We start from the raw sequence: 72,089 nt of genomic DNA on the forward strand, positions 1-72,089 counted from the left end.
CACTCCATCTGTTCGGTAACCCAAGTATAGGTCATGGTTCAGCTGACCCACAGATTCCAAAAGGTGGTCTGGCTTGAAAGATTTGTAAAGGTGCGTATCATCTGCATACAAATGTATTTGGGAAAATTGTACGCGTTTTGCCATTTGGGGTGTGTAAAGTATGAACAGCAAAAGCCCCAAAATTGATCCCTAGGAACGCCAAAAGATAGTTGCTGAGAATCAGAAATCTTGCCATTAACTTTAATCTTTTGACTTCTACCAAGAAGCGTGTGAATTATTTTATCAAATGCTATTGAGTAGTTAAGGAAGATTAGAATAGTTAATTCATTATTATTTGTAGAATTGAATATATCATCTGTTACTTTTAAAAGCGCAGTTGAACAACTATATCTTGGTTGAAACCCAGATTGTACTGTCGGTAAGAAATTATACGGTCGAACACGTTCCCTTATTTGATAATTGCGGATTCGTTCTAATATTTTTGATAACGTTGGGAGAGCACTAACTGGTCGTAAGCTCAAGTGGATTATTTACCTTCGGAAGAGGGATTACATGGGAAAATCTCCAATTGTCAGGGAAACATGATGTTTCTATAAAAAAATATATATCATTATCTCCGATGGCCTTGGATTTTATTAGAAATAATGCATCTTCAACTTCCTCTATAGTAGCCAATCTAAAATGAAACATACAAAAAATTAATTTGGAAAAAAATTATTTGAGTAAAAATTCAACAAATCTTCGAGTCTGGAGCAACTTGCGGAATGCTTACAAAATATTTGTTTATATCCTCTGCGGACCAGCGACCAAGACTTGGGAATAATGAGATTAGATAGAGAAGTTTCTAGTTTTTTTCAGATCCATTTAACCAAAAGTGACTTTCAAGAAACCCTTTCTGTTCTCGCTTGGTTGTTGCAGTAACCTAATTTCTAAGCTGTTTATAAGCTTTCCAGTCTTGAGCAGATTTACTGTTTTTATACTTAGTTTAGGCTTTGTTTCTAAGTGACATAAAATATTTAATAAATTATTTTACATTTATTATTACATAAATATTTTAAATAAGATGTAATCCAAGATCTTTTGAAAGCATGTATATTAAAAATTGCAATTAAAAAGTAAGTGAATGCTTCCAGTTTTGTATTCATATCTGGTAAGTAAAAAACTTCATTAAATGGAATAGTTTAAAAAAATTTCAAGAAAACGAAGCCTATTTAAATGCTTAGAATCTCTATATATATATGAAGAAAAAGCTTAGGTTTCATCATATTAAGGGCCAGTTCACATGTGAAAAACAGTGATCTTAAAATCAGTGAAGATAAAATTCTGATCAACAGTTAAAGAACATATAAGATTATCGTGTGAACATATAAACAAATCTAAAAGTGTATTAGGTAACAACACTAGCAGGTGCTAGTCCCTGGTGGGTAGGTTCATCCACCATTTGCTTTAAGCTATAAGACTCCAAAATAGGTGAGAAGCGCTCAACATCACTGAATTGCAATTTTACCCTATTGACGTTAAAGTCTCCAACATAAATGAAATTGTCAAATTCGGTTAGCAAAGTTGAAACGTTTACCTCAAATCCGTCAAAAAATGTTTTAAGACTAGCAGTAGGAGGTCTATACAACAGTCCAATAATATTGCCTATCAAGAAGAATAGTGACACAATTAAAAAATATACATTTTCCAGAAAACGCAAGTTCAATTTTCAGTTTTTAAAAACATGCCAAAAATATAATTTTGGACTTCAGATCCAATGGTCTCTGGTTCGATCCCTGTGTTTTTTGATTTTTTTTTTTAATATATTTTTTCCTTTCATAATTGTACTTGTTTTCATTCTTTATAAAATAATATGTAAAAAATTTACTGGATGTGATATTTGGCCTTTTAAAATTCATATTTTAGTCAATAACGATACACGCGATGGTGTAAACTTATTTTATTTTATTTTTATTTATGTTAGTGTGAGTCAGTGTGCAGTTTTTTGTTTTTTGTATTTAGATAGGTATGTCTTTTCTGTTAATTAGCGTTCTGTTCCGTGTTATTTAATTTTGTTAATTTTACTTAGGTCTGATGGTGCCCTAATGCGGCGAAACGCGTAACTTTTAAATAGACGCTTGATTTATGAGACTTGGACTTTGAGTTTCCTTTCTCCCCCCATTTGTTCATATACTTAAGTCTCTTTGAGAATAATGGATGATTATTTTGAATTGTCCTCGGTGTCTTTTGTAAAATTACCTATAGCATTACTCAAATTCTTAAAATCAAAACAGCTCTCATGTGAGAGATCATTAACATTATACGGCTTGCCACGTACTTTAGCTGTTCTTATTAACATAGCATGTTGTTAAGGAATGTATATTGGGCCACCTTTTTTGTCTTTTTTAATTTCTCTTTCGATTACAGAGTATACACTGTCTCCTTCATTCTGTGTATGCCCAACAATAGGGAACTTATGTGTTTTTGAAGGTGGTAGACAATGGTACAGTGAAAAAATCTTGTCGGACTTGCATTGTCTTATTTATTTAATGTAACACGACGTTTCGGTTGATAAGTATCTCCACTTCCGAAGGACTTCCGATGGGTTCATCTCTTTCCCCAGTAATAGCAAACATCTTCATGGAATGGTTCGAGGAACATGCAATAGATGCCTCTCATTGCAAACCCAAGCTCTGGCTTCGATATGTGGACGACACCTTCATCATCTGGGACAAAGAGGAAAAAGCACTTCAGGAGTTTCTGCTTTACCTCAACAACTTCAGTCCAACAATCAAGTTCTCGATGGAGACAGAGAAGGACTCAGCTCTACCTTTCCTAGAAGTCCTCGTTAAAAAGGTCGGGGGAAATCTACGAACTTCAGTTTATAGAAAACCAAGACACACGGGCCAGTATCTTCACTATGAGTCCAACCATCCTGCAACCACCAAAGTAGGTATCATAAGATCCCTCTACAATAGAGCTCGAACCATCTGTAGAAGCGACGAGGATCTCAAGACTGAAGTGGATACCATCTACAAAGACCTACAACAGAATGGATATCCAAAGAAGCTAATAAGTAGGACCATCCAAAGGACGCGTCCAAATCAAATCAGAGACGAGGCCACCACGACAACCAGACTTCTACCCATACCTTACATTAGGGGTACATCGGAACAAATCCGACGCATTGCCAGCAAGTACAATATTAGAACTGCCTTTAGGTCTAGCACCACTATCAGAAGCGTGGTATCAAAGACTAAACCAGATGGCCTGTTGGAAATTGTAAAATTGTATGCATTTATTTTTGATTTATAATAAAACAGTGAAACTTCTCCAGTAGGACTTGACAAAATAGCTTGCAGATCAAATGTTGCAACGATGTAGTTATCACAAATAAGGCTTTTATCATTTTTTTTTTAATTGGCGGCTTAACACCTTTTCTTTGTTATATTCTTCCAATTTTCTTTTTAGCTATTTAACATTTGGGGCATTTTTAAACTGTTCACATAAATTGCATACATCTTTTTTGGGGAAAATAAGAAAAAATTAAATTCATTCGTGAAAATTCGGCTATACATTATCAAATTGGTTATTTTTGTCTTTCTGACATTTATTTCCTAAAATGTACTGTAGAGTAAATTCTTTACGCCTATAATGGCTCTCCATTCTAGGAATTGAATTTATATGCTTACGTACTGAGTTCTTAATAGCATTATCCACTTTTTTGTGGTTGTTATGTTTTCCTCGTTTGTCCTCGACTGGAATGCCGTTTATTTCTTTATCTAAAACAGTGCGAATTGGTCTATCATTAATGCCTAAGGTGGCTTTAAAAAACCATTTGCGAACTCTTATTTTGGTATCTTCATTATAAAGATAAAACACATTATAAATGTGCGCTGTAGTTCAATATTACCTAGTTTCCAATATGTTTTAAAAATTTCCTTGCGTTTGTCATCGATAAATTTTTCATGGCATTTTCATCTGCGCTTCACTTTTTTTTATTTGGGTGCCACATACTCCATATCCAAATTTCCTAATCTCTTTGCTTTTACTTTATTCCTAACTTCGACCTTACGTAGTCTTTTTTAGCACGGATTTCGTTATCAGAAATTGTGATTTGCTCTAACGAGTCTTTATTTTTTGAACTACTAGATGAAGAACTTGCTTTATACTCCGAGTCAGCATCGCAATCGTAATTAGCTGAAATATTCGTATATTTATTTTCCTTTAATGAGCTAAAACCACCCAAAGAAGAACTTATTCTTAAGGAACTCGAAGAAGAACTTGTTTCTGAGAAACTCCAAGATGAACTAGAAGATGACCTTGTAGATAAACGCCTTGACGTTGTTTGCTGCAAACCTGAAGTAGACAGTTTAAGTAAAAGAGCTTCTGGTAATATGGTAGATAGAGATGGTATCCAAAAATTCAGTCACCGTGAAATTAATTTCTTCCTTCTCAGCATTAGAAACAATTTGGGATTCCAATAACGCATTAGTATTTAAAAATGTTGAAAGTAAATTATCCTCTCTTCGTGAAGGCACCTCATCATAGTAGAAACTAAAGATGTAAGGTCGTCATTTTGTTTCATTTGCAGCTGTGCAACTTCTTACCATGAGACATCTTAAAAAAAACTTAAACGATAATGAATTTTAAAGAGTCATTACATAGTTTGAAATATCACGGTTTTTTAAAACTGTTAGTAATATAAATTAATTTACCTTAGGCAAGAATATTGGGACAATTATAAATGTGACACTATTTCTGAGTAACACAGATAGTAAACGTTTTACTTTGAATGACACAACGACAGTTTTAACGCATAGAGATCGACTTTCTGCGTTCGATGGTGGATTAAGACTGAGATATGACGTTGTTCTTTCTCAGATGTATGTTAAAATCGGCAACGGCGTAGTGTCACTTTATGCGCTCTGGTGAATTTTTTTTTGGATAATATTTGTGACGTTATTCAGGCTTAAAATGGGCTGTTTTTTATATATGTTAGTACATAAATCATAAAAATGTAAAATCTAGAGTTGTATCATTATTCTTTCCGATAGGCGATATGTATATTACTACCAATCTTAACTTGTATACACAATTGTTCCCAATTACTATTATTTATACAATTAATTACATGAACATCAATATATTCCTTAACATAAAACATAACTCTCCCGCTCCACCCAGTAGTGTGATCCTGCCTGACCAAGTTATAACCTGGTATTTGAAGAATCTCATCACCAATATAGCCAGTAAGCTAAGTTTCGGATAAGCCAATATTGTTAACCAAAATATATGTTTATTGATAGCGCGCCTATTTTTCTTTTAGGGTGTCGATAAATTTATATACAAAATCAAATACAACATTGAAACATCGAATTATTTGAAGTTGTTTTGAATATCTCTGCAACTTGTGCCGAGGTATTTTCGATAGACATTCGTAAGGCAATCCAATTCTTTTCGCTTCTGGCAGTAGGTCTTAGAATCCACCTTGAATGCTGCCTTTAAATCTTAAATAATCCTAAGATATAAATATTTTAGAACTAATTTTAATTGCCTAGACAAAAAAAATTGAGTTTTTAAATTTCCAGTTTTACACGTAGGGTCCAAAATATCTATTTTTTCTCAAACAATTTAATTCTACCTAAATAAATAAATATTTTCAAAATAATTTTTACTGTCTAGAAAAAGGGTTAATTTTTTAATTTTACAGGTTGGGTGTCGAAACGTCTCTCTATAAGCGGTCAGGCCTTAGACCTAAAGGCAGAGAGTCAGCGTCAAAATATGCAGAAAGGCAAGGGCCCAAACAATGTACGGAATGGCAATCAGAGCTTTCGAAGGTTTTTTACATATTTAATTGAAGAAGTTCGTTTTGGAACTAAATGGAATGGTTATTAAGGAAGATGCTTTGTTCATAAAATAAAATGCCTATCTTTTTTTAAGATTTTAATGAGATCATGGGACTTAACACTTAATTCTGCTGATTAAAAATAATATTATTTTATAAGATACATATATCAGATAAAGATCACCTTTTTTTATAACCTATTCTAAGACAGATTAATTTGCAGGGCCCAAACAATGTACGGAATGTCAATCAGTACCTGCGAAGATTTACCATATAGATTAATAATCATTTTGAAGTCAAGACAATAGAGTTCTTATTCCAGGAGTGCCTGTAAGAAGTACACTTTGTCTATTATTGAGTAATGAATATCTTGGGTTCTCGTAGTCAAAATTTAAAAATTATTGATAAAAGTTTAAAACTAAGGGTGTTCTAAGCACCATAGGTGTTTTCTATAGGCCCCCGGGTCTTACTAATATAAATGATTTTATGACTGAGTTTGAAACTAACATTTGTAGATATCTTTTGTCGTGTGACAATCTCCTCTGTCTTGGCGATTTTAATATAAACGTAAATAACTTGGAATCTATCCATACGCAAAGGTTTCTTTCTCTACTTCAGGTATACAGCTTAAGTCAAATTATCAATGAGTTCACTCGGCCTGGCTTAGCTGGAAACGGTTCCCTCTTAGATTTGATTATATGCTCAAACTTAAATTTTGTACAGAATAGTAGTGTTGATTCAAATTTTCAGGTATCAGATCACTTTGTCGCTTTTTGTAAAGTACGTCTTATGATTTTCAAACCTCCACCCTTCCTATTAACTTACAGGGATTTTAAACATTTAATACATGCTTATTTTTACCAAGATTTATTAAATTCTCGATTAGATGACATATTTTATATGGAAGATATTAATGCTAAAGTTGATAGGTTTAATGATTGTATACTTAATCTTTTTAATATACATGCGCTATTTAAAACGGCCAGAATTACTAAAGGAAAGAGTCCTTGGATCACAGATAATATCAAACATCTTATTTATCTTAGAAATGGGGCCTTGTCCAAGTACAAAAGACAAAAAACTGAATTAAATTGGGAAGACTATCGCCAACTTCGGAACCAAGTGACAACGGCTGTTGAAATAGAGAAGAAGTGCTATCTCAATAACACCTTACAAAAGGGTGACTCCAAAAATAACTGGAAGGTACTACGTCAGCTGAACATACATTGTAAGCCTAAAAACACCATTCCTGACCACTTGGGTGACCCTGAAATCATAAATACTTTTTTTATAAATGCTGCATCTTCCAACGCGCCTAATCCAGAAACGTTGTCTTATTATCTACTAAATATTAAGGAAGGGGTAGGAAACTTCGAGTTTCAGCTAGCAACGCTTGAAGAAGTTAAATCTACTTTATTCTCAATGGAATCCGAGGCCCTTGGGACAGATGGTATAGGCTTGTCGATGCTGCTCCACTGCTGTCCATATATTCTTCCATTTCTAGTGCATCTTGTTAATTGTTGTATTGGATTTTCAACTTTTCCCGATTCTTGAAAGTCCCTTCTCCAACTGAATTATCCGACCTTAGGCCTATTAGCATTCTCCCTGTCATCTCAAAAGTTTTAGAGAGGGTATTGGAAAGCCAAATCAGAACATACGTAAACAGATTTGATATCTTGCCGGTTATTCAGTCCGGGTTTCGAAAAGACTTCAGCTGCTCTACTGTTCTTCTAAAAGTATCTGACGATATTATACAGTCAGCTGATTGTAATGAATTAAAAATCTTGACTCTACTTAATTACTCCAAGGCCATTGATAAATTAAATCACCTATATAGAGTAGGAACTCAGATACTAGATTCGGCGCGGGATGGCGTACGAGTAAAATAGTAGTGATAGTCGCTCCGTGAATTTTGCTTCTAAAGTGCAGTTTTTAAAGTACCTAAGTGTTTATTGGGAAAAACTGTGTTGGCCTAAGCATTCCTTGTTCAGTGATCCAAGTTTTAGTTGGTAAACTATAGTACTGCAACTCCAGTGCTATTTTTTTATTATCTCTTGCCAAAATGGTTCTTTCGTCGACAGATCTACGTGAAATTAGATCAGTTGTTGCTGCTGTTTTTACTGAAAAATTCCTCTCTGATATAGCAGAAAAGTTCTTACAATGGTTGAACAACATTTTGATGATAGATTGAAAACTCAAAAGGCCGAAATTCAGAAAATTAGAGGTGGTCTGATAAAGTTACAAAATGAAAATGCCACTCTTCGACAAGAAATAGATCAACAAGAGCAAAGTGTGCGCAATGACAACATCCGTATTTTTGTTTTACAACCTGAGGAATCCGAAAATCTGCCCAATAAAGTATTTGATTTATTTAACACTAAACTTAAATTAAAAATTGGACACAATGACCTGAAAAAATGCCACAGAATTGCTTCTAAAATTCCTAGCGACTCACCGCCGGCAGTTATGGTGCGGTTCTCGTCGGAGGCCGCTCGTATAGCCGTGCTTAAAAATCGAAAATATCTAAAAAATACGGGTGTGCAAATTAAGGAGGACCTAACTAAATCTCGGTTAGTGCTATTCAAAAATGCTTCTAGTTCATTTTCACATAAAAATACATGGATTTTGAATGGTGATGTGTATGTTAGAGCGGAAAATGGTACAGTGCACTGCATTAACTCAGAGATGGATATTCATTCAATTAAAAATTGACGTGATTAACAGATACATTTAAAAATTAAAATTGGTCATTTGGTTTACTGTACTTTTATATAAGTATATGGCTACATATATTATTTATAATTTCATGCGCGTTTACGCTTTTTGTTTATAACAAAAATAATTTATAATTATAGTATTTTTTTCGTTTTGTTTTTATAATTGTTTCTTTGGTAAAAACTTGTCTAAGGTATTAAAAATGGGAGTGAGAGCGACTCATTCATCATTCATCTGTGGTTCTTAACCTCTAACCATTTACTATTTTTATGTTAAATAATTTTTATTTGTATATTATTTTTATATATTAATTTTTTATTTTTTATTAATTTTTCTCTTTTTGGTATAAAAAGGTATATTATAGTGTTTGTTATAGTGAGGTGTTATATATTTTATAGGTAAATGTGAATTGCACATTTAAACGTAAGATCATTGCATACAAGGTTCAATGAATTTAGATTCCTAGTAAAACATCAAAATGTAGACATTATCTTTTTATCTGAAACATGGCTCTCCAATACCGATGACTCATTGTTGTTTCAAATTCCGGGATACCAATTTTTTAAGAAGAATCGTCAGGGTAGAGGCGGTGTATAAGAGACAAATATAAAGTTAATATTGTTTCATTTGACTTTAATATTAACGCTCAATTGGAACTTCTTTTCTTAAAAATAAAAATCAAAAATAAAAATTATGCTTTTGGTGGTTTTTATAAGCCCCCTACTCTTAACTTTAATAGCCTAATTTCTGATTTTGATAATATATTTTCTTTTATATACCCGTGTGTTGACGAAGTTTTCTGTTTAGGAGATTTTAATATTAATCTTTTAAATTTTAATAATCCCCTTACATCATTATTTGAAAATTATAATCTCACTCAAATAATTGAAGACCCAACCAGAGTCTCAGCTACTTGCAGCACTCTTCTTGATGCAATATTTGTGTCTAGTGTGTCTCTGATACATAATAAAGGGGACATTTGCGCAGACAACGTCTCAGATCACAACTTGGTTTTCTGTGAACTAAATTTAAACAGGGTATCCATAGTTCCTAAACTAATTGAGTACAGGTGCTTTAAAAATTTTAATAACCAACTTTTTTTGCAGGATTTATATTTCCTACCATGGGATAGCATATTATATCAAAATAATATCGATAGTAAGCTAGTAATTTTTAATAATTTAATTCAAACACTTTTTAATAAACATGCTCCTTTTAAAAAAGCAAGAATTACTAAACCTAAAGCTTCTTGGCTAACATCTGAGGTACTTCTTTTCCAAAAACAACGCAATGAGGCATTAAGGAAATTCAAGGCAACAAGGGATATACAAGATTGGGAGAATTATAAATTTCTGAGAAATCATACTCTGGCTACAATTAGAAGAGAAAAAAAGAAACAAAAATAAGTTAACCATGCCGGTCCATAGGAGTGCTATGTTTCAGCGATCGTTTTCTTACAATGCTGTTCAGTGCTACAATAAAATACCTGCAGAATTTGTTAACCTTCGTGCAGATAAATTTAGGAGGAAATATAAAATTGTTCTTATGAATATTCAAAACAATTCTCTTACTATTTAATATGTATTAAATTTGCTGTTTTTTATAGAAGAAGAAAACTTTTTTTGTGTTATATTATTATTGGGAATATTTCTTTACATATAACATGTTGTTATAATGTTACTTCAAATACACCCTAATCTGGTTTAGTGGAGTAGCTATATAAAGCTAGACTGCGCCAGGTTCAGGTACTTTGTTTTTTTTTGTATCAAGTTTGTAATGAATTTCAATAATAAAAGACATTTATTATTATTATTATTATTATTATTATTATTATTATTACTGGCTATACTAAAATTCTTAGGTTTTGGGGAGAGTGTTTGCTCTCTAGTTCGGCAATATTTGACCGGTCGAACTCAGATAGTGAAGCTCAATGGGAAGCAATCCTCGGCTATGGATCTCTCTTGCGGAGTACCACAAGGGTCTATTCTTGGTCCTCTATTCTTTCCCCGGTATACGTCTCAATTGTGTAAGAGTCTCAAATATGCAAAAGTCCATCTATATGCCGACGATACACAGGTTTATTTCTCTTTTCCTCCTAACAAAATCTTAGAAGCTAATGATAAGGTATCTTATGACCTTAACATGCTAGCAAAGGCATCGGAAAATCATTGTTTGAGTTTAAACCCAAGTAAATGTAAGGTTCTTCTTTTTGGTAGGTTGCATTCCAGAGACACATATGAGAAATTTGTTCAGATTAAATTGAATAGTCAACTAATAAATTGTAGTAATGTGGCTAGGAATCTTGGAGTTTTATTAGATGTTAAGTTGAGGTTCACTGAGCACATTGATCAATGTATTAAAAAAGCTTTTATTAACCTTAAGCTACTTTATAGTCAGAGGCAGCTCCTTAATAAGGAACTAAAAAAAGTTTTATGTGACAGTCTTGTATTGTCCCATTTCACTTACTGTGATGTTTTTTATGGCCCCTGCCTTTTGATAAGTGATATAAAAAGAATACAGTACATTCAAAATTGTTGTGTAAGGCTAATTAATGGAATGAGAAAATTTGATAGAGGTGTGAGTAGTGAGTTACGCTTGATGAGATGGCTAAATATGAGTGAAAGGAGGTTACTACATAGTCTTGTTCTCTTTAATAAAATTGTCTTTAAAAAATGTCCTAATTACCTTTATCAGAAAATTAAGTTTAGATATGACGCTCATGTTTTGGACTTAAGAAATAAGCATTTTATTACACCTCCTCTTCATAAAACTGTTTTATTTGAGAGGAGCTTCAGTTACTGTATTCATCTGCAATATAATAAAATTCCTCCTGAGTTAAAATATATTTCACCTTCTATATTTAGACGAAAGATAAGCAGTTATATTACTGATCTCTGTTAGCCTAGAGTGTTGGTAAATATCTATTCTTTAACTTATTGTAAATTTCATAAGTCTGTGTAGTTATCAAATGTTGTAATGTTAATCGGTTGTGCATATAGGCAGTTAGAACTTAATATTTTGTAACTATGCAATTATTTAAGATACATTTTGAAATTTTTTGTAGTATCTAACCTCAAGCTGATTTGTATGGTTAAGCTAGGAAGTAAAGCTTCAACTTCGCCATTTAGAATTTACCAATTGTAAATTTTAATCAAGATATTATTATTATTATTATTATTATTATTATTATTATTATTATTATTATTATTATTATTATTATTATTATTATTATTATTATTATTATTATTATTATTATTATTATTATTATTATTGTTATTATTCATGGACTAGTCTGAAGACTTGACAAAAAAGCTGAATTTTTTAAAATTTCTAGTCTTACATGTTGGGCGCCAAAATCTATTTATCTCCTGTATAATAAAAAAAAACAGAGTAGAGTAAGAGTAAAACTATGCCGTGATCTCATCAATGTCCATGTCACTCTTAACTATTTTACACCTTTCTTAATAGGTCCTACGAACCAGAATCCTACCATTCTTATGCCAAATATATTTGCAAATTCCTTTTAACTGACTCTTGGCCTTTTATAAAGTAAATAACTCTCTGTGGTGAGTTCCTTGTCTATATATATGGGTGTGTCGAATCCCCTATTCTTTCCAGAAATATGAGCTGTAATTTTTCCTTTTTTTGCTTTGGATTGATTTCAATGAAATTATGGATTTGATCCCACCTTTTATAGTAATGTGCTGTATTTTATCAACGTCAGTTTCTTTTCTGTAATTTTTGGACATATACTTTGAAACAGTTTTATTAAGCAAGTTTCTTTGTTTTCTTTTTTAATAGAAGATATTGTTACCTGTCTGCCAAACCCACGAATGTGGATTTTTTTGAATTTTTCACGGGAGCCATTTCAAAAGTAATAGGAAATTCATATTTTGATTTAGATTGGTTTTCATTGGAACATTTTGTTAAAAGCTTTGATGAAAAAAAAAATTTATGTTAAAAAACTTATTCATGATTTTGGCAGATCAAATGTTTAAAAAAAAACTAATTCGTGATATGAAAAAAAACTTTATTTTTTGCTTATACAAAAATATAATAAAAAAACTGAGCTCTTCTTACTCATATTCAGACTCCTCATTAAAGTTGGGTTCTGGTAACCGATCTTTCATTTTATTATCAGTCTTTAAACTTCGATAAAAGGGATGATAAATAGCAGGAATGGTGCCGTCTTTGCACATTTTTTCTTAGTCTGCATATTTTCATTTTGTAATTATTGGTAAATTACCTTGGTAAGCTTTTTCTAGCAGTAGTTCTTTTTATGGATAACGTTCCTTGCTTCTTTTAGTAGCTTCCTCCAACAAAAGGACTCTTTGAATCTGATTTTATAGAAAATCTTCTGAGGCTCTTTTTTCTCATAATAAAGCCAGCAAATACTTCGCCGACGAATTTTTGACTTTGTTTTAAAAGCGAATATGACTTAAAATCAAAAAATCCTTAAACTTGAAGTTTATTACATTAAAGGGCCTTGGATTTATTCGTGTGTCTTTTATGAGCTGTGCCCAACCTTCAGGCACATAAACAGGTACAAATTTTGATTTTTTTTCAATTTTAGAATGGATTGAATCGCATTTCATCTCCGAGTGTCCTGTCTCAAAAAATTTGTGATCTAGTGTTTGAAAGGTTTGATGTTTTAACACATGTAAATATAAATAGCGTTAAATCGCGAATATTAAAAATCGAAAGGACCGGAAACGCCAAAATCACGAATGTGTCACATTCGCGATTTTGCGTATCAAGAAGTAACATGTTTTGACATTAGCAAAAATATGATGCTGCGTTGCCGGTTTATTTACTATGCAAGCACATTCGTGATTTCAGCAGATTAAAATTGTTCTGTTGGTTTAATACTTTTATTATCTAGTTGCAATTTGGTTTTATTCATATGTTTAGTTAGTATTAGATTTAGTTATTAGACGTGGCAACGTTGGATCGGCTGTAAATGACGGGCAGTAACAGAACCAACACGGTGTGTCAACAGGCCTTGATTTCGCTCTTCAATAAATGGTATATTTTAAAAAGTAAAAACGAGTTACAGCGACCAATGTAGCTTTCATTTCAAGAACCCAATGATCAAACATGGTGGCAGCGGTGTAGTTTCATCGTGCAGGGACGTAAAAAAAAAGCAAATTATTCTTTTTACAGTAGAGGGTCATCGTGGGTTCTAACCTAACGTATAAATGTATTTTTAAGGCTCACAACACAACACAAGCTAGAAACGGGGATACGTATCGAGATCAGCGAATGCGCAATTACCAGTTCCAGTAGTGTAGAGTTTTATTAAACCCAATCCCTTGTTGAAATCATACAAGGTAATTTTTTTAGCTAGATTAAAAAATCAGCATGCCCGGACAAAAAAATCAAGAAGGTGCAGAGGAAGGTGCAAATACATCCGGACAGTTTCAAGGCCCCCAAGTGGTTAATGTTACAACTCCCGTTAGTGTAAGCCCGCCAGACAAATTTCCTTTTTCTCCTCTAGGTGCATGGACTTCTTGGTTTGAAAGATATATGTCAGTATCCGGATAACTAAGTAAACCAGGAGAGGAGAAAATTAACATTTTGGTTTACATACTGGGAGAAGAATCAGAGGAAATTATGTTACAGTTTCCAAGGCAGCCAGAATCTTATGTAAAAGCATTAGAGTGTTTTGAAAAATATTTCATTCCTCGTGGAAATATAATTTTTGAAAGATTTAAATTTAATTCTACAGTTCAAAAACCAAGTGAGCCGATAGAATCCTTTATAACAAATTTGCATTCACTAGCTGAACATTGCAACTATGGCACTCTAAAAGAAAAAAACTTATCCGAGATAGAATTGTAGTTGGGATGCTGGATTCTAAGACTTCTGAGCGTCTGCAGCTAAAAGAACACTTGGATGTAAAAGAGTGCATTCTGATGGCTAAGCAAGCAGATTTACAAGCATCCCAGTCAATGGAATTATCTAGTAGTCAAGCAAGTCGAGTGCAGTCTACTTAAAGTGAAAACTCAAAGGTTCCAGGTATTTCCAACCAAGGTAGGAAAAAAAAAAACTTTTGAAGTGAAAATATTGGAAGTAGAGACAAGTGTGGCTTCCGTGGTCTACGACCCCACTCTAAGGATCAATGCCCAGCGGCAAAATCTACATGTAGGAAGTGTCAAAAGCCAGGACATTGGGCAATAGTATGCAGGAGTACAAATAAGGTCAGACTTATCCACACTAATAATAATGTAAATCAAGAGTGAGATTTAGAACAACATGAGTAAGAGTACAATTCCGTAAATAATTTCGGGGATTCTAAAGAGGTCAATTCTTTTTTGGGGTCAATTCAGATAAACCACATAGACACTAAAGGATGGGTACCTTTAATTTTTGTCTCTATGATTAACAAAAATATAGAACTTTTAATTGATTCGGAGGCTGAAATTACATGTGTACCATCTCATTTATTTAAACAGTTTAAAAATAATTTAAAATTTTCTGATAAAGTTATTACCGGTCCGTCTGGAATTAAACTAAATCTTTTATGTACATTATCAGTGAGATTGAGTTTTCATCATCAGCACTTCGATGCAGGCATTTACATTATAGATATATTGACCAAACCTATACTTGGTAGAACAACTATAATAAAATTAAATTTATTTTCTCACATAAAATATCAAGAGAAGATTTCCAGGAATCTTTAAGGATGTTGGTACCTTCAAAACTGAAATGCGCATTTAACTTACAGAGGGTATTCAGCCATATGTACAGTCTGTGCTTCGTGTTGTACCCATTCCATTATTAAATCCTCTAAAAAAAGAGCTACAAAGACTTGAACAGCTTGGTACAGAGAGTCGAACAGACTGGGTTAGTCCTATTGTAGTGGTTGAAAAAAATTCTAAAATCAGACTATGGGTTGATTATGCTAAATTGAATACAGCAGTTCAACGTTCACACTTCCCAATAGGAAAAGTAGAAACTATTCTGGGACAATTAAAGGGATCTAAGTATTTTACTAAATTAGATACTAATTCAGGTTTTCATCAAATTAAACTTAGTCGTGAGTCTCAAATTTTGACTACTTTTGGGAGGTACTTCTTTAAAAGAGTACCTTTCGGAATTAATTGTGCTCCAGAATATTTTTCCATACTATTAAATAAAATATTGTCCGGCGTAAAAGGGGTCATAAGTCATATCGATGATAACAAAATCTTAGAGGAAGTGTTAAAACGTATCGAGGCGTAGGGGCTAACCTTAAATGAGCAAAAATGTGTTTTTGCAATACAGTCTTTAACATTTTTAGGTCATCAAATTTCAAGCAAAGGTGTCACAGTAGATTCAGATGGAATTATCGCGATTAAAAGTTTTCCTTAGCCTAAAAATAGAAACAAAATTTTAAAGTTTTTAGGTATGATTAATTTTTCTTGTAGATTTATTCCCAATCGGTAACAAATCAAATTTGTTTGGGATGCGGCTCAAATCTAATCTTTTGAAAAAATTAAAACATTGTTGCAGAATAGCCCAACTTTGGCGTATTTTGATCCGACTAAATCTATACTGATTTCGGCGGATGCTTTTTCTTATGGTTTAGGTGCATGTCTAATTCAATCTCAGGATAGGAAAAATGAGATGTCGCCTATGCTTCGCCTGATACTGAACGAAGATACGAGGTGTGACAATTAAGTAATGAGACTGATTTTCTTGCCACGCTTGTGGTAAACCTGCGACCTTAACATTCCTTTCCCCTTCTCCGGCATCCCTTCCCTCTCCATTAATACATCGATCTAGCTTGTTTAGTTCGCCTGCTGTGTCGTATTGAGTGGACGTGTGTTGGTGGTGCTTGTCACGAAAATGCAAAAACGAAATCTAGAGCAACGCGTTGCAATAAAATTTTGCACCAGATTGGTCGAAACAGCTTCGGAAACGTACACTAAAATTGTAAAAGTGCATAAGGTGCAAAGGTGATAGTGCTCTTAGTTGTGCCCAGGTGTTTTGATGGCATAAAGAGTTTATAGAGGGGCAAGAAAGCGTGAAAGACGACGGAGACTGGTCGAGGTGCGAACTGACGTGCGTGCGCAGCGTGTACACGCCCTAATCCTTGAAAATCGGCGTTTAACAGTCCGAATGTTAGCCTCCGAACTAGGTATGAACCGTGAGACAGTAAGACAAATTTTAACCGACGATTTTGGGATGACAACGGGCCGTGCCATATTGCCCTTAGCGTGTCCCAGTATTTGGCCTCGAAAGGGATCGTCGTTTTGCAGCAACCACCTTATTCGCCCGATATGTCACCCTGTGACTTTTTTTTGTTCCCAAGAACAAAATCGGTGGTCAAAGGTACCCATTTTGAATCGATTAGATATCCAAGCGGCTGTGATGGGGGTACTCCCAGTCGAAGCATTCCAGAACAGTTACGAAGCGTGGAAAATACGCTGGAATCGTTGTATAGCTGCCCAAGGGGACTACTTTGAAGGAAATGGCAGAGTTGTAGAATATATTTTGAATAAACGATTTTTATGGAATTAGTCTCATTTGTCAATTGTCAATTGTCACACCTCGTATGCGCAAACTGAGCGAGAAGCACTCGCACTCGTCTAGGCGGCTAATAAGTTTTCGGAATATATCACAGGAATACCTATTTTGTTTCAAACCGATCATCAACCATTAATTCAGGTTTTTCAAACTAAACCAATTGACGAATTAACACCTCGCTTACAACGTTTTAGAATTCGCTTGACGAGGTACAATTATAAAATCTATTATTCGCCGGGTAAAGATTAAGTCGTTGCTGATGCCTTATCGAGAAATTTTTCAGAAAATCCAGAAAAACCCATTGAAGATGAACTGGCAAGTGAAGTTGAAGTTAGACTGTAGACGAATGTTAGACTCATAGTCGGTTCAATAGAAGTAAAACTCTATTTCCTGGACGAAATACGGACAGAGCAAGCAAAAGATGAGACGTTATTGAAAATCAAAGAGTTTTCAGAGATAGGGTGGCCTCAAAAAAATTCTTTGAACGATAATCTTTTGCAATATTATACTTATAGGGATGAAAAGTCATTTCCAGAAAGCTTTTTATTACGAAATCTGAGAATTAATATTCCTCCATCTTTACAATTAAAATGCTTAAATTAAAACGTGGGGGTAGTTAAATGTCGACAGAGAGCTAAATCTTCTGTTTGGTGAATTGGGTTTTCTACTCAAATAGAAAATTTGGTTAGGAATTCCCCTCAGTGTATTGAAAATATAATAAATATTAAAGAACCGTTATTAAAAGATTCATTTCCAAATCGTCCTTGGCAGAAAATTGCGTTGGATTTATTTAACCCTGGAATGCTAAACTTATTTCCGACTCTGCATTTGCTACACAGGGATACAACCGTACCCCAAATAAAACACGTCGTATTTTAGAAAAACGAAAAATTTATTCACTTATAGAAAAATAGTAACTTAAACCGAGTCTCTAAGAACACTTTTAACGAACATCCATAATAAAATGTTCATGCGGCACACACTGAGCATATTTTTTTTTGATGTTGCAAACACACGAACTTTTTGCATACAGCACAGCTTACTCTCGATTTTCGATTCTCTCTTCTGGGACAAAGTACACACCTACCCACTGTTGTTGTAAGCCTAGTAGGTACTTCTTCTGAAGTGGTTATCTTGAGGACCCTACATATAGTTTCACGGAGTTCAAGCCTCAAAGTTGGAGCTTCCAAACGACTCATCATGTGCGGTCTGACCAGGTCAAGGGCAAGCTTCTTGGGGTATTCTCTCCTGTGCTTTACAATTTCTTTATTCACTTCACCTATAATTATAGAAGAGACATTATGGCCAGCGACGTGTTTTTCTACCAGTAGAATAAGTGTGGCACAACTGGTCTAAAGTATCCACTCCTCCTTTTGTAGAATTATAAAATTGAATAATTTCTGGTAACTTGGTCGTAAATGGCTCATCACTTTTTTCGTGCATTGTCGAAAGCATAATTACTGCTTTTTTAGCAGTCTTGGGTGGACAGTATGATAACAGTGTCAGATGTCCACTGCAGCAAAACATGGTAGAATTTTGATTCCTTTCTTTGAGTTCCAAAAACGACTCAGGAATTTCTTTTTTATTTCTTCTCACAGTACCCACAATGGTAATTTTCCTCTCCAAAAGATGTTTCGCGGTCTCAATAGAAGTAAACCAGTTATCCATGGTCAAGTTCCTATTTGTTCCTTGGACAGAACTGATTAGCTTATTACAGTAATACTGAGCTACAGGATCATCAGTTGGTGTGGAACCTTTTCCTATATAAATTTCAGCATCGAGTGCAAAAGCTGTTTTGGCATCACAGGAAAACACAATTTTGATTCCGTATTTATTGGGCTTTGAAGGGATGTATCGCCCTCTAAAACCAACCAATTGTTCATCAATTGGAATATATTCTGAAGGAGTATATAGATTTTTCATTTTACCGATTGACCTCTCAAATACCTCTCGAAAAGCTGCAAGCTTATCAGTTTCTTTTCTTTCAGCTCTGGACTGCTTATCATCAAAGCGAAGACAGTTTATCAAAAACCTGAAACGTGCCTCGGACATGGTAGCACGGAATATTGAAATTCCTGTGTCTTTATTAAATAGTTCCTTGGTCAAAACTCCGGCCATTTTCATAACACCGGCATAATAAAATAGCCCGAAAAGTGCTTGGAGTTCAATGCTGTTTGTATTCTTAGTCCAAGAGGGTCTCTTACCTACTGGCGTAATAACAGGTGCATCAGTATCTTGGTCATCGTTCTCATTTGAATATTTCAATCGTTGAACTTGGATCTCGTTATTAGTATATTGGGTAATTTTATCGAGATTTTCTTGAGTGAAACATAATTTCCAAGCTTTAGTTCCCGGTGTTATATGTTTTGCTTCGTTTTTGTTTCCAGGTAAATGCAAAACAAGATTTCGTTTTGGTGTACGATGAATTGCGCCTTTCTTATCTGACCACATAAACCCATTTTTACCACTTAATTTGGTAGGCACTGGTAAAATTTCCACCATATCTCTGTTGATTGCCTGTATTTCTGCCAATGGTATATCTTTCGAATCTGTATCAGATGGAAAGGTATCCTGAGTCTGTTCTGGTGCAATAAAATAATTAAGATTGATTTGATTGCCGCGTATTTCATGCTCTTCTGACTCCTCTCTAAAATCAGGTATAACGGCATCTTCCTCCTCGCTGTCATCCGAAAAACTGTCTGAATCAGATTCATAGAGAATGCGATGAATTTCTCCGACATCTTCAGGCTTTGTTAGGTCGAAGAACTTTTTCTGCCCAGCCATTATTCGTGCAGCCTAACAAAGAAAATCAATAATAACTTAAAAATCAAAGAAAAATATAATAACTTAAAAAAAAACTAAAATTGTCTCAAAGTATTATAGACATATTTAAGAAATATTTTTCAAAAAAAAGATACTTAGTCATATAATAATCACCAAAATCTACTGAGAAGCGAAATAATCATAGAGTATATTTAACCTAAACTGCTACACTAGGGTACGCGCTAACCCCAAATATCACAAATCTCAAAAAGAAAAAACCGTGTGCCGATGTCAATTGTCGCACGCGAACTGACTTGCCGCGTCTTGAAACTAATAAGACGTCGGCGTTCGTTCCCCCGCCCACTTCCATTTAACTTGAGATATGATTAATGATGGGGTACAAAATATGTACCCCAAGTAGCATTCCAGGGTTAAATGCGATTCATGGTACTCAATAGTTACCGACTATTATTCGAGATTCTTTGAAATCTTTAGATTGACAAACTATACGGTCTGTTAACGGCCCTCAATTCTAGACAGAATTTAAAAAATTTGCTTGTGAATATAATTTTGTCATATGACTAGTAGCCCTTATTTAGCACACTAGCAGCACAATCAAATAGCTGTATCAAAGCTGCTATTAAGATAGCAAAAAATTTCATTAAAAAAAATAAAGACATTCATTTGGCTCTCTTATCGCACTTACCCTCTTGAATGTGGATTTTTTCCAAGTAAGTTGTTATATGGTAGAAAAATGCGAACTCCACTACCGGTGTTGCCAAGCCTGTTAAATGATAAAGTAAATACTGACCGCAATTCTATTTGTAAAAAGGAGGCTATTGCGAAGGACAAGACAGCTCAACAGTTTAATAAAAGACATCGGAGTCGAAACTTTGAAACGTGCTTTTGCAGTTGGAGACTATGTCTGGATTTACGTACGTATGGGAAAATTATTAAGATATTGGGCGAACCTCGTTCATATTTAACCTTCGTCTTCCCACGTTAGAAAAGTTACGTAAACTCCCAAGTGGGGTACATTTGTACCCCATCATGAAAATGATACTACTGATACATTTACATGTTTTTAATTATACAAATACATAAAATAAACTTGTAACTAATCAAATTATAAAAAAACATAGTTTTCTTTGCACTTAACACACTTCACTTCTTTTACATGATGTTCCGCGCATACGAAATTTTGACACAAAGTTGTCTAGATTTGCGATCTCTATTTCGATCACAGAGATAACAACTTCCACTTTTAAGTCTTTTATTTTGGTTTTCAACTGGAGGAGACGCCAAGTCTGGAACAACATCGCGCATTTTTTTCCGGTGTAACTTAACGTGACCTTGTATAGCTACCATTGACTTTTTCGATATTTATTAAACTTTTAATATTGAACATAATTGCTGTGCGTGCTTTCTAGTTAAAAAACATTTCCCGCTAACTATTTAGTTCCTGTGTAACTCTGTCTGTTGAACTATTTTTAAGTTTTCCTGTATAAACATCTACCGTCCACTTGAGAATAATGGCTGAATTCAAGTGCGATTCCTGCCAAAAAATCGTCTCGGATAAGGAGAAATACAAACTTCGTTGCAGTGGAGAATGCCGCCGTAATTTCTGTATGGGCTGTAAAGTTTCGCAGCTGCAAAACTCTCAGATATCTCTAGAAAATGTCAATGCTCTGGGAACCTGTCTAAAGAAGAATAACGACCTTCTTCCAGTGTTTTCAGAGATGTACGACATTTTAAATTCTCACGACTCCAAATGGAAGAACCTCTATGACAAATTTGATGACATTCATCGCCTCCATACTGTCTCTGAAAATGGACAAGAATCTCTTTTCCATTCAATCAGAGATATGAAACAGGAAATTTTCAACCTGTCATCAATTCTTATGGATAACTATAGTGAGACGGTAAAGGTACAGGTCCATGATTCTTTCAATGAAGAGTTAAAAAGTGAAGTAGTGAATCTGAGGAAAGATATTAAACAAATGGCTTGCACCATAGAACAATTAGCTAAAGAAAAATCTAATGTTAAAAGTTACCAACCTGTAACTAAAAAGACGATAGCCTGCCAGACTGATCATACAAAAAAACAGACCCGGAGGTTCCGACGTCACCGAAGGACAATACAATGAACAAAGATGAATGGCGTGGTTGTATCAAATATCCCACTTCCGTATACCGGAAATCAGCTTGCACACTTCATCAAAGAAAAACTGGGAATGACGGACTTTATCTGATGTTTCCCAATGCTAAAAACCAAGGACATTGCACATTCCGACTTCAAAATTGGTGTGCAGAACTTAAATCACTTAAAGCGGCTGAAGGATATTAGTATGTGGCCACTGGGCACTCTCATAAATTCATGTTTGGAAACCTCTAAAGCGCCAGTCCAAATAAATAGTACCACCTCGCCCAAATCTAAGCCTTCCCAGTCTAAGTCTAAGCCTCACTCTCCAGACAGCCATAACCTGCCACATCGCTCAGTTTCATCAACATCTGCTACAATATCCAGAGAGGTTCAATCTTTGAAAATTAGTTCTGATAGGGAGGCCATTGCTGCCTCTAAGTCCCTTGCAACAGAATTATTAGAGGTTGATTTTGTCATCGATAATAATTCAGTAGCGAATAAAGCAGCAAATAATATGGACCCGTTGACTCCACCAATAGTGCGGCTATCAAGAGACTCAGATACGTCTGATGGTCGCTATTTATTGGCCAGACTAAGAGACCCTCTCATCTTAAAACCTCTTAGGCTATTCCTTGCCTATCTGCATGATCAACCCTCCAGTGTGTGTTTTGAAGGACATACCAACACCAGCATCCGATTGGCACTTGCATCAGAGGGACTTCCTGGTGACGTGGACTCTTTGCGGAGGCTCTACTTTCGCTACCATGATACCTATGGTATTGGTCCAACTGAAGTTGAAGCAGATCTGTCAGGCTTTAGGCCCTTCTTCTCATCAGAAAAGCTGCTACGCCTTCAAAAAATCAGAGAGAGTCATAGCAATTAATATTCTGGTGGATCTCCCGCCAGGAATAAAAATTTATAAATGACATGACGAGAACAGAGGATCAAGCACCCTCTGAAATACTGGCAAGCTTAGTATTTTCTCTCTAAATATTCAGTCCTTAAGACATAAAACTAATGATTTATTTCTTTTACTAGAAAAGCTTCATTTTCCAGAAATCGTTGCCATAACTGAACATTGGTTGCATGTTGGTGAGCCTGTGATGGTGTATAATTACACTACAGTTGCCAGATTTGATAGAACAAATCCAACTCATGGAGGTACTGTGATATTATCTACTAGCAACGACTTTTCAATGGTAACCAGGTTCGATAATTTAGTTTCTGAAAAAATATTTGAATTTTCCATTGTCTACAATAATAATTTTGATCTTTACGTTGTTTGTATTTACAGAACACCTGATGCTGACGTAAATGTTTTTTTCCAAAAATTACTAAGCTTGCTTGAGTCTCTGCCGTTAAAAAGCAAACTCATTTTATGTGGCGACCTAAACATTGATTTTTCCAGTGTGTGTGCTGCTCAAGAATCTCTCTAGTCCATTTTCGACTCTTTTGGCTTAATCATGCACATTAAATCAACTACCAGAATAACTAAAATCAGCTCTAGTACAATAGAATAAGTCGTATCTTCCTTTGAGCCAGATTTCGTCGATTGTACTGTCTTAAGCCCAGGTTTCTCAGACCATGAAGCAATGTTAACAAAGTTTTCCATAACTAAATCTAAAAGTAAAAATGTTCCACGCAAATTAGGCCGTATTTTCTCGGATAAAAATTTTTTACATTTTAGGCACCTTTGTCAATCAACTGACTGGAATATTCTCTCTGACAACGTTGATTCAGAATTCTCTAGATTTGTAAAAACGCTATCTAGTCTTTCTCACAAGTCCTTTCCTTTGACACCTCTTAAAAAGAAGCAACATAACCCCTGGTCTACCCAAGGCTTGCGTACATCTGCTAAGAACATGCGCTTATTATCTCATCTTAAGAAATTTTCAGACAGCGCTTTTTTTCATGAGTACGTAAGACTTTACAAATAGATTTATCAGAGAACTTTAAAAGCCGCCAAGGATATTTACTATAATAGGCTAAATCTAAAAATGTGGCTATTGTTAATGCTTTGAGAAATAAGCCTTCTTTGTCGAATACTATGTCCACTTCATCTGAGAACCTTAATGATTATTTTGTAAATGTGGCAAATAATTTAATGAGTACCATAATTCCTTCCCATGATCCATTTTCATATCTTCCCATTGCAAATGAGAATTTCCACAGCTTCTTCTTTACGCCCGTAGTGTTACCAGAGCTTTGCAGTTCAATTAGGGAAATCAAAAACAAAGGCTCTTCTGGAATTGATAGACTTACTCTCAAAATGTTTTCAAATCTGCCCGAATGTACATTATGTCATCTTATTACTCTAATTAATCAGTCTTTTCAAAAAGGTGTTTTTCCTAACTGCCTTAAATTTCCTGAGTTAACATATCAATAACTCAATAATAATCTCTATAATAACTCAGACAAGCGTCCTGAGTTATTATATCTTCGTACAATATATTCTTTTACCAAAGATTCTTCTAACTGAAGCAAAATATATCGTCGGTCGTCCTTAGATTTTTTGATTATTGGATACTTGATGTCCCATAAAATAAAAGAGTTTAGTGCCGCAATATCTAATAATTGGCCAAAAATTGCTTTACCATTTTATCTGTGGTGTCTACAGAACCCTTTGTATCATTATAGTGAAGTATAATAAAATATGAGGTTTATTCTTATATTTTTCATTTGCAACAGTATCATCATGATGTTCCGTAGACAATAAAATAACTGTTTTGCCTTTGCTAGGTGTATAAGACACAATAGTATGTACTTTTGTGAATGCAAACATACTAGAAAATTCAGGCCTAAATAATTTGGGTTTCAACTCGCTTGGAATGTATGACTTATTTTTTCTGAGGGTTCCACACAGGGTAATTTTTTTTCAGCAAGCTTATCTGCCAGTGGTAGACTTGTAAAAAAATTATCAGTGGTTACTCCATATCCAGTGCCAAGGGGTTCAACAAGATCCAGAACCACTCTCTCACCCTGATTTTTTTCTGGTTTGTTATTTATTTTACCAAGATAAACCTGTAAATTTGCACTGTACGAATTTTTACTATCCGCCATTGCCCAAATTTTAAGGCCATATTTATCGGGCTTACTTTTCATGTAAACTCGAAAAGGATATCTCCCTCTGAAGGAAACAAGTTGCTCATCTATAGTAACATGTGACCCAGGTGAATAGGCCATGATACAATTCTGAACAAATAAATCAAAAACTTCTCTAATTAGCGCCAATTTATCGTTTATCTTACGCTGAGGTCTAGTAGAATAGTCGTCAAATCGAATAAATGCTGTAAGCAACTAAAATCGATTACGTAACATACTTGCCGGAATAATAGGCCTGACATATTTCTTATCTGTACACCATAACATTTTTTGGGGCTCCTTGGTTGCTTGAGGCGCTCCTTGGATTAGCAGAATTCCTAAGTACGCCTTGATTTCCGTAGAATCGGTAAGCTGCCAAGTTCGTTGCAATTTATGTGGATATTTTTCATTCCATTGTCTTATTACCTATAACAAAATAATTCTTAATAAGTAACAGTCAAATAAAGAAAACTAATAATACTAATAAATAATATCAAATAAAATTTTAAATAAGGTCAATGAAAAAGGAAACTTACCTCTTCAGCTTTCCTATTCGTTTGAACTACTAATATATTCAATATATTGTCTGACATGAACTGTAAAAAAGCTTCAATTTCAGTGGTAAAATTTGAACTATACGGAGTAAGACCTTGTTTATTCTTTATTATATCTTTAGCTCCTCTACGTGTCTAAGGATAGTGAACTTTTGACCACTGGGTACTATCTTTAGATTTATAAAATAGATTTCCACCGTCCATAGACTCTTGCTGTTCCTGCTCCACAGATGTGCCCTGACTGTCACTATCGCATTCAATAAGATCCGACTCCTCGTCATTTATTTCCGGTTCCCCGTCACTTTCCTTATCGTCAGACAAAATTACGTCAAATTCCCCTATTTCATCATCGGAGTCTGCATATAATAGCCGTTCTAATTCGGTATTACTAAGGCCTTTCGATAAAATTTAAAAAAAGCGAAATACCACAAAACTCGCAAAACTAACTGCTAAAACAAAACACTTCAATGACTTTGAAATAAATAAAACAGTAAATAAGTCTGCGCACACTGCAACGATCACTCTAATTAACTAATGGTCTATTTTTAGAAGCAGCGCGCGCCGGATCGAAGTACAAAGCACCGCCAAGCCAGTAGGCGTGCATTCCCACGTGGGGTATAAATGTACCCCAGGCTATTCAAACAACTTTATTTTTGAAAAACCGTGAAAAAAATGTGGTTTAAAAGGCAGTAAATTTGTCCAAACTTTTATTAACAGAAAATAAAATTCTTCAAAAAAAAGAAGCTTTTTTTGGGCAAATATGTAAGAAAAGAGATGTATGAGGTACATTTGTACCCCACCCGGGAAGACGAAGGTATTAATATAGACTAATAATTCAGGTGTGTATCGTCGAAATAGGTTTCATTTAATTCCTGCACCTTACTATACTGAACCCATATTTACTCCGACATGGGCAAATCCCACTAACCATAATATTAAGGATCAATGTCAAATTAGTAATAGATCTGTACCTTCGGATAACAGTGAACTACAAATAAGTGTAGAAGTGAAAAATTCAGACTCTAAATTGAATCTAAGTTCTAACAGTGGTGATAAAAGTCTTTGTAGTGAAACCTTGAATGAGACGCAGGTTCCAAATTCCTCTCTTAATAGACCTTCTTACATTCCCCCTAGTGATTCCCCACCCCGAGCTAAGAGACTTGTAAAAAAACCGGCGTACCTTAATGATTACTTTCTTGATTAATAATCTTAAAGCTTGAAGGGGAAGATGTTCTGTTAGTTAGTTTAATATTTTTATTATCTAGTTGGAATTTGGTTTTATTCACATGAGTGATGGAATTATTATTGAACATCTAGTTTTTAAAAAAAGGAATAAATTTAATTCAAAATAAATTCTACACAAATTTGACCATCGATTAACTGCAACTTTATTCGTCGAAAATTAATAGATGAGTGATTTTATATAATGCAATTTTTATGGAGCCTAATAATATTAAAATGCTTATTTTGTTAATTCAGGAATATTTGTAATAATAATAATTATGTATGGGGTCAACTGAGGTTCTTGGCCTGGATGCATCACATAACTCCTCCCTCCTTAAGTTCGGAAAATAAGGGCTGCAATGGCTGCTCGTTTTTTCGACTCTCTTGTGAAGGGCCGTCGAAGGGGTCGTTCTCGTAGTGGTGGCTTCTATGGGATGAAACAGGCTTTTTCCATTTTTTCCATCCAATATACAGCAGGATTCCGCATATGAGGGCGGCAATGGATGAGATTGGAGCGATCCACGGGTACGTGGAATTTTCGGGCGCCTCTAGAGGGTGTAACTGGATTGTCGACAATATTTTCTGCGCTGTCTTCAGTTCATCCAAGTTTATTTCCTCGAGGGTTAATTTGGAATTGTTGTTGCTGCTTTGGACATACGAAAACTTTGGTAATTCTAACACATATTGGAATTCCGTTTTTCTTTCGCCTTCGTATGTTTTGTTATCTATCTCAACGGGGCACATAGATAGGGTAACAATACTTGGTTTAGAGATCTTGTAGAGTCCTTGTTGACATTTGTCTTGGGCGATTGTCATCTGCACAGGAATGACCAAAATTTCGTTACCATTTAGGCGTTGAATGGTACTTTTTTGGTAATTAACATTGGTTAACGGGCATATATTGGTTGACGTTGTTAGCAGTTTGAAGAGGCAATATTATGTAAAAAAGTATTACAATATTAAGTATAAAATGCTTATTTTGTTAATTCAGGAATATTTGTAATAATAATAATTATGTATGGGGTCAACTGAGGTTCTTGGCCTGGTTGCATCACATAACTCATGTTTAGTTGATATTAGTTTTAGTTATTAGACGTGGCACCGTTGGATCGGCTGTAAATGACGGGCAGTGACAGAACCAAGACGGTGTGTCAACAGGCCTTGATTTCGCTTTTCAATAAATGGGATAATTTAGAAAGTAAAGACGAGTTACAGCGACCAAAGTAGCTTTTATTTCAAGAATCCAATGATCAAACAAAAATATATTTGTTATGAAAAACGAGAAATCGAGAAAATTTCACATTCGTGGTTCTGGCAGACAGGTGACAATATGAGAGACCCGTGATACAAATATTATTTTTAATTTTAGCTGATTAATTAAAATTTAAGATGGTTTTTAGTTTTTGAATCTTAGTTTTAAGTTCCTGGTTGTCTTTTGAAATCTCGGATACCATGTCTGATAAATCTTTGGAGCGCTTCAACTCGTCCTCGTACTTTTCATTTGAAAAATCCATTGATTTTTTCATTTCTTTAATTTAATTTTGCAGTTCACGAATAAGCGTGTTTAATTCTGAATCCCGTGTGTTTGCCTGCGTTATCAATAAGGATGACGATCCGTTTTGTTCCACAGAATGCCCTTCTCTCTGAGGAGGCGTTGTATTTGTTCGCAATAAATGCTTTGAAGACCTACGGCTTATCGAAAGAATAGCATATTCATTTTTCTTTATGAGCAATATTGCTATTAATTATTTTTGTTAATTTGTGACAAGAGATTTTGTATTAAAAATGGTATTTACTGGGTGTATTGGTCAATTTTTAAAGAAAACTATTTATTTCTTGACAACGTTTCTAGAGCCCTGAAGATGAATTAAATATAATTCGAAACGTTGGCGAGAAACAAATAGTAAAAACTGACCAATACGATTATACGATACCATTTCTAATGCTATTAATGTTAGTTATTGTAAAACACTACGGTCTCGAATTTATTTTTAAAATAAATTAAAGCAAATATGGGCTTTGCAAGAGTATATTTTGCACGTATTCTAAACCTAAATCAATATTACAAATTTCAGGTTCAATATATTTCAAAATTTGGTATAATTAACATGTTTAGGTGACAATTTATAATTTAAACAAAATATGAAAATTTATTATCTACTTCATTGAATGTTTACTGTATGGGTTACATTTATTATTACGTGCTTGTGGCAAATAATATTCTGCTTGCATAGGGAGATAACCAAAATGATAACAATATTTTAATATAAAATATTCGGGTTAAATAATAATCCAGGTCAATATTCCAGTTTTTCTATATTAGGAGAAATATTTTCTTAACCAAATATGTATGTGTGTTACTAACTGGTACAAGTTAAATCTGGACGCAGATTCTGTGTACTGTCGCTTTCGACATATGGAATTCTAGGGTTGATTTCCATATCGAATGTCAAGACGTCGTTAAATCGGTATTCCGCGTACATCTTGATATCGTTCGGTCAAAGTCGGGCTTTGTCAACATGCGGCGTTCAACGTTAGAACCAATTTTAGGGTATTTCTATTTTCCCCTAGATGTTTTAGGGATATTTTTTTTCTTTTGCTGATTTTTTTGTTTTTGTTTGAAACTTTGTTTACTTTATGATGTAGGTATGTTGTAATTATAATTATTTTTGTGATAAATGAATATTGCTGTTAAATTAAATTCAGAATTTGTTAAATATAATATCAATCTGTGATTTGGCCGTGCCGGGTTGTGCCTAAATAATATATACATATATGCCTATATAGATATATACATATCAGTTATGGAATATTAAATATTTATGTACATTAAGTAAAAATTAGTACTATTTAAATATAGAGATATACCCATAATAACATAATCTGCAATGAGGGTGACTTCGCAACACTGGGAAGTTTTCATTGCAATTTGCGAGACACACCCCAATCTCGTAACAAATAGGTTTAATGGGGCCCAGGGCAAGGCAGAAGGAAATGCTTTGTGGGCAAATGTTGCCAACAAATTAAATGGACTAGGCTTAGGGGAAAAGTCCATTGTGGAATGGAGAAGGGTAAGTACGTACTATGAGTACTTGCTAAAATATAAACTAAGCATTCAGATGGGGTGTCGTATACTAATTCACATTCTATTATTTTAAACTCTTTTTGCTACTCTGTAAAATTTAAAGTATGCTTGAATTTGCTCTTTGGGGTGTTCCTACTACCTAGATTTTATTAGAACTAGCATTATATAATATATTTTTAGGCTGTTACCGATTGGAAATGCAAAGTTAAAAGTAAAGCGTCTAAACTAAGGCAATCTGCATTACAAACTGGTGGTGGCTCCTCCAATATTCCTCCTTTAACACATATAGAAGAGAAGTTGATAGCAATAATGGGAAGAAAAGGCTTTGAGGGGGATAATGGTATCAAGGAATTAGGTATTCCAACAATAAAAACATCTGAACCAGTTGAAGTGACTGAAAATGTAAGTATGTTTACATTTTTTCCTTAAAATAAATAAATAAAATCTTTTGTGCATTAAAATAAATTATAATATGTGATTCTTTAATGCAGCGATGTAATTTAATTAAAGCAATATTTAAGAGCAAAAATCTATCTTAATATTTGGGCCCTTATTTAATTTTACTACTTGGATTTTTAACAATATGGTTTTTCAGGTAATTGAAGAATTTGACTTTGATGATGGTATACCTACACTAATAAATTCAGATATTGACAGCTTTACAATGCCGGTAGCATCTTCAACAATACCTATTACCACTTCTACATCTCATGCTAATAGCAATGAATTTCTAAAAAAAGTACCTGTAAGTACCTACAATAGTATAATTCAAAGCCTATGAAAATAAATGTGATACACTTAATGTATCACACGAAAATATGCAACACTTAATAATCATAGAATTTCACTGACATAAAATAAACAGAGTACATTAAAAAAACAAATTGTTGTTGAAGTGTGTGTGAAAAAGCTATTCACTCTGTATAGTGTATATTCTTTTTAGAATATACACTTATATTTTTATAAGACTGCATATACATACCTTCATGTTATAATAATATGTACTTTCGTTTATTTACAGAAACGTAAACATGACAGACTATCAACAGCCATAAAATTTGGAGAAGAGCACGATTATTGCGATGAAAATAATTCGCCCGTCCGAGGCAAAAGAACCAAAATACAAAATATTCCAAGGATATCACAAAACATCGAAAATATGACTTCTGAATCACTAACTATATTAAAAAATATAGATCAAAACACTGCGAGGATTGCAGATAGCTTTGAAAAACTAGTCAATCATTTAATTCAGAAACCAAATAATTAATTACGTACTGTGATTTTGTTTCTAACAATTAATTATTATTAGAATTTATAAAAATGTTAATTTTTGAGTTTTCAATTATTTATTAGAATAAATTTTTTTTGTTACTGTGATTTAAGGCTGTAATGTTATTTTTTTATAAAGAATAGACTGTTAATTTGTTTTGTATTATTTGTTTCATTTTGGGTAATAATTGTTAGACCTATTTTTTCTACCTAAGTTTAAAAAAATATATTTTGATTTTTAAAGTAAATAATAGCAAATAAACAAATACGGACAACAATATAAAGAACAAAATATCTTAAATATTTATTTTAATTAAAGAAAATATACATACATACATCAAATGAAAATACATAAATGCATTATTAATTCTAAGAATTTGTGTGTGCAGCTATTGAGTTATTTTTTTTACAAATTCATATAAAAGGTAAGTAGTAAAAAAAATGAACTCTAAGAAATTTAAAACCAAATGCCAGAACTAAAATTAATATCTTTCAGTTTGTAGGCAATAATATGTAGACACTTTTAAAACTGTTTTTTATTGACTAGAGAAGATGCTTTGTTTTATAAGGTTATTTGAGTGTTAATTTAATAGGATAAAAAAAAATAAATTTCTTACTTTAGATCTGCCATTTGATTCTAAATTGATATTATTTTTATAATGTAATTTTAATTATTTCTAAAGTAATTATTTACAATACGCCTCCTGGTGGCTTCGCCTTGCCTGAAAATATTATCTTGAGCATCATTTTGAAAACGTTCATTATTTATTTCTTCCTCATTGACTATGTTCTCATCTAACTCTAAATTTGCAGCAATGCAGATATTGTGCAAAATGGAACAAGCATTTACTATTTTGCCAACTTTCTCTGGCGAATATCTTAAAACTCTTTCCCTCAATAGGCATCTAAACCTTGATTTTAAAACACCATTGCACCTTTCAATACAATTTCTGGCTCGAGCATGGATATCATTAAACCTTCCTTCAGGAGTGTTTATGGCTGGATTATGAAAAGGGGTCATTAACCATGGCTGTAGAGGGTATCCAGAATCCCCAATCAGCCATGTATTGTGATCTCCTACAAAATAAAATAAATAGGACTAAAATAAAACACATTACAATACATTTACCCCTGTATATGGGCACGCATATATAAAAAATTACCCTGTATTATAGTACATATTTTTTCAATTGGCACAAATTGGTTATGTAATATACCTATGTATTAATATCAGGATTATATGTATACTATGTACCTTGATTGTATGATCTTTCCAAATGTTGTTTTACAAAAGAATTCCTCCAAATAAATGCATCATGGGTAGCTCCAGGGAATTGCGCGTTCACATTTAAAATCCGCAGATCATAGTCACAAATCTAAAAAAAAATTGTGTAAATATATAAATACAAAAATACCAAAACACCCAAGGTACCTAAGTATTACCTTATTTTAGCATTTAGGCATATTTATAACATTTATGCAAAAAAATTATTGTTTTAATAGGACTACATTTATTCTTTTTCTTTTCTGTGAGTGGAAAAAAATTGAGGTTTTAGCTCTAAAATACCTAGGCACTTTTTATTGAAATCAATTTTTTTACATTGCCCTGGGCAGCAGAAGGCTCGAGCTAAAATCCACAACTTTTTTCCCTTATATTGTCTAATAAATAACTATTTTTGTAACACCTTGCCCATTGCATATTTATTTAAAGAGAATAATAGAGACCACCAATTAATTACATCTACGAATAGCTACTTACCAATTGAACATTTTTTGAGTGGAAATTTTTCCTGTTCAAATAATTGTGTTCTTCTTCATTAGGCGCCAATATAGCCACATGTGTACAGTCTATGGCACCCAGAATTCCAGGGAAACCTGTTGCCTCCATGAATCTTCCCTTAATTTCCATTTTGTCAGCAACTGTTGTTGGAAACTTTACCCATAAGTGACCCAATCTTTCTTCAATGGCATTGGTTACTGTGTGTATTGCTCGAGATGCAACTGGTTGAGATAAACTCAAATTAAAATTTTGCCCCAGGGAATATTGATATGACCCCGTAGCGTAGAAGTGAAGAGTAGCAAAAAACTTTAAAATAGGAGGAACTGCAACAATATTATCTGTTGTATCTATATTCTCAGCCACTGAGTTATATACATATCGGGCCATTTCCTTATTCAATCTAAATGACTTTTTAAATATGTCAGTTCGTAAATCAAAAGGGTTGGATCCATCCCTCATCCTCCGTCTAGCAATATTGTATTGACGAATTTCTTCCAAGTGTTCCTCCCTTTGCAGCACAACAATATTGTTGATATTTACAGGGAACATCTATAAGGCAAAAAAAACATACAAAAGACTTTAAAGCAAGCTGTAAAGTATGTATAAAAAAGACATATTATGCTATTTTTTTTATTTACAGGTATGTAGGTAGGTATAGCGTTGTCTGAATGTTAAATAGTTATAAATTATAGGATAAATATCTGTTATCTATCTACAAAAGGTACATAAACCACATGTTAACAAAAAAAATTTTTAAATCACAAAATCAGTTTTTATTTTGCAAACAATAACATAACCTTTAAACTATAAATGTATAAATCTTGCATCTTGCATTTTATAGGTAAAAAACAAAATCACGGGGCCGCGTATTTTCAACTTAACTTAATGTTTTTAATTTATGATTTAGATTCTCTAGGAAGAAGAGACAGTATCTGTACCAAAAATATCACTGTAAATATAAAAATAGCAGAAAATCGTTTTCTAAACAATTACCTTAGGTACTTCCTTTTTAGTTTTAGTTGTCCACTAAACCCAAATTTGCAACATAAAACTCCAAAAACCATATAACACAAACAATTAGCATAAAACTATTTATTAAAAAACGTGAAAATAGATAAAAATTCAATAACACTCACAATTGTCACCCAACAAAGTCATATTGACTAGACAAATCAACACCACCCGACGTGCTGCCTTTAAAAGTCGCCACGGGGCTAAAAGTCGTGTAGAAAACGGTGCGCGGAATACAAAATATCAAACGCGACATGTCGTTTTAGAAATCAAGGGTACACGGAATCCGGCTCCTGTATTGTTATGACGAATTTAATTTTTTTTTCTAAATTAATCATTTTTATTATAAAAGTGACGTTATATCCAACAAAATAAGTAACTTACTGGTATACGTCATAATTTGAAAGCAGCATTCTAAAACGAAAATAAAGTTGAAAAGATGATATACACGTGGGCCCTAAAATACTCAGTTTTTAAGGTTATGAAAATGTTTCCCTTTAAGATAAAGAATTTTGTTTAATATTGGACGCGAAGGGTAGAAAACATGGTGCGGGAAGACAATATCCAGATATTGAGTTGACCAATGAATTCTTTAAATATAAATCCTCTTAAAGATGAATAGGATTATCTTATTTGAATAGCAACTTACAACATTATTTGCCACCTTATTATAATCAAATAAAGAATAGAATGCAATATATTTAAATATTTTAATTTGTTTTTTTTTTTAATATTTTGGAGAGCACTTTTTGAAGATTTATTTATTTGTTTTTGCTTACCTATAGGCTTTGAGGTAAAGATGCACACAGTAAAGTTTGGTCGTATGTTTTATGTGAGCTTTTCACGGAACTATCAGGTAATTGTATGTGTCAGTGTCAAATGTTTATTTTAATCTTTTTGAAATTCCAAGCAAAAACGCTCGAGTTAGCGATGTTTTACTTACAGCAATGTGGCTGTTGCGGTCAGCAAATAAGGCATACTTGTTTAGGAACTAAATTTATTACCCTTAAATAACCTAATTGCACTTAAAAACTATCTTATATTATTAAAAAGAACACGAGTAATGTCCGACACGCGTCGTCGGTCGGAATGCGCGGGAGAACCTGCCGTCTACGTCACTTGTCATCCGTCTACCTCTGACAAGACAGATAACAGCTGGTTGTTGCCGCACTTCTGAATCAGATTTGGGGCGAATTAACCTGTTATGTATATTCGCCACAGGGCTCCCCCCCCCAGTGAGGAATCCGCTGGTTGCGAGCGATTCTGTTGACATGCATTGAGCTGCATTCGGTTAGCGTATGAATGTTCTTCCAAGAGACGATGAGCTGCTGGAACATATGCGGGTTTTAGGCGGTCCATGGACACTCGTTGGGGAACACTCTGGACATCAAGTGTTAGGAACTTGTCGTGTCGCTCCAATACTTTGTACGGACCACTGTATGGAGCTGTTAGCAGTGGCTTCACTTTGTCGTTGCGAATAAATGCATGTGTCGCTGACTGCAACGCCGGATGAACATAGGCGATGCGAGTTGAGTGGTTATAATCTCGCGGAGCCGCTGGACAAATCGGTGTTCATCAGGAGCGGCGGCACTAGGGGCCAACAGCTGGCCGGGGAGGCGAACTGGTATACCATACGCCAACTCAGAGGCTGTGCATGAGATGTATGGCTTAAAGCTGTTGAGTAAGCTAAGCATGACCAGAGGCAAAGCTTCGGTCCAGGACACAACGTCGACTGCAATAAGAGCAGCCTTTAGAGTCCGATGGAAACGTTCAATACACCCATTCGACTGCGGGTGATTGAACCCGCAAGGGGGTCGTCTTGATGTGTTGTACCCCCAGCATTGTATTGAGCTGGCGGAATAACTGGCACTCAAATTGTCTTCCTCGGTTGGTAGTTATGGTACCTGGAACGCCAAAGCGAGATATCTATCCTATAAGAATTTTTACTGCCACAGGCTCAGCAGTTATCTCAGAGATAGGTATAGCTTCAGGCCACCTTGTGAATCGGTCAATGATGGTCAAGAGGTACCGGAATCCTTGGCTAGGCGGAAGTGGTCCTACAATGTCAACATGAATATGGGCGAATCATTCGTTTGGCATACGTGCCGCCCAACCTTGGCGCGTTGGCATTGGAGGCACTCTCTAGACCATTGTTTGACTTGGTGGTTCATGTTATGCCACACAATCGATGTTATACCGATTATATAAGATTCGATAATAAAATACTGTAATTTAAAAACAATTAAATCTACTTATGATTAAATACAAAATGAGGCTCACCGCGCCGCTTAGAAAAAAAGAAAAAAATGCTAAAACCAATTGTCGAAGGTTCGGACCGTAACCATTTCAATGAGGCTCAAAATCTATCTGCCTCCCCTTTTTCCCATCTTTTAGGTTCCTTATTCCCACAAATATTGTTGGCACCCGCTGACAGTTAAATGTAACAACTATATACTACAGTATAAGTGTTATAATAAATTAACAATTTATTTGTACAGTATTAGAGTTGTCCACACGTCGGCTGTTTTGGATGTCGGGTTTCATTGCTTGGTTCCCAAGAAATGACACTGGAGTAAGTACTCTTAATTCTGATAAGCGTAACCTGACATTAATTCGCCCTCGAATTAACTACTTTCTGAAACGATAAAAAAAACAGTAGCAGAAACTTATTTTTTCTTATCATCAATGCTTTAGAGTTGTGAGCCGAATGTAAGTGATGCAAAACATAACCAATTAAAAATATGTGTTATTCCTTATTCGTACGTTTACAGCTTAATCGACGTCATGTCAACTTAAAATGAATATCATGTCAAATATAAACGTATTATATCCTCGTAGAAATGAATGAACACTGTCGTAGACCTACTTAAACGTATTATGTCATCGTAGAATTAGAAATAAATTATTGTAGACTTTAACATCTTTTTCGTAGATTTCAACATATTATAACAATTATTCACAAAATTAAACAAATAAATGTCGCTATGGGTCGTTTACATTTAACTCACATGTTTAATAATAATATGTTTGAATAGCAATATTCACCTAAAAACAAACTATTCTATTCTAAACTATTGGAAAACTCTCAAGGCCATACATAAAGCATATATATGGCAGCAATACTTTTGCGATTGGTCATTAATTTTTTTATATCGAACCCGTTGAGATCTAAAATTTTGATTATTTCGAAAGGTCCCTCGTATTTTGAGTCTAGCTTAGCCAGATGGCTGTTACTCGAAGGATGAAATACCAGGTCCCTGACATTTTTATTGAGCCTACGTGTCTTATTAAATAGAGCTTTTGCGTCGTCAGCTTGTTTCCTTATTCGCGCGTATGCCAGATCCCTATCTTTTTCCAAATTCAGTCAGTATTCTAATGTTTGGTGTATTACCCTCTACGCCAATTAATAAGTATATTGTGTAAATCGTAGTTAGTGTAAATCGACTTGTTTTTTGAATAGTGGCGTTAAGCGTTGATTGAGTTTTTAGTAGGGGTTGCTCTAGACTAGATGTCAATATTCTCCCCGGTGGCGGCACTTGCAGCTGTCGGACTAAGAACGCACTCTATTTCTCCTATGCTTGCGAGTGATTCTGCATTTTCTACATTCTGCTACCCGCTATCGGTCAAACTGACCACAGTTTAAATTACTTCCCTCACACTGCGCTATCTTCTTCCTTCCTCTCCTGGGGGTGGGGCTTCAGGGCTAAGACAAGGTGAAAGCCATCGTGTCGAGGTCTGAATGGTACCTGAGCCCTTAAATTAGGTGTCTCGAATGATCCCTATGGAAAACCGGGTAAAATTCCATAGTATTTAAGTCTTGTTGTAGCATGCAAGGCTCTGTCACAATCGACCAACTTTCCCTAGCTTCTTGTGGAACTTCCTATGGATAAACGTCACGAAAAAATTAGAAAAACACTCTAACATGGTGGGCAATAGTCAAGATTCTCTTTTAGAGGAATCTTTGCGAGTGACGGATCAATTACCATCCGCAACACTGACCCAGTGGTAACATCCGAGGAAATTACCAACGTAACATACATACCGAAAGCCGGGTAACTAATTTCCGAGGCATCTTTGCTCAGCTCAATAAGCCTGACATCCTTTCTGTTGAAGACCATTGAGGAAATCATTGATGGACACATCAGAGATGTGGCGCTGAAAAAACCTCCGCCAAATATCCACCAACCCGCCTATCAGGCAGGAAAATCAACAGACTTACTCCATGAAACAAAAGGAAGTGCCAGTAGCGACCTTCTTAAACATAGAAGAGGCCTTTAAGAATGCACTGTTATGCTCACTCTATGAATCGATAGCAGCAAGAAAAGTAATCCCCCGTATTTGCAACTGGATCTAAGCCATGCTAAGTGAAGAATGTTGACCACCTGACAGGGCAAACATGTATACTTGAGGGCCACGCGAGGTTGCCCGCAGGAAGGGGTACTATCTCCCTCCTAGGGTCCCTACTCGTTGACCTGTTGGCCATAATTCGACTGTGGGAGGTCGAAGTTGAAGCTTACGCAAATGATTTGGTGATCCTGTGAAAAGGAAAAATGAGAAAGCAATCTCAACGGCACTACAAGTGCTAAACATCATTCTAAAATGGTGCAAGAAAGAGGAAATATCCATTCATTAAATAAAATGGTAAAAGTGCCACTCACCAGAAAAAGAGCGAACTCAAATCGCTAATCTTGAGAGGTGAATACAATTTACAATGGATACAATTTGCAACGGAGTCGAAATATCTTGGGATAACCTAAGATAGGATGCTTAATTGGAACTCGCATCTTGACAAAATAATCAAGAAAGCAAAACTGTCCCTTTGGAACTTTCGCAGGAATAAACCCAAAGCAATGAATGTACACAGAGGTCATCAGATCGACGATTTCCTGTTGTGTGGTAAAGCAAAGCAACACAACAACTGGCCAAAACAAAACTTAACAACCTTCAAAAGCAGGCCTGCTTGCTCATTACGGGGGCGATCAGAACCACTCCGACAGTCGCCATCGAAGTACAACTTGGACTGCAGATATGCCTGCAAGAGGAAACCATAAGAACTACTTACAGGCTGCACCATTTTATAAAGGACATCTCGGTAAACAAAGTCTGGATGGAATCAACCGAACTAGTTGAGAAAGTATGCAATCACAGCACACTTGGAATGCCATCAGACCTAATGCCAAGAAAAATACTAAACGCAAGTTTATGCTCAGTAAACATACCAAACAAACATACAGATCTGCCCTGAGAAGCACGCATTAATTTTTCAGGCGGAAGTACATGCCATTAAAATCTGTGCAAGAATGCTTAACCAAATGCAACTTGAAAACCAATTGCAACTTGAGAACCATCAAAATCTGTAGTGACAACCTAGGATAGGAGGTCTAGAATTAGGCATTGCCTTCAATACGGCGCAACACACAATCTCAAACCTGGTGCACAACAAAGCGAAGCACTACTGGGAGGCATTATCAGGACACAACCATGAAAAGGCTTTCACACCGGACGTAACAAGAAAGGTTGCAAAAAGTTGACGAATAATGACTATGCATGGTGGTAGACGAGACTGTAGAGCACATCCTACGCAGATGTCCGGCACTAAAGAGAATACGGCAAGCCATCTTCGGCAATACCTTATCTAAGACGGAAGACATTAAGAATGCTTCTCTTAGTCAAATTATCAAACCCCTAAAGAGGGCGGACTTAATTGTGGAACTATAAACATCTAAGAGTGAGCCACAATTGACTTAGGATCGCAGTTGAGAAACACAAGATGCTCCACTTACAACAAACCTAACCTACCTGGCCATTACCACGCGGAACATCGGTAGCTATTAAATGGTGTTAAACACCTAATGCGGATAACATTTGCTTAACCGAATTGTCAGTAAAATTGGAGCCTCTGTCACAAAAAAAAGTTTTTGTAATGCCAAACAACAAGCCCAGATGCGTTCTAAGCGTCTGGCATGTTGCAGATCTTAAAAGAGTCCTTAATGTCACCAAAAACAAAAATTTGGTAAAGGCATCAACTATCAAAAACAGCTTAAAACCGTCGACGGACACTGGAAATGGCTCTACGCAGTCGACAATAACTACCTCAAAAGGAACTGATTTCTTGTCGTGTGATGGGGTCTAATTGACCCTATTTTGGTCCCGTGTGGTCCTACTTAATTATACATTTTAAATAAATTATTTACAATAATTTTTTACAAGCTGTAAAAATTTTGTCGGGTCCGATGTGGCATTGTTTATCGTGGAATAGTCTTAATAGCCCTAACCGGATGCCTTTAGGTATAAAAGCTTTATCAATGGGCGGATTTTGGCCTGGATTAATTTTTGCAAATAAAATATCATTTTGACAAAAATACTGGGTGGTGAGTCGGCTCTCTTGAAGTTTTTCTTTTATTTCTGATGTTACAGGATGTTTTTGTGCCTTTTTTAATCAATCGTTGGTGGAAATAAGATTTATTTTACTAACTACCTAGGTTGCCGAGTCGGTAAATTTAATTATCGGGTTTCAACTGAAGTAGTGGGCATGCTGTGAATATTTACGTTTTCGGTAGTTATTTTTAAAATCAAACAACTGTAAATAGAGACACCATGAAGCAATTCTGGGAATTAGCTCCTTTTCATTTTGAGACAATTTTAATGAGTAACAAATAACCTCAATATTTAATTGCATAAAAAACAGTTAGATTTTCCAATTCGTGCAAGTAATATTTTGACTTTTCGGGTGAAGTACGTTTTGAAAAATATACTACGCCTCGTAAGTGCGACCTAAAAAGGCACACACATACTCTTTGGCAATTTTTAGATCGTCACCTCAAAAACATTTTTAATTATTTTTAGTGAGCTTTGTTATAAAGGCTGACAACTCTGGCTGGTATAAATTTACGAAAATAATTTACAAGGCCCATAAATTGCCAAACCTGTTTGACATTTTGTGGGTCAGATTCTTTAAGTAAAGCTTCAACTTTGTTTTTAAACGATCGTACGCCCTGCTCAGAAATTTCTTGACCTAGGTATTCAATTTGCGTTCTAAAAAAGTAAAATTTCTTTAGGTTTAAAGAAAATCCGGCAACTACTAAAGCGTCTAGTACCCTTTCTAATTTTTTAAGCCCCTCGGATATTGATTTTGATAGTATTAAAATATCGTCAAGATAATTAACCAAAAGACATCTTTAGGTATTCATAGTGGCCATCGGGGGTCAGAAGGGCTGCTTTTTTAATCGACTTTGGGCTAATACGTATTTGATAAAACTCAGATGCCACATATAACGTAGTAAAAAATTTCTTCCTTTCAAATTATCGATTTGGTTTTGAATTAAAAGTAAAGAGTACCTTTCTTTAAGAGTTATTTTATTAATAGCCCTAAAATCGCACTGCCATACATAAAACACATATCAGCCATTCCGTCCTTTTTAGGACTCAAACAATAGTACTAGCGTAAGGCGAACTACTTGTCCGGATTATATTATTCTTAGGTATAGTAGTTCCTTTAACAAAAAAAGAAATAGGGCACAAATCCAAAAACTATTTGGCGCCAAGATTCTTTAATTCCTTACCTAATAACTTAAAAGATGTTGTTTATGAGAAAACATTCCGATATAAATTAAAAATGTAGCTATTCCAAAAAAGCAAAGAAGATGTTCATGTTTTTTTCTAAAGATCATCGCTATTTAAAAAAAAGAAGAGTAGGTACTTAAATGATAGCTTATTAAGGTAATAAGAGAAAAAAAATGTTTTGTGTAAAGAAGTCGATTAGTGACTTAATTATTCTGATTGTGTTGTGAACCTGGAATTGACTTTATAACCCTAAATAGACTCTTATAACTGGATACTACCAAAATACAAGCGGCGTCTATGTTGCTTCAGTGTCTTATCTGTTTTTTTCGTTTACCTGTTTAATTGTTACTTTGTAATATCTTTAATTTTTTTTTTATAAACTTTTTATTTTTTATTATTATTATTTCATTTATATATTTTTTTTGCATACTCACAGTAGGATTTTGCCTCTTTACTGGTCTACTGACTAGTCTTGCGAAGTTTTTGACTTAAATTACGCTTGGCTGGATAAAGGCTCGACAACTCGTTCTTAAACTCTACACAGGACTTGTCCAAATGCTCCCACAAAGCAAAGGGTACCGAATTTGCGTTTTAAAAAAGTGACATTTTTTTAGGGTTAAAGAAAATCCGGCAACCTTTAAAGCTTCTAGTACCCTTTTACATTTTTTAAGCTCGTCGGATATTAATTTTAATGGTATTAAAATATCGTCAAGATAAATGAGGGCATCTCGATCACCTAATGCTTTACATATAGCACGCAGGTATTCGTAGTGGCCATCTGGGGTTACGAAGGTTGTTTTTTCGATTGACTTTGGGCTAATAGGTGTTTGATGAAAATCAGATGCCATGTCTAACGTAGTAAAAATTAATTTATTGCCTTTCAAATTATCGATTTGGTCTTGAATTAAAGGTAAAGAGTACCTTTCTTTAATGGTTATTTTATTAAAAGCCCTAAAAATACATACGAGCCGTTCCGTTCTTTTTATGCACTACAATAATAGGACTAGGGTAGGGCGACTTAATTTTTTGGAGTATATTATTTTTAAGTAAGTCTTAATAATCACATAATGCCATTCTATAAGGGGGGAAAATTAATTATTTCATCCTCTTTGAGTTTTTTGAGGTTCAATACGGCTGTGTTATCGGCAAAACTTAATTTCCTAACGTAACATTCGCATTATGTTTAGAAAGTAGAATTGTTAAGATTTTTAAGTTATCGTCAAGTAAAGGAGTATTTGGTTAAAATGATAAATGGTAAAAATTATAAATGGTTTAACATAATACGACTTCCAGTATGGTCGCCTTAGAACATTGAAAGGCTAAAATTAGTAAACAACAACGCACAGGGGTAAGAGGGGTGTTTTGTTTAGAAACATGTGTACCGATTCTCTGTTGTCAAGTTTACACGCATTTTTTAAACAAAATTCAGCTATATATCGATACAAATAATAATGTTAACTTAACTTATTGATAAAAATTGATAAAAAGTAAAAATAGATATACAGATCGTGTTTTCGTTCGTTACTTATAGGAAACCGCATAGAGGCGAAATTTTGCAACGTCGCGCGTGTGCGAGTGCCTGCGACAGAGCACCGCCCCGGCCGGCCCGAGGACGGGATTAGTAAACATCTGACTTTCGTGGGAGCTGCGTCGTTTGGCGACAAAATGTCCCAAAATATTACGCGAAAATCCAGGCATTTTTAAAATATTTATTCTAATGCGGGTTTTACAGACATGACAATGTGTAAAACCCGCATAGAATTGTAATCTTAAATGTTTAATATGCTGTATTTTGCATAATGAAAATTAAAGCGTTATCCTAATAAAAAATAAAATATCAACTCTGATAAAAATAAAATAAAATATCAGAAATAAAACTCTAATAAACAAACTTAACAACTTATAATTTTTTAAATAAAAGGCTTAAATAAACCGCCTTCTTTCACTAAACAAGAACTTAACCTATCATAAAAGCTATTTTGCACCTCCAAAAGAGTTTCAGGTAAAATGGAATTGGTACCTTCGACAATTTTATTTCGCAACTCCTCTAAATTTGTGTTTGAAGGTGGTAGACAATGGTACAGTGAAAACATCTTGTCGGACTTGCATTGTCTTATTTATTTAACTAACCGAAACGTCGTGTTACAAGATGTTCTCCTCTAAATTTGTTGGCCTACTAAATTCATGCTTGTAAATGGTCTGCTTAAGGTAACCCCACAGATAAAAGTCATTTGGAGACAAATCTGGAGATCTAGAAGGCCATTTAATATCGCCGGTTCCACTAATAAGCCGGTTAGGAAAAGTATTTGTTAAAAATTCTTTTACCCTAGCCGCGTTAGAGCAGGACAACCATCTTGCTGAAAATAAACCGATTCCAGGTCTACATCAGGTAGGATTTGAATGGCAGGAAGAACTTGGTTTTGCAGCAACTCAAGGTACTTTTGGGCGTTTAAAGTGCCATCAATAAAAAATGGCCCTATAACATTGTCGCCCAAAATACCTTCCCAAACATTCAATTTCTGAGGATACTGGGTACGAAACTGAAAACTTCTGTGCTCGTTTTCTTGAGACCAATAACGAACAATGGAAGGATTGTATTTGCCATGTAATAGAAGAGAAGATTCATCAGAAAACAAAATATTTTTTAAAAAAAATATTCGTTTTCATTTGCCTTTTCCATCATGGTTTTACAAAATTCCATTCTTCGCCACTGGCCTTCAAGAAATATTTCCTGAGTTTTTGAATACTTGAAACATTCGTACCCATATTTTTTCCAGATCCGAGCAACAGTTTCATTGCTTATTTCCAGTTCCTCTCTAAAGCCGGCCCCAGACGATGTGTGTATTCGGCGAATGTACCTTCGTACTGCGGCTTCGGCTACCCTGCCACACGCTGCGGCATTCGGGATATATTCCACATCGCATCTTTGTTGGCACACGTTCGCCACAGAGCCTCAGTTATAGAACAGTAGCAGAGAGGAGTAGTAGTGGTTTTTAATAAAAATATGGATATTGACGATGAGTAAGCGGCTGCGGTTGCGGCCTATATGGTTATTTTAGGAAGCATTTTGCATTTTTTCAAATGCAAACCAGTTTGGTTTAAAAATGTAATTTGTGCCAGCACCAGATTTGTTGCTTGCTTTAACTTTGTTAAGCCTTCTTTTTTAGATCTGCGGCACTTATTTAATCCTTCTTTGAAAAAGATGAATGTATTTGCACCCAGGCGTCGCCAACTTTGTTCCTATTTTTGTGGTCTGAATATTTTGGGTATGGGACCCAAAATATTCAGTACATATATATATCAAAATATTTGTACGAATTATGGGATATAATTCGTAAAAATCCAAGAATTGAATCACCAAATCATTAGACCATTTCATGATAACTTAAATAAATAACACCTTAAAAAGGCAACTCACCAAAAATATTATACAAAAACACCCGCTGCTAAGCTTGTCGCAACTCTGACTAAAGACAAAATAGGCAAATAAGTGTGCGTAGCTAAGCACACCGTCTGGGAGCTAACGCGAATGAGCGCGACCTCCTTTGATGCGTGCCCTAAAGCCGACAGCAGTTCGGATAGCGGCCGAATGCCGAATGATACACGCACTTGACCTCCCACACGCTCCGCGAAATACCATGAATGCCGAACGTTCGCCACATACAGACATCGTCTGGGGCCGGCTTTACACTTCTAGTGGACCGTGTCGAGTCAAGTTGAATCGAGTTCTAGGGTACTGCAAGCCATTTCTTTCCGCCATTCTAATATATCCTGGATCACTTCAACAGGTGGTTCTTGACGTTCTTTGTGGAATTTTTTACAATCTTAAAGACAGAAAGATGTCTCAAAATTTGTAACCGTTTGTTACCATTTAAAACCGTTTTTGCACAAGGAATCGGTCTATTCTCAAATATCACTGAAAACAAATCTCTACATTGTACTGCCGATTTGCCTCCATAAAACCATTTAATTAGTTGAACTCTTTCGGGAGGGGTATAAACAGCCATAGCAACCAAGCGGCGTTGCCATTATTTTAGGTAATACGCAGCTCACGATAACACGATCTATAGTTTATTTATATAACATCTTCAAGGTAAAAGAAAATTAATTACATTCTTATTCCTAAAACCGCTTCGAAAAAATTTAAACTGGCATCACCGCATGCAAAAGCTGACGTCATCTTACGAAATGTCATCTTGACAAACGGCTTTGTATTTACTTCGGCATTTGTGAAGTTCTCTGTTTTTTCTCTGGTTTTTGGTTCAAAAAGGTTGAGTCATTTCAGTATTTTTGTGAAGTGTAACGATAGTAAAAAATGTGCCGTTTATGCCGCACCATGGGTAACAAGTAAATGCCGATCTTGTCATAACATCATATCAAGGAACAATCGTCGTCATAAACGTAGAATAATAAAAACTTATTAAGAAATCTATATTAATTCAAAAATATTTAATTTTCATAAAAATGCATTTTATTAGATAAGTACCATTACTTTATTGACGTATGTTCAAAAAACGCTTAAGGAGCTTATAAACAGTAATATTGTTTATAATTTAAAGCATAATCTAATAATAATAAATATTTATCATAAATATTTTTTGACGACGTCACTGGTAAAGATTATTTGTGTCGGTGGAATCAACAATGAGATCGAGCGGCGTTGCGATGTTGTTGCCTTTTTCTTTATTATAGGAACATTATCTATATTCATTTACTTTGAATGTTGACTTCTTTATAGAGTATCTAATCATATTTTATGAAAAAAAATGCTTAATATTTTATTAAAGAGGACCAATATAATTTAGCGCCTATCAAAATAAGTGACAAATTGTGTTTTTTTCCATTTCTACCATACACCAGAGATGTTGCAAGTAACCAAACGGCCCATAGTTCCACGGCAATGCTAATTCTAGCCTTTCAATGTTCTAAGATGGTCGCAACGGATTTCTATGCCTTGATGACTAAAACAATCGCGCCCAATTATAGCGTCGGGGGTCATAACATCATTACTTACTATGTAAAAACAAACATCAAATGCCGTGCCGTTACTTTCAATTCTTAGATTTGCCCTACTACTTACAAAAACATGATTATTTTCAATTTCCTTAAGGGTAATAAATGCAGGCTCGAAATGGCATTCGGCTTTGGCACTGGCATTAATAAACAACTGTATTATTAACTAATTACTGTATATGTAGTGCCCTGACTGCTCGCTGTGAAAAAAAAATCCCTTATTAATAGCACTAGGCTAGAATCAATTTCATACATTGGTTTAACTATATAACAATTAAAGTTTCAATATATTGCTTACATTCCCGTTTAAAGCTATTTATATTACTACAGCCCTTTACATAATCTGGAAACTCATTGTAATGTTTTAAACTATTTTGACCTGCACTAGTATTTACCCTGTCTATGTAAAAATTATCTTTTGATCTTCTATTGTGTTGATGAATGTGACTAACAAACTTACAACTTACCTTATTAGCAACTTTCTCAGATAATAGACTCTGCTCCAGTATCTACCAAATAGTTTACTTTAGTACGCTGTGTCATAAAATTTGCACAAAAATTACGATGTAACTGTACTGAAAAATAAATAATTTATGATGCAGAAGGTCGGTCGCATTGTTTGAAAAACACTCCGTAGCATAATTGCCACGTTTTTTACAATAAGCACAAACAACATTAAACTTAGTATGATGGTCCCGTAAACCCATTTCTGATCCCGAATTAAAAATATTTAACTTGCGTTTCATAGGACAAATGCGACTAACATAGTGTCTTTCATTACATGAATAGCATAAGTCTGAACCACCGCAAGAAAAAAAATATTTTCTTGTATAACTGGTATTTTAGTTAAGAGAGACAAAATGTGACTGACCGATTCTACAGTGACCGCCTAAAGTTCCGCATAAATTCGATAAAAATTAAAGACATAATTTTTTAAGAAAACGCTCGGACCCGTCGATTTTTATTTTAAGTTGCGCATTATTTCACATAAATTTTTGTATACAGGGTGGAACAAAAAAAAAAGACATGACGTCATCGGTCATTTTTTTTAAATAGAATGCTATATTTTTTATTGCATTTATAAAATACAGGTGAAATTCCAAGCAAGTTTCGTATAGCACACCATATATCAAAACTCAACTGTTTCCGAAATATTTACATTTAAATAACAAGAAAACAAATAAGTACGTTTACTTACAAATTAGGGTAAAATCGAGGATAAAAATAATGTTATAAACACTGCCAATTGTTTCTATTTCCATGGTTGCACTTGTAAAGAATCTCCATTTTTATATGTCACTGTCAGCTCGAAAATTAATAGTTTTTGTCAGAATAAATTATGGCTAATTTAACGGAAACCCAACGAATTGAAATTTTGATGATGCTAGGGTACGGGGATCGAATGCGCTCGCAAAAAGAAGTAAGTGAACTGTTTAATGCTAAATACCCAAACCATCATATTTCTCAGTCAACAGTTAGTAGAATAGACCACAAGTTCATAACTTCAGGTCATGTTAGGGATTTGCCAAGACCAGGTCGTCCAAAAATTTCTGAAGAAACAAAATTAAACGTTCTGCTCTCCGTCGAAGAAAATCCAAACAATGCAACTTCGCAAATTTCAGTTGATAATAATATCGTCCCTACAATGTCCAAATATCAAATGTGAAAATGCCTACCTTTCAGGAGAGCTAAAAAACATATTTAATTGTCATTTAAAAATAATCGCATATGCCAACTTGTTTTTTATATTAGTGCTATGCAGTTTTTCATTCTTTTTGTGATAGTGCTAACACTTATAGTTTTTTTTCTTATTATAGGCTAAAAATCTATATTCGTCACTTTGCATCTTATTAAAAATGTGTACCAAAAAAAAAAAAATATTTTATTTTATTAAATAAAAAAAGTTTTAATTTTTTTCAAAGTTTTATATTTAAAAAATTTACTTCAAAGAATCGAATGTGACATATTCGATTGTTTGTGTTATAAAAATTTAATTTTTTTGTTTTTAATAAAAGTCAAGTAATGAAACAAAAATTAACATACAAATTATTTATTATAAGCACTAAACACATTAGAAAACAAAACCAAGAACAAAATAAAAATATGGTTAAGTGGAATTAAATGATAGAAGAACCATTATTCTCATGGAAATTTAAACATTTAAATTACAATTAGAAATATTTTCTAAATCTCTTCGGGCTTATTTTCATCTTCATTAGCATCTGGCTCTGGTAGACAGTCCCTTACTTCGCTTGATGTTGGTAGGGAGTAGCAGTATTGGTGATAGGGTTTTGAAAAGATCTCTTTTTATTTACATCGGTTATGGGAAGTCTTATAAGGAGTTATTATAAGGAGTAGAAGGAGTTGTTTGATAATATCCTCTTTTTTTTGTAGCCACTAATTTTAAAAAGTCCTCGTTATAGTTTCGTTTCATTAAAATGTGTTTGTTTTCATTCTTTTTATATTGAAACCATACACCATCAATGAAAGTAAAATGATCGTCAATAAATGGTTCCATTTCATTTACTTCATTTTTTTGTTTTTCCAAATCAAATTTAGTTTGATTTTTATTAAATTCCAAGAAATCATCATGGAGTAGCTGAGTAACTTCAAACAGAGTTGGGTTTTTGCGCGCTAGCCTTATGATTTGAGCCCATCCTTCCAGGGTGTAAACAGGACAATTTAACTTCGATCTTTGAATGTACAGAGTCACACTCCATGTGACTGTGTCCTGGCTCAAAGTATACATGATCTATTGTTTTTAAATTTGAGTGAGTGTTAACAAGATATTGACACATAGCTGAAAAACTGAAGTTTTTCTGCTATTATTATATATGTCCACCGCAGCTGTCCGACATCATTTTAATATGCTTAATATGTGGAAACGACATAATGTATTTATAAATATAAGTAGAAATTTCGGTGCTTCCCCGTTTTTCCTCCGTTTCATCCTACAAGAAACAATGTACATTTGAGTCTCCCAAGTTATATATTATTAAATTGTAAATAGCAAGTTTCTTACGTAAAAAAAAGTCCTGCGGCTCCTTTAGGAGTTGATAAAACTGACTGCAAATCAAAGTTAAATGCCAATATATTTTTATTAACTTGAGCCAACTCTTTGTCTTCAGCCTTTTTATTTTTGTCTGCCTCTGAGTATTCTTTAAATGCAATGCAGAATTTGCACAAATCTTTTTTGGGCTTATGAAATTTCAATTTATAAGATTTAAATATTTGCCTGTATGTTTCATAACAATTGAACTGAAGCCTTGAACTTGGCATTCTGTCTTATACATCTTATATATGGATTTTATGTTTAGATTTGAATCCAAATATTTATAGTCAGACTTTTTTCGGCAATACTGAGATTCTAACGCGGGAAATAAATATATATATATATATATATATATGTATAAATCAAATGATATATATATAGGTTTAGAATAAATATATGCTTTGTATTAATTGCAAACCCTACATGATTTTTCCCAAATTCAACTATCTAATATGGCACATTCAGCACTATGATATTCAAGATTTTGAAGATTTTTTGATATTTGCAGTGTCTAACTAACAAATGTGTCATATTCGATAGGGTGTAGATTTACAAATATAACAAGTTTTATGTAATCTCGGTAAAAAAAACGAATGTAAATATTCGATACTTTGATTCTGTAAAATATAGAAATACATATATATTCGCTACTTCTAAAACACGTTCTAAAGGAGCTACGGATTCAATAATTTGCCACAAGACGTATTACGTCTAGTATAACAGCAATGTATCGAATTTGAAAAATCCTTTTTTTCACATTCGATAGTTAGACATTGTAGGGACGATATAGCCGGAACGTCAGTAAGGCGCATCTTAAAAACAAATGAATACCACCCTTATAAAATCAGACTAATACACGAATTAAATAAGGACGATCCTGATCGAAGAAACCAATTTTGCGAGCAAATGATGAACATTTGCAATAATAACCGTCAGTTTGTGTTACGAGTTTTGTTTTCGGATGAAGCAACTTTTTCTTTAAACGGTGTCGTAAATCGGCAAAATTGTCGGTACTGGTCAGTGTCAAATCCACACTGGGCAACTGAGGCTCATACACAGCACCATAAATCTATTAATGTGTGGGCTGGTATCGTGGAAAATAAAGTAATAGGGCCATACTTTTTCGAAAAAAACTTAACAGGACAACGCTATTTGAATTTTCTTCAAGAAGATCTTATCCCTGCTTTGGCTGCCCTATACTCAGACGAACAAGCCCAGGAAGATGGATAGGACGAAGAGGACCAATAGAGTGGCCGGCAAAGTCACCAGACCTAAATCTCTGCGACTATTTTCTATGGGGGTACCTGAAAAGTAAAGTTTATATTGAGAAGCCAAACAACGTAGAAGATTTGAAAAATAGAATTAGATATGAAATTAGACGTATATCACCCCAAAATAATTGCTAGTGTTTTACATGAGTTTGTAAACCGTCTTGCTTTCTGCCAAGAAGTAAATGGGGATCAGTTTGAACACTTGATACATTAGTAGGAGTTTTCACAGCTTATAACATTTTATCCTCCATTTTATCTTTATTTGTAAATAGACTTACTTACTTACTTGCTTTCTTGTTGGTTAAATGTAAATATTTCGGAAACAGTTGAGTTTTGAGATAAGGTGTGTTATATAAAACTTGCTTGGAATTTCGCCTATATTTCATAAATGCAATAAAAAATATAGCATTCCATTTATGAAAATGACCGATGACGTCATATCTTTTTTTTGTTCCACCCTGTATACAAAAATTTATGTGAAATAATGCGCAACTTAAAATAAAAATCGACGGGTCTAAGCGTTTTCTCAAAAATTCATGTCTCTAATTTTTATTGAATTTATGCTGAACTTTAGGTGGTCTCTGTATATTACCATTAAAAGCAGCCATTTAAAGGTGAATATCAGAAATATTTTCGAAAACTTCCATAATTTAAGATGTTGACAAATCAAAATTTAACGAATTAATTATTTTTAATTTTTTAAAATAGAAAAACTAATTTTTTTCTGGCATACTCACTGTAGGATTTTGCTTCATTGCTAGTGTACTGACTAGTCTTGCGAAGTTTTTCACTTAAATTACGCTTGGCTGGATAAAGGCTTGACAACTCGGTCCTAAACTCCACCCAGGACTTGTCCAAAGATTTCCATAAAGAAAACCAGCCTCTGGCTTCACCGGCCAGTCCGTTGGCATTCTTCGCCAAAAGCTCATGACTGGACCAGTTAAAAGTCTCTCCCAACTTCTCCATTCCATCACACCAGTTAGAAGCACCGTCATCATCTCGGTTAGGGTCAAAACACGTTATATCAAAAGATATTGACACTGTCGGTCGTACTCTTTTAGGTCTTTAATATACTCGGGTAAAATTTTCGCGAATTCTTTCATTGTGGAACACATCACACAACAAAAAAAAAGTATATATATTTTTTTAAATGGGTTGAACATCCGATGATTGCCGATAACACACTTTGCGGAAAGTCACGAATACTATCCCACTTCTGATGTAACATTCAACAATGAAATATTTTAATTTAAAAACAATTTAATCTATTTACGATTAATTACAAAATGAGGCTCATTGCGCCGCTTAGAAAAAAAGAAATAAATTATTAAAACTAATTATTGAACGTTCGGAGCGTAATCATCTCAATGAGGCTCAAAAGCTCTCTGCCTGTCTTTCTTCCTGTCGGCCAGGTTCGCAGGTGCCGCCCCTGTTGTTGGCACCCCCTAACAGTTAGGTTCATAAGTATCACAATAAATTATCAATTCATTGGTACAATATTAAAAATGTCCAATAGTCGTGTGTTTTGGATATCAGATTTCGTTGCTCGGTTCCCAAGAAATAGCACTGCAGTAGGTACTCTTAATCCTGACATATACCTATTCTAAATATTACTTAGTGGTAAAATTGTAACTTATTTAAATCTACTAGAAAGTGACAGGCTACTTATAACTAATAGTAAACGGAAAATATTAATAAAGTTAACAAACGATCAATATAACCAACGATCTACAGCTAAAGTTATCGCAATTTACATAATTCCTCCCGATATCCTATAGTTCAGAATAAATGTTAATTAGCTCAGACTGCGTTATGCAAATCTCATTAATGCCTTGAAATAGACAAGAGGGGAATAACTAAAATTACAAAATGTTCATTCAGAAATACGGGTTTTGATGCATGTACATGGTGTATTTATATTTTGCAAATTAGTTTAACAATTTGCCGCACTATTGGATTACATTTTCAAAGGCTACGGCATACGATATACTACCCTCTGGGCGTTATTATAAATGTAATGATGCTATTATTGTTGTTTGGGCCATTACGAAGGGAATTGAAGAGTTGAGTTTCAGATTTAAATGTTAAATGACACGTTTAATTTTCAATTCAGTTTAAATCTTATAAGCAAATTAACAGGATCTTAGGTAAAGTATGGTAATATATTACGTTGCCTAGCTATTATATTGCTACTTCTTTTAGATATTTCCAGTTATTTATCAAAAAAATAAAATAAAAATTAATGTTTTTTTCTATTTATGGTGGAAATTCTAATAAATCAAGACATTAATCTTCAAGTTTTAAAGCGCCGAAAATATTAAGTTTGTATTATTTTTGTAATTTGCTATGATAAAAATCAATAATCATAAGGAAAAAAATCGGCCTAATATATAAAAAAATCTTTAATTTTTCGTCAATAGAATTTAATTTGGATTTCTTATTAACCATTTCTTCTTCTTCATATTTTGGGTACTGTTCTTCTAAATATCCCTCCTAAGTTACTAATTAAAACTGTGAAAAGTTATTTCAGAATACGATTTTTCCAAGTTAATACGACAAAACATCGATCTTTAAATATAGTAAGTTTAAATCCAACGGAAGTCTCTCTTGTTTACTTCTTGCTTGAAAAATCAAGTATTGATTTGGATTATATATACATGGTGCCTTTTAGAAAGTGTAGCAATTGAGTTTAGAACATGGAGTCATTGAGAGACACACAACTAGAATATTTAATAAGGAGAACCTCCGTATAGAAACAAATTATGATCTTTTGACAACTTGCAAATGAATATCTCTTAGAATATTAAAAGACTGGAATTGTGTTTTGTTTACATATATATTTGTCGATTCTTTGTTGCCAAGTTTACACAAATTTTCAACGGAGGAAATTTTTAGCGATATATTAACAACCATTATAACGTTAATTTAACTTATTTGTGTTGTATTTTACACGAAAATTTAAAATAAAAAGTATAAAAAGAATTAGCCAATTTTACAAATAAATATAATATCCTTACACAAAAAAAAACACAAAATTATTAACATTCTTATTCCTAAAACTGTTTCTAAAAAATTTGAAGCGACAACACCGGAAGCTCAAGCGTCTGAGCGATACGCTTAGTGTCATCTGTCAAACGGCTTTTTGTTTATATTCGGGATTTATGTATTTTCCTTCCTTTTCCCTTTATGTACTGTCCTTTGTGCCGCGCCATGATAAAAAGCAATTCAAGCCGATCCTTTCACAACTAAGTACCGATACTTTCATAACATCACATCATGGCGTTACCATCATCATAAACGTAGAATAGGGGATCTTATAGAAATAAACCTAATAAAAACTTGAATGTAAAATTGAATGTGTTTTGCAGAAAAAAGGCTAAATACATATGTACCTATCTAGTATATACAGGGTGTCCGGAAGCTAGATGCAATCCTTTAAGGGGGTGATAGCTGACTTAATTTCAAACATTTTAAGCTAAATATGTGTAGGTCGAAATTTGTTTATAAATTTTTTATGGCAATTTTTGCATTTTTTCTCAAGAAATACCAAAATTTCACACTTAAACGGTAATAGAGAGCAAGTTACAATTAGTATCGGAGTTTCAAAGTTAATTTTGTTTTGTCTAATGTGTATTAATAAAAATACGATCAATTCCAAGCTTCTGTGTAAACCTATAGAAAAAATAGACACATTGAAACGCCCTTTATTTTTAGATATCACTCATGCCGATGCCTGGCCAATTCTCAGAATTATCGCTTTTTTTGTGCGGCAAGTCATGTAAACAAAAATTATTAGACTGAGACCTCTCATAAGCCTAAACCAAATTTTACTGAATAAAATACAAGTTGCTTCACTCGGCGAAAAACCTTTTATATTTCGATCTCAAAGGCAGGCCGCCGAGCTCCTCGCCGACGGGGAACTAGCAAAAAATGTAAAAGGGAATTTGGGTAAAAAATAGCTATTATTTTACGAGTTTCGTCTAGTTCGAACTGTAGGGGAAGACGGAGCACGATTTTATAATAACTTTATTATCTGGCATAAAATTATTATTTAATGTACCTACTTGGGAAAAATATGTAAATTGATAATACATACTATAAATTATTTGTTTTTATAGCCACCAAACTAAATAAATGTTATATTATCAAAGTTTACGTAATTCAAGAACTAAATGGTTTAATTTTTTTTGTTAATAATTAGGTACTTAGGTATCTTATTAAAGATTGTTTGGTACGACTGGTTTCATTAGGATTTATTTTTAAATTAAAGTCAAAAGGTTAAGTGAAAAAATGCATATATTACTGTTACTAAACGTAACAACTAAAGATAGACATAACTACTAAGTAATGACATGTTTGAATTTAAAATGATTGATTACTACACTTTTTGACGTTTTTCTAATTTTGCTAGAAAAATCATAGCATTACCAAAGACATTATAAGTAATAAACGTAATGTGTCATACATAACCAGCCCAAAAATGTGGAATTTTATTGTTTTAAAATCAGTAGTGACAGAGAGAAAAGGATGGAGAAAGTGTTGTTAGTACCCCTTGGCAACAATGCATATTTTCAATTAATTTTTGTTTGGTTTGTTGCCAGTGGGGTAGAGCTTATGCACTAGTGCAAATAATATTATAATAATCGACAAATTTGTAATTTTCATTTTCCCTCCCTTACAAATCGAGTTAGGATTTTGTACTGTATAAATAATTTTCTATATCTATACGTGTTGTTTTCGTCGCTCTTGTGCAATTTTAAATAGAGCCGAAAAATGTCATTACATAAATTATTAACCTTAATATTTTTCATGTGACGACGCTGGTGGTAAAAATACAAAAGTCTTTTGCTGTTTAAACGTAAAGACGCCCTTAAACTTAATAATTTAAAGCGTTTATTTGTTTTAATTCCTTGGCAACATCGCACGGGATTCATTCATTCAAAATTTTTGACAGAACTCGAAAAATAGTAAAACGTGCGTAAGATTATAGAGCAATGTTGCCGAAGTGACTAAATTTTTTAATGCTCCAAGATATTTTTGTTTTGACTACTGCTTTTATTAATATTTTTACTTTTAAATTAGGTCGATTTTTTTATGAATTTTATTAATTTTCGATTAGTTTTTTTTATTATAAGCTCAGTTATGTTTCCGACTCAAATAACCTTTAAAAGGTATTACATTTTTTAATACTTAAAAAGCGGATAAAAAGCTCTGGCAAAAGTGTATTATTGTAAAAGAAGGACAAAAGATTGGGAGGAAAATATATTTTGCCATTTAAAAATGTAAACAATGCAGTCTCTTAAGCTGGATTTATACAAACAAATAAAGTAAAATAAAAATAAAATAGGAGTTAAATATACAAAAGTTCCATAACGCATTTATATGTATAACGCATTTATATAGCAAAATAATATAAGAATAAAGTAAGGAGTTGACCAAAATCCAATTTTCATATTTTATGTTATGTGAAAACGAAACTGCGCACGTTATTTTGGTCACAACACAGCCTCTCAAGACAGAAAGGTACTATAACCTGGCATGTAATTGGTTACCCTTATTTCTTATTTGTTATTTTATTATATATATAAATATATAATTTATATATATATTTTCATTTTTCGAACATCTAAAAAACATTAAACCACTTCCACGCTTTGTAAAACAACTGTCTACCGAACAATAAGTCGACATTTTAATATAATAGATTATAATAATTTGCCAGTCTACTGAGTCCACCCGGTACAACTAGTAATAAAACGCTCGCACATCAAAACGATTTAAACTCTACTCACTGTGTAACCCAACAGATTCGATTGTAGGAGCGTCTCCCGGTAAATGAAGTGAGGGGCGGTGAATAGGTAATTCGGCGCGTGGAGCCGAGTGAAGCAACTTGTATTTTATTCAGTAAACTTTGCCTAAACTAAGTATTAGAGCCCCGATTGTGGGGTTATTTTAGGTTTTAATAATAAATAAAACACAATTTTGTTTAAACTATTTATTGTTCATATTTAAAATGCAATCCATTATTTCTAATACAGGCACGAGCCCTTTTTGTCATATCTTCTTTCATCCTGTCAAATGCTTCATTTATTTTGCGAATCAACTCTTCTCTTGTTCTTATTTCGGTGGTGTATACAAGCTCCTTTGCCCGGCCCCATATGAAAAAATCCAACGGAGTTAGGTCAGGCGATCGAGGAAGCCAAGGAAAGGTTCCGCTTCTACCGATACAACCGTCCGGAAAACAGTCGTCTAAGTAATTCCTGACAGCCAAGGACCAATGCGCTGGACAACCATCTTGCTGAAAGAATAATGGTCTTTCTCGTTCCAATAATCCTGCTTCGTCTAGAAGAACGAGGATATCATTTTGTAGAAAATCTAAATAGTTGGCTCCATTTAAATTCTCTGGTAGAAAATGTGGCCCAATAATAATCCTGCCTATGACCGAAAATCTGTTCTGAATTGATTTTTGTTTCTTCCAGTGCGGATTTGCATCTTTGGCAGCCCATTCGTGGAGGTTCTGGAAGTTCGTAATACCCTCCCTTGAAAAAATTGGACTCGTCTGTCCACAAGATACTTCTTAAGAATAACGGGTCCTTGATGTCCATGTTCAATAAAAAGCGGCAGAACTGAATTCGTCTTGCAGGGTCTTCTTCTTGTAAGCCCTGCACCCCTGTACCACTGAACTTCAGTAAGACGGCGAAATGTATTTTAAAACACCCTGAAGTTTGTAACCCTGAAGTCGTAACCTCCGATCTGGATAACGTTCCTGGTACAAGCATCGTGCCAAAGCTCCATTACCGTAAGCGCGTTCATATGTGAAGACAATGTTAGCGTACTCTTGGTTGGTAAATTCCATTTTACAATACTGCTTAATAAAACAGGCAGAAACTCGATTTAAAAAACAGTGGATGCAGTCAGTACGAAGTTGATAATCTTACAAAATTAGAGGCGAGAGTGAAACTAAACAACAAGAGGCTAAAATCACACGTTTTTATTTATTAAGCGAGTACCTAACTTGTAACCCTCACCCCAAAGTACCTACTAGGTACCCCTTACCCTACAGTATCTACTATTAGGTACCTCTGCTTAATTTTGTTTTTATTACTTTTTATTTACCTGAATATTTACCTAAACTATCCCATAATAGAGAACCAATCCAGTAAGTTTTGTTTACATGACCTGCCGCACAAAAGAGGCCATAATTCTGAGAATTGGCCAGGTATCGGCATGAGTGATATCTTAAAATAAAAGGCAGAAGCTAGGCATATTTTTAGAGAGGTTTGAATGACGAAAGCATTTTCATAACAGTTATTTAAACATAAAATAAAGCATTTTTGTTTTAACTCCATATTTATTTTTTACGTTTCAATATCTCTATTTTTTCTAATAAGTTTACACAGAAGCTTGAAATTGATCGTATTTTTATTAATACACATTAGACAAAACAAAATAAACTTTGAAACTCCGATACTAATTGTAACTTGCGCTCTATTACCGTTTAAGTGTAAAATTTTGGTATTTCTTGAGAAAAATGCAAAAATTGCCATAAAAAATGTATAAACAAATTTCGACCTACATATATTTAGCTTAAAATGTTTGAAATTAAGTCAGCTATCACCCCCTTAGAGGATTGCATCTAGCTTTCGGACACCCTGTATAATTATGTTATAAAAGAAATCGAATTAGATGTCTTAAGTGACTATTAAAATACTTAAGAAATAATAACACGATTTCCGAAAAAGCCCAACATACTTTAAAGGTAAATGCTTTATCAATTTCTACTTTAGTTATGTTTTGATTTTTGGATATTCTAATAAATAAATATAGGCATAATAAAAAGTCTCCCTCCACATGTTTATTAAACATAATTTTGGTTTATAATCCCGACATGTTTCAAATACAGCAGTGTCCATCATCAGAGGATGCTAAAAGGAAAATGCCCTTTATAATTTCTTTTTTTATCTGGTACTGATCCATTGCTTTCCTTCACAACGTGCTAATCATTATGTTAACCGCCATTTATTATATTCTCCATGAACCTTTTACTTTCCTATTGCTTCCACCAAAAATGTTTGTAACACAGTCTGGTGTTTTTAGGATTTCTCAACATAGATGTCATCTAAGTTTGAGTTTAGTATTTTCTTTAACACATTATTCAGTCTAATTATTGACGTCTTTTTTCATCTTTTTCAATAATAGAATGTAAATGAAAAAATAAATAAATGAATGATTTTTTGACATATACTCAAACCCTGGTGGGTGTAACTTGTACCAATTTTAAACTTTTGTAAGTGTGTCTTATATCAATTTTAACTCTGTTTGTTAACCTGGGAAAAACATCTGGTTAATCTGTCAACAAATTATCATAGCAACTTTTTCTTTTTAGAAACCTTGTTCAGGTAACTTCTAGAGAAACCCTTTTAATAGCTTACCACAGCAATTTCCATTCCCATATAACACGTATGCCATTCTATCGTGGGGTCTTTTCTACCATATAAAACAAGCTTTTCGACAACAAAGAAATTGCATACGCATCATATCTGGCCTTGGCTATAGAGATGAAAGTAACTTTTTTTCATTTGGGGAGTACTTTGAATCAAATTTCAATTTGTCTTAGAATTTTAAACTTTTGATATTTCCATTTTATATTTTTTATATGTATATGTACAAACTATGAATCAACTTTATTTTTTTAAATATTTAATCCCTAATTTTTTAGTTTCATTACATATTTTATTTGACTTGTAAAAGTACTTGTTTGTAAATTACTACTAATAAACTATCTAATCTAATCTTATCTATTGTACATGGTCTTTATTCTTAGGTAAGCTTTGTTTTTTAGTATAAATTAATATGATATAATTGGTATAAGGTAATATATAGGTCAGTGTTAAATGTCTCGAAACCATTGTAGAGGCTAAATACCCATAATAAAAATCTTATAACCTGTAAAAAAGCTGCAACTCCTTCACAATTTAAACATCCTAGTTTTAACTCTTTCCGCTGTAGCAATACTGTCCCTTTGAAAAAGTCAGCACCATAGAAGTATATATTATGTGATATAAAATAAGTGATGTAAAACTGAGTATTCCTCAATACAATAAAATTTTGCAAAATATTAAAAATGTGTCTTAAAACATGATTTATTAAGAAATCTATAATAAAATATTTACGTTCCATTAAAATGCTTTCTATTAAGACCTTCCTCTAATGAAGTTCTTTAAAAAAACACATAACTAGCCTATAAATGGTAATATTACTTATACTCAAACTTTTTAATAATTAATAAATATTCATCATGTAAATATTTGTCGACGACGTCACTGGTAGAGAGTACTTGCATCGGTGGCAGCAACAACGCGATCGAGCGGCGTTGCGATACCATTACCGTTTTCTCTAATATACTTTATTTACATTTACTTAACGTTGTATATTGTCTTCGATATAGTGTATCTTATCATATTTTATTTAAGAAAATACTTGATATTTTATTCAAGGAGAGCAGTAGTATTATTTTGTGCCTTCGGAAACAACTGAAAATTCTTATGATATTATAAAGTGATGTTTGCCATTTCTATATAAGCATGTGGCATCATTGCATCAGACATGTTGCAAGCAAACAAACTCGCCCATACTTCTACGGCATGCTACTTCTAGCCTTTCAATATTCTAAGGAATATCTCAAAAACCATTTCATAAAATATGCTTTATATGTTTTTGGATCGAAAAATGTAATAAAATTTAGGAATTTATTTAATGATAATAATAATTAATAAACTGTTTTATTTAAATTCACAAAGTTGGCATCTAATCTAGGGCTCTAGAAATCAGTTAAAAGAAGTCATCCATATTTTCAAAAAGGGACCTTGATATAAACATATCAAAAGAAAGTAACACAAAGTCTCCGTCTAAAAAATTTTTATAAAATAATTATACGTAAAGTATATAGGTAACATATGTACAACCCCACTAAGGTTTGCTGCGTTGACCATTAGGCCATCACCGTTTATGCGGTAGCTTGAAAAGAAAGGAGGGGACTAGATAATGCTAATAAAAATAAGTTCTGGCTCAAAATTAAACAAGTTGTTAACGCAAGTCAGGAGACGAAGAGCCCAGTTTTGACACGTCACAACAAATTAGGCTTTAAATAACATCACGAAGTGGATAGAAACGAAGAACTTAAAACTGATGTCGTAGAAAACCACTCCTTGTTGCAAGTAGAAAAACAAAAACCATTTCTGTTACAATAAATGATAAAATTACTAAAAGTTCTCAGGTATCTGGGCATTCATCTAGATAGAAATCACACCTTTACAAACCATATCGAAATCGTTGCTAAAAAACCCACCATAGCATTAAACAACCTAAGCCGCCTAATTCCAAAAACGTACAGACCATGCGAAGGATGCAGAAAAAAACTGGCCTCGATAGTAGAGGCTATTATGCTTTATGGTACATCGATATGGGGGGATCGAAGCCATAGAAAAGGAAACGCACAAAAAAGTTCTCATTAGTGTGTAACGAAGAACTGCAGTTCGAATATTTTGCACGTACAGAATAACATCTACAAAGGCACTGATGGTCAAGAACTCTTTCATTACACTTGCACTTGCTAGCAAGGCAGAGATTTAAAATAAAGAGGGAAGAAAAAGAGGCTAGAAACGTAGCCAATGAAGAATTATTGTCCCAGTGGAAAGAAGATTAGAATCACGATAATGGCACAGCAGGTTGGACAAAAAGCTAATAACCAACATAAGACCTTGGGTGTAAAGTAAACTTGGTGAAACACACCACTTTTACTTGATGCAACTACTAACTGGTCATGGAAATTTTCAAGCCTACCTAAAACGGTTTAACTTATGTCAAATATAGAAATGGTTTTATTCTCGCGGCACCGATATGGTTAAACATACATTCTTCTACTGCCCTAGGTAGACAGAATGAATACAAATTGCAGAACTAACAACTGGTATAGTAGACCCCAGAGGGCACCCAATATCCGTGGAATATGCCATCTATATCTTATTTAACAAAATATATTCCAATATGCCTGAAATATCCCACTAATATACCAAATATCATATATACAAAAGCAATTTGGCATATATTTAACAGATATGCAGAAAATATTCCATTTTTTTATCTGTTACATATTCCAGCAGCATAAGCTTTAAAATAAATAAACATTTTTTTTTTTTTTTGTAATAAAGTATATATTTAATTTTCAATATTTCCTTTGTGATGGCTAGTAGCATATTTAGTCGAATATATATTTAATGTTTGCAGTTAAAATGTCATTTTGAAACTTATTATTGTTTAGATATATTGGAATATCTATAGTTGCTATTTCTGCTTCAATCCAATATCTATTAGTGTTTTCAACTGAAACTCGTTTATTTGTTTAAAAAAAAAGAAATACATAACTATACATTTTATTAACCAACTTTAAATTCTATAAACAAATACTATAAAATCTCACTACAGCGATTCCGATCTATTGTTCGTTCACGGTCTTTCATTTGCTCTAACTCGGTCCTTGGGGTGCTCTCTCTGTTACTGCCACTGCCTGTGTAATAAATACCTGATTAGGAGACTAATCAATTAATAGCTGAAATATCTGAAAAATACTTATTTTAATTATTTGTAAGTACCATGTTTTTATATTTTCTCAACATTTGTGTTTTTACTTTTTGGCTGTAAAATTATATAGTTTTTTTTTTTAATTTTTAAGATCAATGTTTATTTAAAGTTGTATTTAAAGTATTTGTTTTGTTCTTCTTTTCAATCTAATGTTACTTAAAGCCGTTTTGAGAAGAAATAATAAAACATGATATTTATTATACAGTAGTTCGTTTCTCAATCCTTTTAAATATTCTCAATTTTAACTAAGTAACATTTAATTCTTTGTTTTGCGTTGCATAGTATTTTTTTTATCATTATTGCAAAAGAAACATAAGGCGAATTTATCTTCAGGAGAAGAATAAGGAATTGAGTCATAAATAAAAAAAAAATTAAAAGTAAGCATTAATGGGTTATAATAATCAATGTGTTCAGCGTGTCAATTTGACAACTTTACATTCAGAAAATATTTGAGTTGAAAAGATGCAGTTTGAAATAACTTTTAGATAGATTAATGGAACTATAGAACCACCATATATTTATTATGAAAATTTTTCTTGTGTAGATGAGTACTACTCAAAATAACCCTTATTTTAAGTTATGATAAAAAAGTGTGGTTCAATTCGAATTTTGGGCTGGGAGGCGCTTAGGGATAGCTTACCTCTTGACAAAAATATGGTGGTTTTAATTTTTCCAACCTCTATGACAGTTATTCCAAACTGGGTTTTTCCAACTCTTATATTTTGTGCGATATCCACATAGACACTTTTTAAGTTGACCCCCTGTATAAATAATTTAAAATACCTAGGATATATCTTTAAAGATAAAAAATATTTCAGACATATTAATTAAATATATCTCCAATATACAATATGCAATGTATGCATGCAACAGATATGCGCAACGTATATTATAGAAAATAAAAAGATATTCCTAGCATATGTTTTATGGTAAACTGCGATATCCCCTGAATATGCCTAGCATATGTCAAGGGAGATATGAGATATTCCTGGCATATATGAGTAGGCTAATTAGATATTCTGGGCATATGCATGGAATGTGTTTGTGCTGTCTGGAACTCTGACACAATATTCGCAAAAATGCTTACTTCTCCGCCTGGATAGAAATATACATAATAACAAGAGATATGCTTATTATTAAACAAGGAGAGATAGTAGACCTACCTTCAAGAGAGAATTAATATTCACGCCCAGCCAACTTCTATGACCACTTTCTTGAAGCCTTACATCCAGTAGTTCCAAGAATGAATCCTACTTTAGTCCCTTAGAGCAGGTTTTAAGTTGGTAAAAATTCCGACGTTACCTTGTGTCACGGGTCACAAGGTGTATTTAGAAGATTTTTCCCTTCCACCGCAAACAAATAAAAATCACCACCTCGAATTAGCACATTTTAAATACAAATTCGTTATTTATATTAGTGGTTTACAAGATACACAAGATACACTTGGAACATTAAAAGGCTAGCATTATCATTGCCGTAGAACTATGGGCAATTTGTTTGCTTGCAATATCTCTGATGCAATGATGATAAATGCTTATGTAGAAATGGCTCTATGATATTATAGAAATTTGTCATTTATTTTCGCAGACACAAAACAATACTACCGTTCCTCTTTAATAACAATTTTTAGAAATAAAATACAATAAGATACTCTATAGAGAAGCCAATATTTAAAGTTAAATAAATGCAGACAACGTATATTAGAGAAAAAGACAACAACGCCGCTCGATCATAATGTTGATTCCACCGACAAGGAATCTTTTCCAGTGACGTAAAAAAATATTTACATGATATATATTTATTAATAATAGATTATTTAAAATAATCTATAAAATCTAATATAAATCTAAACAATATTACCGTTTATAAACGCTTTATACGTTTTTTAACGTACTTCATTAGAGTAAAGGTACACATTTAATAAAAAGAAATTTTATGGAAAATATTATTTAAGATAATTATTATAGATTCTTTAATAAGTTTTAATAAGTTTTTGTTTAGGTTTATTTCTATTATCTCCTATTCTACGTTTATGATGCCGATTCTCCCTTAATATGATGTTATGACCGTATCAATATTTACTTGTGTCCACAGTTCACAAAAACACTCAAATGAGACCTTTTTCAACCAAAAACTAAAGAAAAATACAGAACTCCACAAATGTTGAATATAAACACAAACCCATTTGACAAGATGAAATTTCACAAGACGACATCAGCTGTTGCTACCGGTGTTGCCATTTTACATTTTTTAGAAGTAGTTTTAGAAGTAAGAATGCTATTAATTATTTTTTGCTTAGAAGATGTTATTTTTGAGCTTAGAATAAATCTATATATATTTATTTTTGTTCCAAAATCTGATACTAATAAACTAAATCAATATTAATATATAGCTAAAAATATTCTCTTTTAAAAATGTGTGTAAACTTAACAATAGATAATCGATGAATACGTTTGTAAACAAAACACCCCCTTGCCCATGACACATGTTCAACTCAAATAAAGTTGTTTTTCTGGTCTTTCAATATTCTAAGATCATAAATAATAGTATGGCTATACCTCAGTGGAATACTTTTACATTTAGAAGAGCTATATCATTTAAGTATATGAATATAAAAGAATCACCCGTTAGTAATGGCGTCTTATAAAGAATAGATTTGAGTCCGAACCGAAGCTCCTATTATGCTAATGCAGGAGATAAAATTCCTATCAACTGTTACGCGTAAAAAAAAATTTTCATCACAACAGCACCTTATACAAGGTGAGGCAGAGGAAAAGGATGTTTTTGAAATAATCATAAAATCATTAGTTTTTGCTTTAGGGAAAATTTATTGGTAGATCAATATACACAAAGACATAGCATTTGATAATACTTGGATGGATATTCAGTTGTGGAAAAGAATATCAGGCATATGGTGACCGTTTCCATCGACGCATTTTTGAAGGCGTCCACAGAAACTAGCCTCGACTTCTTGCAACAAATCTCTATTGATTTCCTAGCAGATCCCATCCGTCAATTCATCTAATGTACATCTTTTAATCAATGCTTTATTATCATAAAATTTAAAATTTTGTTGACAAAGCTATTATTTAAATAAATCATACAAACAAAATATACACAAAGACAAAACAAAAAATACAAATATATAAAAATAAAAAATACAACAAAACATACAAAAAACTTAACAATTTTATAAATTGTTTAGGTCACATTTCCTTAAAATCTATAAAATATATATACATTCACTTGTATACAAAGTCGGCAAAAGGCAGTTGTTTACAAAAACATTATTAGCAAACTACTAATTTGTTTATATAATATACGAATATTATTTATCTACATTATCATAACAACATAAACAAATTTACCAGTGTTTAGGAAGCGCGTGCTTAAAATTACATAACATTAATTATTAAAAAATTAAAAAAAGTCGTTTACTGTGTATAAGGCTCTCTCCAGCAAGTATGATTGCAGAGCTTTCCGAAATTTGGAAAAAGTTGTTATTGATTTGATTTCAAATGGGAGATGATTGTGCATTTTTTTTGCTTTGTAAAGAATGGATCGTTTAACTAGTTCTGATCGTGGGGTTGGTAGATAAAGATCGTACTCTGCGTTTCTAAGAGGATAATTGTGAGATGGCCTTTCTGATATATCTGATAAGTGCTTGCGGATTAGGCAGACGGATTCAAATATAAATAAGGAAGGAAGAGTTAGTATTTTAAATTTTTTAAAATATTCCTGGCAGTGAGTTCTGTAATTTAGTCTAAATGAATAGCGTATAGCTCTCTTTTGTAGCTTAAATATGCGTTCAAATTGAGTCGCACCACACGTACCCCAAAACGGAAGGGCATATCGGAGGTGCGACTCAAACAGGGCATAATAAACTGTTATAGCCGCTGCCAAACTTAGCTCCCTGGATACTGATCTCAGAGCAAAACATGCAGAACTTAATTTTTTGGATAAGTAATCGATGTGGATATCCCATTTTAAAGAGTTGTCTACCATCAGTCCCAAGAACTTTACGGAATCAACGACCTCCATTCTGTTGTTATTAATTACAAAAGGTTGCAACGCACCGCTAAATGATAATACTCTAGTTTTTGAGACGTTAAGGCACAAGAGATTTGAATCGCACCACGATTTAATGGTGACTAGGTCACCAGATATGGTTCTACGAAGAGCCACCATATTTAAGTTGCTCCAAGAAAAACTAGTATCGTCCGCAAAGAGACAAATTTTACCATTTATGTCCAGATTAGCAATATCATTTATAAATAGAAGAAACAAAATAGAGCCTAGAACTGAGCCCTGAGGTACCCCGCATTCTATTGGCTTGCTCGAAGACGTCATCGAATCAACCCTAATAAACTGATTCCTGTTGTTCAGGTATGACATGAACCACTCGAGAGGTGTTCCTCTAATTCCATAGTGCTGCAATTTATTAATTAGGATATTATGGTTAACACAGTCGAAAGCTTTAGAGAAATCACAGAAAATTGTTGCTGTAGAGAGATGGCTGTTTAGGCTGGAGTATATATTATTAAAGAGGGACAACATAGCATCATTGGTGCACTTGTTACTTAAGAATCCGAACTGATGCGGGGTTATAATTTTATATTTAAACAAATCTAATGTACGAGGATTATTTTCATAGACGCGAGACTTACCTCCATAAAAAGGAATCACACATGGACATGTCCGGGGACCGAGGAGCCCATAAAACGTCACCGAATCTTGAAATTAAATGGTTAGCAAACAAAGAACGAAAAACAGCCATATATGCCCTGACGATGTGTGCTGTGGCTCCATCTTGCTGAAACCACAAACGGTCACGGTAAATACGTCTTTTTTCTAACTCGGTTATAAAGAACGTATTTACCATATTACCGTAACATTCAGACGTTACGAAAACGGTAACCATATTCTCATCCAAAAAATAGGACCTATACAGTGTGGCCCAAATTGGCTGTACATGTATGGGTATCTTCGAAACTATAAGAGATAGAAAATTGGTTAAATGAAGAAAGTTGTAGGGTATTTAGTTACCAATTAAGTGCCGCTTTCAGAACGATTTTATCTTTTTCCGATTTTGAAATATTTGGAAAAAATCAAAAAGTTGCATTTTTGAAAAAGGGCTGTATTATTTTTATTTCAACGTATTTTTAAAATTTGTAAAAACATTATTAGGACAACTTTTTAAGGACAACGCATACCTGAATTCAGTTTTTGTTTTCGACGTTTCGGTTCTGAGATTCCATCCTTAACTTCTTTTTTTCTTATGGCGGTCATTTTGTTTTTTTGCTAAATTAAGAAGATCTTTTTTGTCCCTTTAAAATGATGTTTAACACTTTATGAAAATATTTTATGTTTACGTCAAAAAATTAAATAGTTTATTTTTCGCTGAGTTGGCCATGGTTTTTATTGGCATTTTGTCGTACACACAATTATTATTAACTTACTAACTTGCTAACTTATACTTTTACGTAATTTCTAAATAAAACAAATAACTACTTGTAACAATAATATTAAATGTAACTATTTAAAATGACGGCCATTTTTGTTAAAACATTTTTCACATTTCTTTAAAACACTTCTAGTTACCTTGCGCAGCGTGTTTTTATTTATATTATTTAAGACAGTCTGAACCCTGTCCTCCAGTTATTCGAGAGTCGCAGGTGGTTTAAACTCGTAAACTTTATTTGTAATATATCCCCAAAGATAAAAATCCAAGGGTGTAATATCTGGAGACCTAGCTGGCCAATTTACAGCACCGCGGTTCGCGATAAGTTTATTGTTAAATGCTTGCGTTAACAAGTTTTGAACGTCTCGAGTACTATGTGCGGGACACCCGTCTTGTTGAAACCACACTTCACTCCGTATTTGTTCTTCAGGTATTATAGCTTTCACGGTAGGTAATATCTGCGCTTCCAAAAGATCTAAATATCTTTGACCTGTCAATATTTGGTGATAAATAAAGAGCCCAATAAGGTGATTATCTAAAAACAATTATAGCATTTTACTTGAAAATAATTTTGTGGATTGGGTAATTAACTTACCATACATACCACACCCACCATACATTAAATCCAAATCTTACTTGTAGCCTACGTTCAGCCACTTCATGAGGATTTTCACTAGCCCAAAAATGACGATTATGCCTGTTGAATACTCCGCAGTTGCTACAAATGGTCTCGTCGGTCTAAATAATTTTCCTGCTGAAATTAGGTATTTCTTGACATTGCCTTACAAATCAGTTTGAAAATTCTAATCGTCTTGGGTAGTCTGTATCCCTTAAACCTTGAACAATAGTAGGCTTTTATGGACGATATTTTTTTTAAGGACTCTTTGAATGGTAGTCCTTGGTATATTCATATCAGTTGCAGCTTTTGGAGTCTGTTTTTGGGTTTGCATTAAAATGGTCTAAAAGGTTTTCATCGCGAGCTTCATTGTCCCTTTGATAGTTTTCTGGCGTTGGTATTTCAAAACTTTCATGAGTTCTAAGGTTCATGACAAGCACAGCGAATAGTCTTGGACCTGGCAGTTGTCTCTCAGGATACAGTCCCAAATATCTGGCGATTGCAAGATTTGCATTTCTATTATATGTAATATAACATTCCCATATGTCAAATTTTTCTTCACTGGTATATCGCATGGCGATTTTTGGAAATTACAATTTTAGACAAAACTCACTAAAAACAAACGAGCAGAACTAGATACGAAAAAACTATTTAACACTAATAAGAACAAGAAACATGAAATGAACAAGATAAAAAGTTAAATCAAATAAATAATATTTTGCAGAATTGTCAGTAAATGACGCTAAATTATTAAACAATAATAATTGTTTATACGACAAATTGCCTCCGTTGTCATGGCCTCCGCATTCGTGGCCAACTCTGCGAAAAATAAACTATTTAATGTTTTGACGTAAACATAAAATATTTTCATAAAGTGTTATACATCATTTTAAAGGGAAAAAAAAGATCTTTTTAGTTAAGCAAAAAAAACAAAATGGCCGCCATAAGAAAAAAAGAAGTTGAGGATGGAATGTCAGAACCGAAACGACGAAAACAAAAACTGAATTCAGGTATGCGTTGTCCTTAGAAAGTTGTCCTTATAATGTTTTTTCAGATTTAAAAAATACGTTGAAATAAAAAAAATACAGCCCTTTTTTAAAAATGCAACTTTTTGATTTTTTCCAAATATTTCAAAATCGGAAAAAGATAAAATCGTTCTGAAAGCGGCACTTAATTGGTTACTAAATACCCTACAACTTTCCTTATTTAACCAATTTTCTATCTCTTATAGTTTCCAAGATACCCATACATGTACACCCAATTTGGGCCACACTGTATATAACCTATCAAGCCGAATTTGAATTGAATTGAAATGCTTTGAGTCAAGGCACCGAATGTAATCTGACACACACCACTCCCTTCTCTAATGGCTAATCACTACCTGTCCTAAAAACGTTCGCTCTTTGTGCCGCACCCTGTATAAAAAAAAGCCAGAAAGATTTTTTGTTTCTTATCGTCCGAAAAACTCAAATTTAATTATTCAATACTTTATAAACTCGGTGCGATAAATACCTAGCACTGTCGATGAGAATACTATTTCTGAAGACTTTAATACCAAAAGTACAACAGTGAGGCTTTAAGTGAAACTGAAACTGGTTAATGAAGATGACGTTTTCTGGGCAGTTTTGGAGATTAAGTCTAACGCCTCTAGTGTAGACGGAATATAGTGTTGTCCAACAATTCTGCCCATGCTAGTTGATCTTTTAAATTCCTGCATACGAAAGAGCCTTTTTCCTGCATAGTGAAAAATGGTTGAGGTCTTGCCGCTACCAAAAATCGGTAGCCCTCAAAATGTAAAGAATGTCTCTGATCTGTGGCCAATTAGTATACTACCAGTACTGTCTAAAGTATTTAGAAAGCTTATTTATAAGAAAATTATTAATTACTTCACTAATAATACTTTACTATCTATGTTGCAGTCTGGATATGATTTAGATTGCCACAGCACTCTTAAAGGTTTTAGATGGCATTCTTTTAGCTGCCGAGAGGGGTAAAACTTCAAGACTGTTGTTGGACTTTGGCAAGGCTTTTGATACTCTGAATACTACTACTTGACACTATTCAACTTGTTCACAAGTATTTAGATGACAGATCACAGTTGAAGGGCTTAAATCCAAGTCGCTATATATTCTAGAGGGGGTCCCTCAACAAGTACTTTTGGGTCCTTTGTTTTTAATTATTTTTACCGTTGATATATCAAAGTGATTTCGTAAAGTAAACTGTCATAGATTTGTTGATTATTCAGCCAGGTCCGATGCAGTTAAGGCGAGTAGGAGGCTTAATTAATATTTGGAGTCAGTTTTTAAATACTATTTTAATCAAGGGTTAAAATTGAATCCTAATAAGCCAGCCATCTCAAAACTTAGTCATAGTAATGGAAGGTGTTAAATATAAAAAATTAGGTGTGAGTATTGATAAGAAGTTTAGATTACAAAGTCATGTGTCTAGACTTCTTCTACTACTAAACTTAATTTAAATAAAAAAAAACATTATTATTAACTACTCAAATAAAGTTTTGATGGGACTATTTATTTTCCAGTGATAATGTGCTTAAATAATATCAAGAATTTGTCAAAAATGTATCACATTATATATAGATTTACAACCAATGGATAAGAAGCTTAATAATACTACAAAATACTTCGTTAATTAAACGTGAATAAAAAAAGTATTATTATAGGAAATTTTTGAAATGACTACCATTATTCTCGAAACATTTATAATATCGTTTTCTCGTGGATATATTCGTCGCTCTTCTAAGTTCGCTTTTATTTAGCTCTTCGAAACAGGTAATTTGTTCTAGCTCTTCTTTCCAGTTTACTGGTGTTACATACACACTTTCCTTTATATTACCTTACAAATAAAAATCAAGGTGTGTCAGATCTGTCGGTCTCTCCGGCCATGGTCCCATACGCCTAAACCGAATATGTCGTACAGTTCTCTTGTTACAATGTCTTTACAGTAAGGTAAGGCTCCATCAAGTTGAAATCAACAAGTACGAAAAGCTTGCAATAGCAGATTTTTTCAAGAAATTACTTACTACACTTGAATTTTCGTGAACTTTTTAAACAAAATAAAAAGACAAACCTAAATTATCCATAGTACTTCTAATTAAGGTTTTTAGATATTCATTAAAATATGCCAATATATTCATAATAATACCGTCTTCATTGGTAACTGGCTTTGTTTTATTTAATTCAGGTTTTAAGTTAAAACCATAATTAACAAAATTATTTTGTAACCTTATAAACTTTCGCCGATTTATTGATAGTAGATCTGGATATAGTTCGTTAAATTTTTTACGTATTCTTGCTATTATTTGATCACATTGTCCACGGAAAAGAGATAGCCTCGTCATAACTTGATTTGAGTAGTTTATACCGTCTATTTTAGATTTTTTAATAAGTTGGTCATAAAACGCAAATAAACTTAATTGTTTAATTTAATATGTCACTGTTAATTATTAAATTATTATGACATTTTCATGGCTAATTAGGTAATTCA

At 33.6% G+C, this 72,089-nt stretch overlaps 2 protein-coding genes across 2 annotated transcripts; one reads left to right on the forward strand and one right to left on the reverse strand.

Moving 5' to 3' along the window:
* The first annotated feature begins 29,256 nt into the window (after positions 1 to 29,256).
* LOC126745945 (uncharacterized) lies at positions 29,257 to 31,176 on the forward strand. Its single transcript, XM_050454008.1, has 4 exons — positions 29,257 to 29,892; positions 30,087 to 30,308; positions 30,502 to 30,651; positions 30,928 to 31,176. The coding sequence occupies exons 1-4, from the start codon at positions 29,710 to 29,712 to the stop codon at positions 31,174 to 31,176; spliced, it is 804 nt and encodes a 267-aa protein (XP_050309965.1). The 5' UTR covers positions 29,257 to 29,709.
* A 294-nt stretch (positions 31,177 to 31,470) lies between these two features.
* LOC126745742 (putative nuclease HARBI1) lies at positions 31,471 to 34,178 on the reverse strand. The gene is made up of 4 exons (XM_050453723.1): positions 33,952 to 34,178; positions 32,938 to 33,507; positions 32,434 to 32,554; positions 31,471 to 32,255 (listed from the first exon to the last, which is right to left on the reverse strand). The coding sequence occupies exons 2-4, from the start codon at positions 33,505 to 33,507 to the stop codon at positions 31,846 to 31,848; spliced, it is 1,101 nt and encodes a 366-aa protein (XP_050309680.1). The 5' UTR covers positions 33,952 to 34,178; the 3' UTR covers positions 31,471 to 31,845.
* Between the last annotated feature and the right edge of the window lie 37,911 nt (positions 34,179 to 72,089).

Source organism: Anthonomus grandis, chromosome 16 (assembly GCF_022605725.1).
Source record: "Anthonomus grandis grandis chromosome 16, icAntGran1.3, whole genome shotgun sequence".
NCBI classification, from domain to species: Eukaryota; Metazoa; Arthropoda; class Insecta; order Coleoptera; family Curculionidae; genus Anthonomus; species Anthonomus grandis.

What these genes read in the sequence shown, in the direction of transcription:
- LOC126745945 (XM_050454008.1), top strand. Translation starts at nt 29,710, where the DNA reads ATGAGGGTGACTTCGCAACACTGGGAAGTTTTCATTGCAATTTGCGAG. An exon ending in CCATTGTGGAATGGAGAAGG is followed by an intron (nt 29,893 to 30,086) that starts GTAAGTACGTAC and finishes ATATATTTTTAG; the next exon opens with GCTGTTACCGATTGGAAATG. An exon ending in AATTTCTAAAAAAAGTACCT is followed by an intron (nt 30,652 to 30,927) that starts GTAAGTACCTAC and finishes GTTTATTTACAG; the next exon opens with AAACGTAAACATGACAGACT.
- LOC126745742 (XM_050453723.1), bottom strand. Translation starts at nt 33,507, where the DNA reads ATGTTCCCTGTAAATATCAACAATATTGTTGTGCTGCAAAGGGAGGAA. An exon ending in ACTCAAAAAATGTTCAATTG is followed by an intron (nt 32,555 to 32,937) that starts GTAAGTAGCTAT and finishes ATTTTTTTTTAG; the next exon opens with ATTTGTGACTATGATCTGCG. An exon ending in GGAAAGATCATACAATCAAG is followed by an intron (nt 32,256 to 32,433) that starts GTACATAGTATA and finishes TTTATTTTGTAG; the next exon opens with GAGATCACAATACATGGCTG.